At 47.1% G+C, this 72,089-nt stretch overlaps 1 protein-coding gene and 1 pseudogene across 3 annotated transcripts; one reads left to right on the forward strand and one right to left on the reverse strand.

Moving 5' to 3' along the window:
- The first annotated feature begins 14,492 nt into the window (after positions 1–14,492).
- On the forward strand, positions 14,493–21,592 carry LOC123049152 (probable protein arginine N-methyltransferase 3). Of its 3 annotated transcripts, none has more exons than XM_044472136.1 (6): positions 14,493–15,049; positions 18,971–19,465; positions 19,861–19,939; positions 20,022–20,281; positions 20,360–20,527; positions 20,818–21,592. In XM_044472136.1, exons 4-6 carry the CDS (start codon positions 20,177–20,179, stop codon positions 21,196–21,198), a joined length of 654 nt encoding a protein of 217 aa, XP_044328071.1. In that variant the 5' UTR covers positions 14,493–15,049; positions 18,971–19,465; positions 19,861–19,939; positions 20,022–20,176; the 3' UTR covers positions 21,199–21,592. The 3 variants fall into 3 exon arrangements, with proteins under 3 accessions (XP_044328071.1, XP_044328072.1, XP_044328073.1); XM_044472137.1 differs by having other exon boundaries at positions 18,974–19,465; XM_044472138.1 differs by lacking the exons at positions 14,493–15,049; positions 18,971–19,465 and having other exon boundaries at positions 19,509–20,281.
- A 24,266-nt stretch (positions 21,593–45,858) lies between these two features.
- Positions 45,859–46,874, reverse strand: LOC123055739 (uncharacterized; annotated as a pseudogene).
- Positions 46,875–72,089: the final 25,215 nt, after the last annotated feature.

The raw sequence follows: 72,089 nt of genomic DNA on the forward strand, positions 1-72,089 counted from the left end.
GGGTTTTTTTCTCGGTTTATACCGGGTCGGGTGAATGAACTGGTGGCGGTGGCGGCTTTCTCCGGCGAGGCGGGGCAGGAGCGATGACGGCGTCGGCAGCGGCTTCGCGGCGCGGGGAAGGCGGCGGGGCAGCGTGGGGTGGTGCGGCGGAGCGGCGCGGACGGCGCGGCAGCAGACCGGGCGACGTGGGGCAGCAGCGCGAGGCAGGCGGCGGCGGCGGATCGGCAGAGGACGGCGGCGGCGAGATGCAGGAGAGAGAGAGAGGGGCGGCGGACGCGGCTTTATAGGAGGGAGGAGGCGGCGGTGGCGTGGAGGAGGGGCAAAGCAAGGCGGCGGCGGAGTCCTGGTGTGGGACGGCGGCGGCGGCGTACTGGAGGCGAAGTCCAGCGGGAGGTCGGGGACGCGCGGTTGGGCTGGGCCGCGGCCTGTTGGGCCGGCCCAGTTCGGCGGCGGAGATTTTTTTTCCAAACAAACAAACAAAATAAAAACAAAATAAATAAAAAAATTATATAGCATATAATATATCAAAATTTTCAAAAAATATTGTCTACAACGTGAACATTATTCTAGCATCAAATAAAATCCTCAAAAATTTAAATAAATCAAAGAGTGCTACTGTTGCAATAAAATCTCATAAAAGTCATTTTAAAAATACCAAAATGATTTCAAATTTATTTCTCCCCAATTTTCTAATGTAGGGAATCATTTTACCCTAGTTTCCATATATTTTATTTTTGGAGAAAAAAAGAATTTGAATAAGACTCAAATAACTCCAAATTTGAAAATAATTTTAAAGGGACGTTAAATTTGATTCTTTGAAACTCCCAACTCATATTTCATATGGTTTGAAGAAGTCATTTTATCTTCTCTCATGAAAATCATTGAGTTGCTTAAAGTTTCTGAATTTGAAAATAGTTCCAAATGAGATTCAAATATTTTCAAATACCCTTTTCATTTAATTAAATGGAAGAAGTCATTTCATCTTCTCTCCAGGGTTTTGTGATGAAAAGAATTTGAATTCACGGAGATCATAGATGCAAAATGAAAGTTTGGGAAAGTCCTTTTATTCCCTCTCATTTAACTTTCAAAAAGTTTCGAATTTTACTAAATTTCACACAAGCAACCACACCACATTCAAACAATCAATCAAATCTATTTATTTAATATAACATTCCAAAATTTAGAATTTTGGGATGTTACAATATTGGGCATCAAAATCTATAGAGATAGATCAAGACGCTTGATAAGATTTTTCAATGAGTACATACCTTGACAAGATTTTTGAAGTAGTTCAAAATGGAACAGTCAAAGAAGAAGTTCTTGCCCGTATTGCAAGGTGTAAAGTTGAGTAAGACTCAAAACACGACCACGGCAGAAAATAGGAAGAGAATGAAAGTCATTCCCTATGCCTCAGCCATGGGTTCTATAAAGTATGCCATGCTGTATACCAGACCTATTGTATACCCTGCCCTGAGTTTAGCAAGGGAGTACAATAGTGATCTAGGAGTTGATCACTGGACAACGGTCAAAATTATCCTTTGAAGACTAAGGAGATATTTGTCGGTTATGGAGATGATAAAGAGTTCGTCGTAAAGAGTTGCGTCGATGCAAGCTTTGACACTGATCCGAATGACTCTAAGTCTCAATCTAGATACATATTGAAAGTGGAAGCGATTAGCTAGAGTAGCTCCGTGCAGAGCATTGTAGACATAGAAAATTTGCAAAATACATACGGCTCTGAATGTGGTAGACCCGTTGACTAAACTTCTCTCACAAGCAAAACATGATCACTCTTTGGGTGTTAATCACATAGCGATGTGAACTAGATTATTGAATCTAGTAAAACCTTTGGGTATTAGTCACATGAAGATGTGAACTAATCACATAAAGATGTGAACTATTGGTGTTAAATCACATGGCGATGTGAACTAGATTATTGACTCTAGTGCAAGTGGGAGACTGAAGGAAATATGCCCTAGAGGCAATAATAAAGTTATTATTTATTTCCTCATATCATGATAAATGTTTATTATTCATGCTAGAATTGTATTAACCAAAAACTTAGTACATGTGTGAATACATAGACAAAACGGAGTGTCCCTAGTATGCCTCTACTTGACTAGCTCGTTAATCAAAGATGGTTAAGTTTCCTAACCATAGACATGTGTTGTCATTTGATGAATGGGATCACATCATTAGGAGAATGATGTGATGGACAAGACCCATCCGTTAGCTTAGCATAATGATCGTTTCAATTTTATTGCTATTGCTTTCTTCATGACTTATACATGTTCCTCTGACTATGAGATTATGCAACTCCCGAATACCGGAGGAACACCTTGTGTGCTATCAAACGTCATAACGTAACTGGGTGATTATAAATATACTCTACAAGTGTCTCCAAAGGTGTTTGTTGAGTTGGCATAGATCGAGATTAGGATTTGTCACTCCGATCGTCGAAGAGGTATCTCTGGGCCCTCTCGATAATGCACATCACTATAAGCCTTGCAAGCAATGTGACTAATGAGTTAGTTACGGGATGATGCATTACGGAACGAGTAAAGAGACTTGCCGGCGATGAGATTGAACTAGGTATGGTGATACCGACGATCGAATCTCGGGCAAGTAACATACCGATGACAAAGGGAACAACGTATGTTGTTATGCGGTTTGACCGATAAAGATCTTCGTAGAATATGTAGGATCCAATATGAGCATTCCGCTATTGGTTATTGATCGGAGATGTGTCTCGGTCATGTCTACATAGTTCTCAAACCCGTAGGGTCCGCACGCTTAACATTCGATGACGATTTGTATTATGAGTTATGTGATTTGATGACCGAAGTTTGTTTGGAGTCCCGGATGAGATCACGGACATGACGAGAAGTCTTGAAATGGTCGAGATGTAAATATCAATATATTGGAAGGCTATATTCAGACATCGGAAAGGTTCTGAGTAGTTCGGGTATTTTTCGGAGTACCGGAGAGTTACGGGAATTCGCCGGGGGAAGTATTGGGCCTTAATGGGCCTTAGTGGAAAGGAGAGAAGGGCCGCAAGGGGAGACAGCGCCCCCCCATGGGCTGGTCCGAATTGGACTAGGAGGGGGCGGCGCCCCCCTCTTTCCTTCTCCCCTCTTCCTCCTTCCCTCCTTCTCCTAGTTGGAATAGGAAAGAGGAGGGGAATCCTACTTGGACTAGGGAGTCCTAGTAGGATTCCCCACACCTGGCGCGCCCCCTTGGGCCGGCCACCTCTTCCCTCCCCTCCTTTATATACGTGGCCAGGGGGGCACCCAATAGCACATCAATTGTTCCTAACCGTGTGCGGTGCCCCCCTCCACAGTTACACACCTCGGTCATATAGTCGTAGTGCTTAGGCGAAGCCCTGCGCCGGTAAGTTCATCATCACCGTCGCCATGCCGTCGTGCTGACGGAACTCTCCCTCGGCCTCAACTGGATCAAGAGTACGAGGGACGTCATCGAGCTGAACGTGTGCTGAACATGGAGGTGCCGTACGTTCGTTGCTAGGATTGGTCGGATCATGAAGACGTACGACTACATCAACCGCGTTGATAAACGCTTCCGCTTTTGGTCTACGAGGGTACGTGGACACACTCTCCCGTCTCGTTGCTATGCATCTCCTAGATAGATCTTGCGTGATCGTAGGAATTTTTTTGAAATACTGCGTTCCCCAACACTCTCCCACATAAAACTTGCTATCGGTCTAGTAAAGTAGTCAATTGCTTAGGGACATTTTTGCAACTCCTACCACCACTTTTTCACACTCGCTATACTAACTTTATTGCTTCTTTACCTAAAACAGCCCCTAGTTTTTATTTACGTGCTCTTTATATTCTTGCAAACCTATCCAACAACACCTACAAAGTACTTCTAGTTTCATACTTGTTGTAGGTAAAGCGAACGTTAAGCGTGCGTAGAGTTGTATCGGTGGTCGATAGAACTTAAGGGAATATTTGTTCTACCTTTAGCTCCTCGTTGGGTTCGACACTCTTACTTATCGAAAGAGGCTACAATTGATCCCCTATACTTGTGGGTTATCAAGACCTTTTTCTGGCGCCGTTGCCGGGGAGTTATAGCGTGGGGTGAATATTCTCGTGTGTGCTTGTTTGCTTTATCACTAAGTAGTTTTTATTTTGTGCTCTTGTTTTCTATCTTTAGTTATGGGTAGGAAACGCAAAATACCAAAAAAATTAGTGGTACCTACTGAACCAATGGTTGAAGAACCACTCAAAATCTATCACACTATTGAAGCTTTTTACTTGGATCATCTTCAATCCCTATGTACTCGGGCTGAAACCCCAACTAGCTTAGTTGAGAGCAAATCTTTAGATGAGCATGCTTGTTATGTGCGACACCGCATATCTGAAAAAGGAAAACTTTTACTGGATCAAATTCATTGTTTGCAGTGCTATGCTTGGAATTTATGTGAAATATATGATTGTACTTGTTGTTCTAAAGACCCTAAGAAACACCTTCCTTACCAATGTGAGTTTAGTGATAATGGAATCGTATCTTCGTATACTAAGGGTGTTTATAATTACTATGATGTTCAACAAATTGAAGAATTTGTTGCTTTTAGGCGTACTTGTGAAATTGCTTCTTTTATTGAAGAGTGTGATACTACTCTCTACAAATCTGAAAATTTGGCCATACTTAAATATTGCTATGATAATTATGCTTCTAATCCTTATATTAAACCATATATTGAGGACTCCTCCGCTGTCCAAGAAGAGACTAATATTTTGCAGGAGTCTATGGAAGAAGAAATTAATGACATTGTGAGCTCATTGGATGAGAAAGATGAGGAGGAGAGCGAAGAACAAAAGGAGGAAGAGCGGATTGATCACCGGTTCCCACCATCTAATGAGAGTAACTCTTTATCCCATACATTGTTTAATTTCCCTTCGAATTTACCGAAGGATGAATGCTATGATGATTGTTATGATCCTGTTGATTCTTTTGAAATATCCCTTTTTGATAATGCTTGCTATGTTTGTGGCCAAGATGCCAATATGAATTATGCTTATGGAGATGAACTTGCTATAGTTCCTTATGTTAAACATGAAATTGTTGCTATTGCACCCACGCATGATAGTCCTATTATCTTTTTGAATTCTCCCGACTACACTATATCGGAGAAGTTTGCCCTTATTAAGGATTATATTGACGGGTTGTGTTTTACTACTACACATGATGATTTTGATAGACATAATATGCATGTGCTCGCTGCTCCTACTTGCAATTATATGAGAGAGGAACTACATCTCCGCCTCTCTATGTGTCCAACACGATAAAATTGCAAGAAACTGTTTATACTGTGCATTGGCCTTTACTATGTGTGCATGAATTGTTCTTTTATGACATGCCGATGCATAGGAAGAGAGTTAGACTTCATTGTTGCATGATATATGTTACTTTGTGCTCACTACTAAATCACAAATCATTGTTAATTAAAATTGACTTTGATATACCTTGGGATCCGGGTGGATCCATTACTTGAGCACTATATGCCTAGCTTAATGGCTTCAAAGAAAGCGCTGCCAGGGAGACAACTCGGAAGTTTTAAAGAGTCATTTATTTCTGTTGAGTGCTTTTATAAAGTTTTTTAAAAAAGAGGGGAACCCAAAACTTTTCAAAAAGGAAAGTGAAAGTGAGAAAGACGAGCATTGTTAAAATGGGAGTTAGCCTTGAACTTTGTTCATGCTCATGGAAACTTTGTGACCCTTGATTACACAAACTTTTCAAAAAAAATAATTACCCCCTTGTACAATTCCGTTGTATTATAAAAATAATGTGCCAAGATTTGCCTTTAGGATATTTACATTGCTTGTTGGTTTGTGCGGCGCAAAACAGAAACTTTGGCTGTAGTGCGCGATTTTACATTTTTACTGGAACGTCAAACGGTTCTGAAACTTTTTGCACTGTATTTCTATACAAATGTTTTATTTTTACTATTTTTTCAGAATTTTTTGGAGTACCAGAATTATGGTGAATGTTCATATTACTACACACTATCCTGTTTAAGACAGATTCTGTTTGTGATGCATTGTTTGCTTGTTTTGATGAAACTATCGATTTCTATCAGTGGATTAAGCCATGGAAAAGTAATATTACAGTATATAAAATGCAAAAACAAAATATGAATTGGTTTGCAACAGTACTTAGAGTAGTGATTTGCTTTATTATACTAACGGATCTGACCAAGCTTTCTGTTGAGTTTTGTGTAGATGAAGTGATCAAAGATCGAGGAGGTCTCGATATGAGGAGAAGGAGGAGAGGAAAGAGCTCAAGCTTGGGGATGCCCAAGGCACCCCAAGTAAATATTCAAGGAGACTCAAGCGTCTAAGCTTGGGGATGCCCCGGAAGGCATCCCATCTTTCTTCAACAAGTATCGATATGTTTTCGGTTTTGTTTCATTCATGTGATATGTGAAAATCTTGGAGCGTCTTTTGCATTTAGTTTTCACTTTTATTTGATGCACCATGCTGGTATGAGATAGTCCATGGTTGATTTATAGAATTCTCATTGCACTTCACTTATATCTTTTGAGTATGGCTTTATAGAATGCCTCATGTGCTTCACTTATATCATTTGAAGTATGGATTGCGTGTTTCCCTACAAATAGAAAACCGCCATTTGTAGTATGCTCTTTTGCTTCAATTATATTTGTTAGAGCATGGACATATCTTTTGTAGAAAGAATTAAAACTCTCTTGCTTCACTTATGTCTATTTAGAGAGTTGACAGGAACTGGTCATTCACATGGTTAGTCATAAAATCCTACATAAAACTTGTAGATCACTGAATATGATATGTTTGATTCCTTGCAATAGTTTTGCGATATAAAGATGGTGATATTAGAGTCATGCTAGTGGGTATTTGTGGATTGTAGAAATACTTGTGTTGAAGTTTGTGATTCCCGTAGCATGCACGTATGGTGAACCGTTATGTAACGAAGTTGGAGCATGAGGTATTTATTGATTGTCTTCCTTATGAGTGGCGGTCGGGGATGAGCGATGGTCTTTTCCTACCAATCTATCCCCCTAGGAGCATGCGTGTAGTAATTTGTTTCGATGACTAATAGATTTTTGCAATAAGTATGTGAGTTCTTTATGACTAATGTTGAGTCCATGGATTATGCGCACTCTCACCCTTTCATCATTGCTAGCCTCTTCGGTACCGTGCATTGCCCTTTCTCACCTCAAGAGTTGATGCAAACTTTGCCGGTGCATCCAAACCCCGTGATACGATACGTTCTATCACACATAAGCCTCCTTATATCTTCCTCAAAACAACCACCATACCTACGTATCATGGCATTTCCATAGCCATTCCGATATATATTGCCATGCAACTTCCATCATCATCATATACATGACTTGAGCATTTATTGTCATATTGCTTTGCATGATCGTAAGATAGCTAGCATGATGTTTTCATGGCTTGTCCGTTTTTTGATTTCATTGCTACGCTAGATCATTGCACATCCCGGTACACCGTCGGAGGCATTCATATAGAGTCATATTTTTGTTCTAGTATCGAGTTGTAAGTAAATAAAAGTGTGATAATCATCATTATTAGAGCATTGTCCCGTGTGAGGAAAGGATGATGGGAGCTATGATTCCCTCACAAGTTGGGATGAGTCTCCGGACTTTACAAAATAATAATAATAAAAGAGGCCAAAGAAGCCCACAAAAAAATAAAAGAGGCCAAAGAAGCCCACCAAAAAAACAAAAAAATGAGAGAAAAAGAGAGAAGGGGAAATGCTACTATCCTTTTACCACACTTGTGCTTCAAAGTAGCACCATGTTCTTCATATAGAAAGTCTCTTGAGTTATCACTTTCATATACTAGTGGGAATTTTAATTATAGAACTTGGCTTTTATATTCTGATGATGGGCTTCCTCAAATGCCCGAGGTCTTCATGAGAAAGCAAGTTGGATGCACACCCACTTAGTTTCCAGTTTGAGCTTTCATACACTTATTGCTCTTAGTGCATCCGTTGCATGACAATCCCTACTCCTCGCATTGACATCAATTGATGGGCGTCTCCATAGCCCGTTGATTAGCCGCGTAGATGTGAGACTTTCTCCCTTTTTGTCTTCTCCACACAACCTCCATCATCATATTCTATTCCACCTATAGTGCTATATCCATGGCTCACGCTCATGTATTGCGTGAAAGTTGAAAAGGTTTGAGAACATCAAAAGTATGAAACAATTGCTTGACTTGTCATCGGGGTTGTGCATGAGTTGAATATTTTGTGTGATGAAGATGGAGCATAGCCAGACCATATGATTTTGTAGGGATAACTTTCTTTGGCCATGTTATTTGAAAAGACATGATTGCTTTATTAGTATGGTTGAAGTATTATTGTCTTAATGTCAAAGGATAGACTATTGCTTTGAATCACTCGTGTCTTAATATTCATCCCATGATTAGATTATGTGATCAAGATTATGCTAGGTAGCATTCCACATCAAAAATTATCTTTTTTTTATCATTTACCTACTCGAGGACGAGCAGGAATTAAGCTTGGGATGCTGATACGTCTCCGTCGTATCTATAATTTTTTATTGTTCCATGCCAATATTCTACAACTTTACATACTTTTGGCAACTTTTTATACTATTTTTGGGACTAACATATTGATTCAGTGCCTAGTGCCAGTTCCTGTTTGTTGCATGTTTTTTGTTTCGCAGAAAATCCATATCAAACGGAGTCCAAACGGGATAAAAACTTACGGAGATTATTTTTGGAATATATGTGATTTTTGGGAAAAAGAATCAACGCGATACGATGCCCGAGGGGGCCACGAGGCAGGGGCACGCCCCAGGGGGTGGGCGCGCCCCTGACCCTCGTGGCCACCCCGTAAGGCGGCTGGTGCCCTTCTTTTGCCGCAAGAAAGCCAATATCCGGATAAAAATCGTGTCCAAATTTCATCCCAATCGGAGTTATGGATCTCCAGGAATTTAAGAAACGGTGAAAGGGCAGAATCAGGGTGCGCAGAAACAGAAGGAAACAGAGAGAGAGAGAGAGAGATCCAATCTCGGAGGGGCTCTCACCCCTCCGCCGCCATGGAAGCCAAGGACCAGAGGGGAAACCCTTCTCCCATCTAGGGGGAGGTCAAGGAAGAAGAAGAAGGGGGGCTCTCTCCCCCTCTCTCTCCCGGTGGCGTCAGAACGCCACCGGGGCCATCATCGTCACCGTAATGTACACCAACACCTTCGTCATCTTCACCAACATCTTCATCACCTCCCCCCATCTATCTACAGCGGTCCACTCTCCCGCAACCCGTTGTACCCTCTTGATAACCCACAAGTATAGGGGATCACAACAGTTTTCGAGGGTAGAGTATTCAACCCAAATTTATTGATTCGACACAAGGGGAGCCAAAGAATATTCTCAAGTATTAGCAGTTGAGTTGTCAATTCAACCACACCTGGAAAACTTAATATCTGCAGCAAAGTATTTAGTAGCAAAGTAGTATGGAAGTAACGGTAACGGTGGCAAAAGTAACAGTAGCAGTTTTGTAGTAATTGTAACAGTGGCAACGGTAAAGTAACTAAGCAAAGATCAATATGTGAAAAGCTCGTAGGCATTGGATCAGTGATGGATAATTATGTCGGATGCGATTCCTCATGCAACAGTTATAACATAGGGTGACACAGAACTAGCTCCAGTTCATCAATGTAATGTAGGCATGTATACCGAATATAGTCATACGTGCTCATGGAAAAGAACTTGCATGACATCTTTTGTCCTACCCTCCCATGGCAGCGGGGTCCTATTGGAAACTAAGGGATATTAAGGCCTCCTTTTAATAGAGTACTGGACCAAAGCATTAACACTTAGTGAATACATGAACTCCTCAAACTAGGTCATCATCGGGAGTGGTCCCGATTATTATCACTTCGGGGTTACCGGATCATAACACATAGTAGGTGACTATTGACTTGCAAGATAGGATCAAGAACTCACATATATTCATGAAAACATAATGGGTTCAGATCTGAAATCATGGCACTCGGGCCCTAGTGACAAGCATTAAGCATAGCAAAGTCATAGCAACATCAATCTCAGAACATAATGGATACTAGGGATCAAACCCTAACAAAACTAACTCGATTACATGGTAAATCTCATCCAACCCATCACCGTCCAGCAAGCCTACGATGGAATTACTCACGCACGACGGTGAGCATCATGAAATTGGTGATGGTGGAAGGTTGATGATGACGATGGCGACGGATTCCCCTCTTCGGAGCCCCGAACGGACTCCAGATCAGCCCTCCCGAGAGAGATTAGGCGGCGGCTCCGTATCATAAAACGCGATGAATCCTTCTCTCTGTTTTTTTCTCCCCGAACGTGAATATATAGAGTTGGAGTTGAGGTCGGTGGAGCCTCAGGGGGCCCACGAGGCAGGGGGCGCGCCCTCCACCCTCGTGGACAGGGTGTGGGCCCCCTGGTGTTGATTCTTTCGCCAGTATTTTTTATTAATTCCAAAAATATTCTCCGAGAAGTTTCAGGTCATTCCGAGAACTTTTATTTCTGCACAAAAATAACACCATGGCAATTCTGCTGAAAACAACGTCAGTCCGGGTTAGTTCCATTCAAATCATGCAAGTTAGAGTCCAAAACAAGGGAAAAAGTGTTTGGAAAAGTAGATACGATGGAGATGTATCAACTCCCCCTAGCTTAAACCTTTGCTTGTCCTCAAGAAATTCAGTTGACAAACTGAAAGTGATAAAGAAAAACTTTTACAAACTCTGTTTGCTCTTGTTGTTGTAAATATGTAAAGCCAACATTCAAGTTTTCAGCAAGGATTATGAACCAACCATATTCACAATAATACTCAGGTCTCATGTTTACTCATATCAATAGCATAATCAACTAGCGAGCAATAATAATAAATCTCGGATGACAACACCTTTCTCCAAACAATCATAATATGATATAACAAGATGGTATCTCGCTAGCCCTTTCTGAGACCGCAAAACATAAATGTAGAGCACCTTTGAAGATCAAGGACTGACTAAACATTGTAATTCAATGTAAAAGAGATCCAGTCATAGTCATACTCAATGTAAGCTAATAGTAATGCATGCAAATGACAACAATGCTCTCCAACTGGTGCTTTTTAATAAGAGGATGATGACTCAACATAAAAGTAAATAGATAGGCCCTTCGTAGAGGGAAGTAGGGATTTGTAGAGGTGCCAGAGATCGATTTTTAAAATAGAGATAAATAATATTTTGAGTGGCATACTTTCATTGTCAACATAACAACCGAGAGATATCGATATCTTCCATGGTACACACATTATAGGCGGTTCCCAAACAGAATGGTAAAATTTATACTCCCCCACCACCAACAAGCATCAATCCATGGCTTGCCCGAAACAACGGGTGCCTGCAACTAACAACTGTCCTGGGGGAGTTTTGTTTACAATTATTTTGATTTGAGCATGGGACTGGGCATCCTGGTTACCGGCCATTTTCTCGTGAGTGAGGAGCGGAGTCCACTCCTCATGAGAATAACCCACCTAGCATGGAAGATACAGACATCCCTAGTTGATACATGAGCTATTCGAGCATACAAAACATAATTTCATTGAAGGTTTAGAGTTTGGCACATACAAATTTACTTGGAACGATAGGTAGATACCGCATATAGGAAGGTATGGTGGACTCATATGGAATAACTTTGGGGTTTATGGAAGTGGATGCACAAGCAGTATTCCCGCTATGTACAAGTGAAGGCTAGAAAGAGACTGGGAAGCGACCAACTAGAGAGCGACAACAGTCATGAACATGCATTAAAATTAATCAACACTAAGTGCAAGCATGAGTAGGATATAATTCACCATGAACATAAATATCATGGAGGCTATGTTGATTTTGTTTCAACTACATGCGTGAACATGTGCCAAGTCAAGCCACTCGAATCGTTCAAAGGAGGATACCACCCTATCATACCACATTACAACCATTTTAATAGCATGTTGGCATGCAAGGTAAACCATTATAAACTCCTAGCTAATTAATCATGGTATGAGCAACTATAATCTCTAATTGTCATTGCAAACATGTTTCATTCTTAATAGGCTGAATCAGGAACAATGAACTACTCATATTTACAAAAACAAGATAGGTCGAGTTCATACCAACTTCTCTCATCTCAATCAGTCCATCAAATATCGTCATTATTGCCTTTCACTTGCATGACCGAATAGTGTGGATAATAATAATAGTGCACGTGCATTGGACTAAGCTGGAATCTGCAAGCATTTAATACAAGGGAGAAGGCAAGGTAACATGGGCTCTTTGTTAAATCAATAATGATGCATATAGGAGCCACTCAACATTTTCATCATGGTCTTCTCTTCTCGTCCCCCAAAGAAAAGAAATAAAACTATTTACACGGGAAAGCTCCCAACAAGCAAAAGGAGAACAAGAAATCTTTTGGGTTTTCTTTTAATTATTACTACTACTACAGGCATGGAAAGTAAACTAGCTAAAAGCTACAACTAATTTTTTTTGGTTTTTCTTAAGGTTTTTCAAACACACAAGAAGCTTAGAAAAGAAAATAAACTAGCATGGATATTACAATGAAAAAGTATGAGCACCGACAACTACCATGCGTGTGTGAACATGAATGTAATGTCTGTGAGAAATACGTACTCCCCCAAGCTTAGGCTTTTGGCCTAAGTTGGTCTATGGCCACGGCTGGCCTGTCGGATATCGGAAGTTGTAACTAGGGTCGTACTGAGATGCAGCGGCTATTGCCTGACGAGCTGCAGCTTGGAGGCGAGCTGCCTCCGTCCTCCTCTCATACTCGTACGCCTCCTCCCTGGTTATAACATATCTCCCTTTTGCCTGAAAGTCAAAGAAAGTAGGAGCAGGGAGAGCAACATGGACAGTGCAACGTCTGTCAAAGATTAGTCGGTATTGGAGGAACTGTTCATTCCTCTCAACAAACTGATGACGAACCATAGCATTATAATCTAGATAAGCAGGAAGCAATTCCATATCATTTTCATGTATGGGTACATCAAGATAATTAGCTACACGGGCTGCATAAATTCCACCAAACAAGTCTCCACTTAAACTATTAAGATGCAACCTTCGTGCAACGATGGCCCCCAAGTTATATTGTTTATCACCTAATACTGCACTCTTGAGGACACAAAGATCTGGAACGCACATGTGACAAGCCTCATCTTTACCATTAATGCATCTACCCACGAAGAGAGCAAAATAATGTATGGCAGGAAAATGAATGCTCTCTATGGTAGCTTGTGTGATTTCTCTAGATTCCCCCACAGTGATACTAACAAGAAAATCTTTATATTCAGATTTACGCGGTTCACTAACATTGCCCCACTGCGGGAGTTTACAAGCAGCATTAAAATCTTCTAGGTCCATAGTATACGATTTATCATAAAGATCAAATAGAACAGTGTGAGAATTGCGCGAGGATGTAGGGTCCGCACGCTTAATGTTCGATGACGATCGGTATTATGAGTTTATGTGTTTTGATGTACCGAAGGTAGTTCGAAGTCCCGGATGTGATCACGGACATGACGAGGAGTCTCAAAATTATCGAGACATGACGATTGATATATTGAAAGGTTATGTTTGGACACCAGAAAGGTTTAGGATAGGTTCAGGCATTTTCCGGAGTACCGGGGGGTTACCGGAACCCCCCCGGGGGGTTAATGGGCCTTCATGGGCGATAGTGGAAGAGAGGAGGAGGCGGCGAAGTGGAGGGGCGCACCCCAAGCCCAATCTGAATTGGGGAGGGGGCCCGCCCCCTTTCCTTCTCTCCCTCTTCCCCTTCCTTTCCCCTCCTAGTTGGACTAGGAAAGGGGGGAACCTACTCCTAGTAGGAGTAGGATTCCCCCCTTGGGCGCGCCCCATGAGGCCGGCCGGCCCCCTCCTCCACTCCTTTATATACGGGGGAGGGGGGCACCCCATAGAAACACAAGTTGATTGTTTAGCCGTGTGCGGTGCCCCCCTCCACATATTTCCACCTCGGTCATATCGTCGTAGTGCTTAGGCGAAGCCCTACGCTGGTAACTTCATCATCACCGTCACCACGCCGTTGTGCTGACGGAACTCTCGCTCGGCCTCAGCTGGATCAAGAGTTCGAGGGACGTCATCTAGCTGAACGTGTGCACATTGCGGAGGTGCCGTGCGTTTGGTACTTGATCGGCTGGATCGCGAAGACGTTCGACTACATCAATCGCGTTACTTAACGCTTCCGCTTTCGGTCTACGAGGGTACGTGGACACACTCTCCCCACTCGTTGCTATGCATCACCTAGATAGATCTTGCGTGTTCGTAGGATTTTTTCGAAATCACTGCGTTCCCCAACATTCAGACTGCGGGTCCGCTTGGATGGTGGTGCCATCCCAAACTCCCCTCCTCCTCCCCCTCCTCCTCCGGCTGAGAAATGCGGGGGAGGTGGGTATGATGCTGGCAACCTGAGCGGGGGCTCTCATCCTCACTTCATGGTATAGGAATGGGATGGCATGGGCTCGGAATCCAAGGAGCTTTTCAAAGATAATGCCCCGATGAGCAAGGGCGTGGGGAATGATGACACTTTGGAGAAGACGTCTGACCTGGCTGCCCATGCTACCCCCATGGCCGGCACACCTGTCTCTAGGGTCTGTTCCAACCTGCGGGTCCGTCCGGGCTCGCCGTCCCTGTCTGGTATTGAAGACCTTCCTGCCTCCCCTCTGCGTGCGCTGGCTGGCTCCCTCCCCAAGCGCAAATCTTCTGTCCAGAAGTTCTTGGCCCGCAGCCGTGCCTCCTCGGGCACCAAGCTTTCCACGGCGGGGCTTTGTCGCCACCTGGATGCTAACATGGGCGACGCAGCGGGCCAGGCTTCTCCGGTGGCGCCGCGGTCTACTCCGATTCGCTCCCCGTCCTCTACGGCTCGCAAGAGTGGTCGGATTCATGACAGCGGGGTGCGGGTGGCGGATAAGGCTGCTCGTCGTGCGGCGGCCCATGACCTCCCAGCTTCAGGTATTCCCCCAACCCCTTCTCCGTCGCCCGCTTTAAATCCTCCCCCTCCCCTATTAGGCTTGTTCTCCCCTCCTACTCGGATGATCATTTGACTAAGGTTCTTACGGATGTTGGTATTTCGCTCGATCATAACTTTGGTTCCCCCTCCTCTCTGCTTGCTCTAATTAGGGCCAATGAGGTGGCCCAGGCTGCTATCGCCAAATCTAAAGAAATTGTGGCGGCCCCTCCCGCTCCTTCGGTAGTGGCTGAAGTGGGCTCGGGGTTGGGGGAGACAGCCGGCGGTGCTGATCCCAGGATCTCTGTGAAGAAGGGTGCCCCGAAACGCGTGAAAACCTGCCTGGCACCCTGCAGGTCTAGCTTACGTATTAGAAACATTTCCTTCAAATGAGAGCCCTATTTTGGAATGTGAGGGGTTTCGGGGCTCGGGGGCGCCGGGACCAACTCAAAGACGTTGTTAGGGGTGATAACATTGACCTGGTTGGCTTGGTTGAAACTTTTAAGACATCCTTCTCCCCCATGAGCTTTCCATAGTTGCGGGAGCTGATCATTTTGATTGGAATTTCTCCCCTCCTCGGGACACTCGGGTGGCATTCTGATTGAGTCTAAGCGTGATATGTTTGACTTTGTAGCCTTCGATCATGGGATTTTTTGGGCGAGCTCCGTTGTGTTCCACCGCCAACTTAATACTCTTTGGGAATTCATGGTCGTTTACGGCTCGGCGGATCATTCCCTCTCTCCCTTATTATTAGACGAAATTTCTAATAAGGTGGAATCCTGCACCCTTCCCTCCTTGTTGGTGGCGATTTTAATCTGTTACGCTATCCGACTGACAAGAACACCAACAATTTTTCCTGGCCGCTGGCAGATGCTTTTAATGATTTCATTAGCACTTGTGCCCTTCGTGAAATTCCTAGGGTGGGCTCGAGGTTCACATGGACTAATCATCAGGTCGCCCCCATTCGCTCTGTTCTCGATCGGGTCTTTATCTGTCAGAGTTAGGACTCCCTCTTTCCGTTAGCTTTTCTCAAAGCAAAGGCCATTGTTGGCTCGGACCACGCCCCGCTAATTCTTGACGCTGGGCTACATTGCCCTCACTCGCCAACTCGGTTCCAGTTTGATGCTTCTTGGCTTCTGATTGATGGCTTTGGCGCTCTTCTTGCTTCTAAAATCTCGGACACGCTTGCGTCTGCTCGTCGCTCCTTTGGTCCTATGGAGGACTGGCACCAATGTTCTTACTCCCTGCGCAAGTTCCTGCGAGGTTGGTCTCGCAACCACGCTGCGCAGGAGCACAGAGAGAAGGCCCTCCTCTCGGCTCAGATTGATGCTCTTGACCTTTGGGCTGACTCCTCCGGTCTCTCCGATTCTGAATGGGCTCTTCGTTTTTCTCTTGAGAAGTCGTTGGTGCATCTACATCGCCTGGCTGAAATATACTGGCGCCAAAGGGGCACGATCAATTGGATGCTTAAGGGCGACTCCCACACTGCTTACTTCTTTGCCATTGCTAATGGGAGGCGACGTAGATGCATGATTGACAGCTTTATGATTCATGGGGCTAAAATTTCAGACCAAGGCATTATCATGGAACATGTTGTTGACTTCTCCTCCCTTCTTTCGACAAAACCTGATCAGGGGTTCAGAATTTCCTCTGCTTTCTGGAATCACGATCAGAGGGTGTCTCCGGATGAAAACTCTGCTCTTTTGGTCCCTTTTTCTGAAGAAGAGATTTTCTCGACTATTAATAAGGCCAATTCTAATTCTGCATCTGGCCCTGACGGCTTCTCTATTCCTTTCTTTAAAACATTCTGGCCTCAACTTAAGGCGCTTATTTGTGTGATCATTCAAGGGTTTTGTTTGGGGACGGTGGACATTTCTAGACTCAACTATGCGATTATCTCTCTCATTCCTAAAATCAAGGGCGCAGAGCTCATCTCCCAGTTTAGGCCTATTGCCCTGATTAATAACTTTGCCAAGTTTCCGGCCAAATGTCTGGCCACCCGCCTTACCCCTGTGGCTCACCGCACTCTCTCTCCTACTCAATCTGCCTTTGTCAAAGATCGCTTTATCCTTGATGGAGTCCTCTGCCTTCATGAGATCATTCATGATATCCACAAATTAGGCAGCAAGGCTGTTATTCTTAAATTGGACTTTGAAAAAGCCTATGACTCTGTGAGCTGGGGCTTCTTAAGGCAAGTGCTTCTGTCCAAAGGCTTTGATGGTGGCGTGGTTCATAGAATTATGCAGTTGGTCATGGGGGGCCATACAGCTATTTCTTTTAATGGGAAAGTTAGCAACTTCTTCAAAAACTCTAGAGGTCTCATGCAAGGTGACCCGGCCTCCCCTATCCTTTTCAACTTTGTGGCAGACACCCTTTCTAATATTTTGTCTAGAGCCACGGTGGCTGGACACATCACTCCTGTTAGCTCCCATCTTATTCCTCAAGGGATTACTCATTTACAGTACGCTGACAATTCGATTATTATGGTGGAACTTAATGATCGGTGCCTTTCTCACCTCAAATTTCTGCTTCTTTGCTTCGAGGTACTTTCTGGTCTTAAAATCAACTTTTCTAAAAGTGAAGTCATTGTTACTGGAGTCTCGGATACCGACGCCTTGCGTGTTGCCTACCTCCTGAATTATTCTCTTGGCTCCTTCCCTCTTAAATATCTTGGTCTGCCTATTACGTCTGACAAACTTCTAGCCAAGGACTTCGCGCCTATGGTGGCCAAAGTTGGCAATCGTGTCATGCCTTGGAGGGGCAGATACAATACCCAAGCTGGGAAAGTTGCCCTAATCAATGCTTGCCTCTCCTCCCTCCCTATGTTTGTGATGGGATTTTATTTGCTTTCTAATGGTACCCACGCTGGGTTTGACAAACATAGAGGTGCCTTCTACTGGAACGCGGCCGATAACACGCGCAAGTATCGTTTGGTTAAATGGGACCTTATTTGCAGACCAAAGAGCCTAGGGGCTGGGCATTATTAACACTCTAGTCATGAACAAATGCTTGATCATCAAATGGTGGTGGAAGATTATGACCACCACCTCGGATAAACCTCTGTGGTACAACATTCTCAAAGCTAAGTATTTCCCTCTCTCTAGCCCCATGTTCGCTCGCCCCACGGGTGCTTCTCAATTCTGGAAAGACCTTGTTAAGCTTAGGCCTATCTTTCAAGGCCTTGTTAAATTTGTTGTTCGTAATGGCAGATCCACTAGGTTTTGGCTCGACTGGTGGTGCGGTTCGACTACGCCGGCGGTTTCTTTTCCTGTTCTCTTCTCTTATTGCCCCGATCCTGAGATCTCTATCTCTGAGCTCTCTGACAATAATTGGGACCTTCAGCTGCGTCGTGCTCTTTCTCCTAAAGAGTTGGTTGACTGGCAGCGCCTTGTTACCCTCTTCCCTTTGCTCTCGGAGGAGGAGCAGTGGTGTGGCCCCATTCCTCTTCGGGTCGTTTTTCCGTGAAATCTCTTTATAGCAAGTTAATTTCTGGCTCCAACACTTCCAAATTCAAGTGGATCTGGAGGGCCCACATCCCTCCGAAGATCAAGATTTTTCTTTGGCAAGCCTCTCGCGGGCGGCTGCCAGCTGGTGACCAAATCCGCAACCGCAATGGCCCTGGCTCTGATTGTTGTGCGCTCTGTGGGCAAAGAGAAGATACGAAGCATATTTTCTTTAACTGTGTCCTGGCTAAGCTTTTCTGGTGCTGTATCAGATCGTGGTTGCATGTTTCTTGGCGAACTTCCTCCTTCTCAGACCTTCGACTCTTGGCTTCCAACCTGGTCAGGGCCCAGAGAAGAATGCTTTGGGTGGGAGTGGCAGCGATGTGTTGGACTCTTTGGACGAGAAGAAACAAGTTTACGATTGAACTTATTTTTTCTGCTAAACTTGCTGATTGCTTATTTAAAACTTGCATATTCTTGCAGCAGTAGAGATTATTGACTAAGGAGGAGGACCGTGATGCATTCGATGTGATGATATCCAAGATTCGGGCCTCTGCCAATTCCCTCTCTTCAGTTCAAGCCGGCAGTTAGGTGTTGTGGGCCCTGATTTTGCTGTCTTTCGTTTCGCCGGCCTGCGCACCGTGTACTGGCCTGGGAGCCATGTACGTTATACTTTAGCCATCTGGTTTTGGTTGATACTCTACTCTTGCTGTGCGGTTGTTCCTTGTGGTTGGTTGTGACTCTGCCTGGTGGCTTTATTGATAAAGTTGGGCTTTGGCCTTTTCTCTAAAAAAACATATGTGTGTTGCTTTGATTTCACATATGGGCTATCATGATCGACAGGATCAGCTAACTCTCCCACTGTCCCCAACCTTTTGAGGTAAGAACAGATGCTTACAGAGATGCCCTTTTGGACAATCCTAGCCTAATGAATGGAGCAACTGTACTGGATGTTGGTTGTGGTACAGGAATTCTAAGGTATGTAATGTAGGATGCGAAATGCTTTTGCAATTGTGGGTTACTTTGTCTTACCGTGAGGTCTGATGCCTTGCTGGCAGTCTCGGGTTCAGCACCGACACATAAACTATCACCGCTGTGAAGGAAAAAACACTGTTAATAATTATGATTTGAACGAGTAAAAATAAAATAATCGCTTGACCAGGTCCAATATGCGCAATAGCTTGTCACTGAGAGTTTTGACTTGGTTTAAATATCTAAATGTGATATTTGATTGGAACTGATTGCATGTGGTCTAGTGGTCATATCCTATCATCAAAGTGCAAGGCTGGTCTTTAATAAAAACAATATTCTTAATAGTGAATTGTCATTCTGTCGGTGCCTTTTGGGATTTTTCTGACAGATGCTTCTCATAGTCTTTTTGCAGCGAAGGCTGGTGCATCTAGAGTTGTTGCGGTTGATGGGAGTGCAAAGATGTCTTCTGTGGCTACACAAGTATTGTATTTCCCATCATAATACCAAACTACCGGTCTCTTTGTACCATGATTTCTATCTCACAGTTACAGAACAAATGCAGGTGGCAAAAAAAATGGTTTATTATATGATGAGAATGGGAAAACGGAACAAAAAGGTAGCCCTCAAGTGATAAGTGTTGTGCATACCAAGGCTGAAGAGCTAAACCATAAAGTTGTAGCTCCGCCGAATGGCTTTGACGTGTTAGTGAGTGAGTGGATGGGATATTGCCTATTGTATGAATCCATGCTCAGTTCAGTTATATATGCACGTGCCCATTTCCTAAAACCTGGTGGTGCTATTCTACCGGATACTGCAACAATTGTAAGTTTGTAGCAATGCTTGCCTATATTGTTTGTCTCTGGTTTCTATAGTTAATAACTTGTTTCTTCTGTTCCATAGCTTGGTGCTGGTTTTGGGAGGGGTGGAACTAGCTTGCCATTTTGGGGAAATGTGTATGGCTTTGATATGTCATGTATTGGCAAAGAAGTAACAGGGAGTTCGGCTCGATTTCCTGTAATTGATGTACTTGATTCTAAGGATATTGTGACAGATACTGCTGTACTCCATGTAAGTCCTAGGAACTCTGAATACTTATTTCACTTCTCAATCTTCCTCATTTTTGCTGAAGATGATTGCTATATGGAGCTAAAGAAGTTAGTTTTTGATAGACTTATGGATATAAATTCTATATTTCACTACTCAGTGTAATTCACAGAGTCAATGTACTCAAAGGCTCCTGATAAAAAATAAATGTACCAAAGAATCAATAATTACAATATTTGATCCACTGTGCTCAGATGTCCTAACAATGCAGGTATTTGTGATCTAACATCTTGGTTTCCTTATTCTATATGCAGTATTTTGATCTGGCAACTATGAAGGAAAGTGAAATGGATTTCACCGCGAGCTTGGAGCTAAGGCTTCCTGAAAGTGGTGCAGCTGCTATACCAGGAGTAACCTGGTGCCATGGCATTGTCTTGTGGTTTGACACTGGCTTCACCGACAGATTCTGCAAGGACAAGCCTGTGGACCTGTCCACCTCTCCTTTCTCCACACCAACTCACTGGTCGCAAACAATCTTCACCTTTGAAGAGCCCATAGCGATTACAAATGGGAAATCAGTCGTTGGCTCATCTGCATCAGTTGGCTCAGCGGAGTGCCCAGCTGCCTCGATCAGATCGCGCATCAGCACCGTGAGGGCCTCTGAGCACCGCAGCATAGACATATGTCAATCGTAACCACGGGAATCAGCTCCGATGGCCGGAAGCGCAGCTGGCCAGCTCAGATCTTCAACCTTTGAGCCAAGTGCTGCCCTTGTGATGAAATTTTTCCCTTGCCCTTTTCCACTGTTGGAGCTGTTCGGTCACCCACAACGATTCTTCGTATCTTTAGGTTGAGTTGAAAACTTCTGTATGATGAAAGGGAGCACTTGGTCCAACTGAAGTTCAGGTGAAGATGAAAGCGGGCTGAAGGTAGACTTTTTAGTGGCCAGTGTGAGTTTGTGTCCTGTGAGATGTGTGTACCTGTGAAATGAACCCGAGCAAATTTGAATAATGATCCACCAATGTAAGATGTTCACATGATACAAGTGGAAATGTTCCACTTTCGTAGTGGGAGTACATCACCATTGCTGTTCCTTAGCTGCATAATAAACTGCAAAATGTAGGGTTTAATAGCGTTATGTGCAACTTCTTTTGTGACGAGCTTTTAAAATGAATATTCTTCTGGAACAAAAGTTTTTTAGATAATTTTTTACACAAATGAAAGACTATTGCGAGACTGAAATAAGGGTTGATGGGTATGTTCCGTCGACGCAGTCCTCTAGTAGTGTACTAGTGTGCTAAGGTCTTGTACAATGCAAGGTGCTCGGAGAAATAAATCAGGCTTTCCTTAAACACCGGTGATTACTTGTACCGGACAGACGCTTAATTAGGCGTCTCTCTTGTAGAAATAGGCACGGTGCTTTTAAAAAAATTCGGTTTATTTTTCTAAACACCTCCCTAAGCATCTAGTATTATACAAGGCCGAAGTAAGAAGCCCCCGTAAAAAAAGGCCTAAGGAAGAAGTGGTTTGAAGCAGTTGTAGCCCTCAATGAGGAGGACCCAAGTCTGAAGGGGGCACTACCGTATGAAGATACGATCGATGTTTTGGTCACAACGTGGGCGAGGCGGAAAGCCATGCACAATAGTAGCATGAAAAGAAGGGGTACCACCAGAGATGGATTTCTACCGGAAGGAATGTATGGCCAAGCCAAGCGGACATGGTGGCCTAGAACGAAAGTAAAAAGGGAAACAAAAATATTTTACTTTCGTTCTAGGAAAAAAAATAGCATGAAGGATTAGCGTGACAAGTGAATAAAAATAATTGTTTTACGAAGATTGATTTATTCGCTTAAGTCAACAGACTAGGTCTAGGAGTCATATTCGCTCCTAGGTTTGGATGAAGTGCAGGTGAGAAAAAATATAGAACACAAATGTGCAACCTCCTACATGCTTATTTAAAAAGAGAGACTCTCACTTAAGATGAGAAACTTGATACTAAGCAACTTTTATTTGAACGAAGTTCATATTGGAAAAAATTACAGTGTACTTGTCAGTGGAGTGTGTCAAGTTGAAGCAACCAAGCGGTTCATGGGGATCTTTTATACGGTTGGCACCATCTCATACATATAACCACATAAAGTCCAAGCTCGTGTGAAAACAACAACAAACATAAAAACATCGGTTCTGATTTTCATATACCCAACCATTAAAAAGAAATAAAAGAGAACATAATTGCTATAGAGAATTACAGGTTACAGAGTTTCAGAGGTAATTAATGTTAATTAGAAAGCAAACGAACGGTTAGAAAATATCTCAACGACCTCAGACAGAAAAAATGAATCAAATGGAGGTATTTTTGCTCTGGTACGAGCGGCGGTACGGACTGGGAGCGGTCGTACCAGGACCGCTTGAAGTAAAATAGTATAACCATAAATAGTTCATTTGTATCCTCGAGAACAAGTATAACTACTCAAACATGTAAACAGGAAACATATAGGAGAGGGTCAAGTTACAAGCCGGCATCGAGCCGGAGAAGGCAGAAGGCGTGGTGGTGATGGAGGCGTGGCGGCGCTGAGGGTAATGGCGATGATGATGGAACCGACCATGGTGGTGATGGAGGCGGCGCCGGTGGAGATGGCACCGGCCGAAAGGTCGGTGCGCACGGTGATGGAGCCTACTCTTTTTCCCTTGGACTTGTCTCTTCTTCTATGGTGGCGGAGATGGAGCAGTGGAGATTGATCTTGGATGGTGACGGCTTGTGGAAGATGATAGAGATGAGCTGGCGGCGGCTAGGGTTGAAGGTGCATATATAGGACGCTTCCTCGGTCTCCTCCGTTGATGTGATGCATCTAAGGGCTCAAGGTGAGCCAAATCCTCCCCCAAACCCTCCTCATTGGCAAAGGATCGCGTGGGAACAAACAGAGACGAAATCGATGAAGAATTCTGTCTGAAAGAGCAACTTTCAGGCTGGATTTCACCTGGTTTGACTGCCGACACGCCCGCGCGGGGGCTTACTGTACGCCGATTTGTGCTCTGGACTCATCGGTAAAATAGGCGTAATTTCCTCATCCGAACTTCGTTTTTGAAATTCTTGGGCTTGTTGGAATCGTGAGAGTGACGCCGACGCGCGTGTGGTATTATATCTTGATTTGGAGCGTTCTGAAAAAATGGCTATTCCCACTCTTTGAAACGCCTAGTATAGTGCTGGAAATCCTCCATATTGAACCCATCTTTTGTCCTTTTGTCGTGCTTAGTCCTAGGTTGCTCCAAAACACCCTTAGACATAAGAAAACAAAGAAAATTAATAAAAAACAAATAAAAACACTAATATGCAATTCTCATGATGAAAAGTGTAAAAAAGTGTAATCATGCATAATGGACACATATTTAGTTCAATGAGGCATAATATATGCAAAGGAAATGCAACAAATAAGCTCTAAAAATGCGCAGAATATAGATTTATCAGTGCTTGACCTTCACAGTCTTCGGCTCCTCCGAGAAGCAGGAGATCATCATCTTCACCGACGATGAGGAGGAGTGGCCATCGCAGCAGTTGCGCCTCCTCGTGGAGACATCGACGACAGACAAGGGGTACCATCGGCAGATTAATCGCATGATTGAGTGGTTGTTGTGCTACCGTGGTTCGCCACTGCCCTAGCCGCCACCAGCCTGCATCAAGGAGGAGATGGCGTCGCCGCTGCCCTAGCCGCCACCAGCCTGCATCAAGGAGGAGATGGTGTCGCCCCCGCGCTATTGCATCAAGGAGGAGTCTGCGTCGCTGCCTCTCCACTGTGTGAGGGCGGAGCTGCTGTCCCCCCCGTGAAACCACGGCGTCCAAATCTGATGACGCGTGACGAATGAGCCGACGTCATCGGTGCATAGACGGTATGGGTGCTTCTACCAACTGACAACGCCGTTGCGGCGCGACTGGCGTGGCAAGGCCGTGAAAGATCAGGTGTCACCGGCGATCACAAAGGCGTGTGGGTGCCTCCTCCACTAGCTGGTTGTCATGGTGATGGCGGCCCCACCTCATCGTGCAGCATCATCATGCTTGAGGAGAGGGCGACTAGGCAGGCGGCGCAGCGGGAGTGGCGCAACGCGGCACACCGCTCCGTGTTCATGAAATCCGACGCAGCATCGACATGGGTCCTCGCAGACCCTGACCTCACGGATGCCTGGGCCCGTGGTCGGTCGGTGACCACCACGGAGACGTCTACATGTCGGCTACGCCACCTCGATGGGGAGCTCGCCATGATCGGTGAGGAGTAGTTGCTCAACGACACCTTCGCCCACGCTGGCAGGGGCAATGCCAGGGCTCCCCGCTCAGGGTCGGCGTTGGCTGAGGGCCCTCCGCACGACGCAGGAGGAAGCGGAGCGACTCCTTCATGAGCGCTAGGCGATGGTCGGGCAAGGCTGCCGTGCCCCGCAACCTTCACTGTTGGAGGGACCACTCTAACAACGACACAAATGATGACGGAGGTGCCGCTGGCCGGCTACTTGTATGAGGTTAACTTCCGCTAGAAGCTAGTTTTAGTTTTTTTCAAGGTTTTTGTTAAACGGACAAAATATCGTCCATTTTATGTAAATTGTGTCCGGACTTAAATTCATGAATTTCCTCCAAATGTGTTTGTTGCAGATGGTCGTTTATGGCGTTGGATGACCGACTCATATATCATTGTCCGCAAACACATCTAGGAATAAACACGTGTCCGTTTTAGAGCATCTCCAGCCCTTGTGCCCCCAGGGACGTTTTTTCGTCCGGCTGGGGCTGGGCCATGATACGTCCATTTTGCATCATGTTTTCTTACTATTATTTACAATTTTTTATCCATAATAATGCTTTTTTGGAGTAATTCTAATGCCGTTTCTCTCATAATTTGCAAGGTACACACCAAGAGGGAGAATTCCGGCAGCTGAAAATCTGGACCTGAAAAAGCTACGTCAGGCCACCTATTCTGCACAACTCCAAATGAGCTGAAATTTTACGGAGATTTTTTATGGATTATTTAAGAAATATTGGAGCCAATAATCACCAGAGGGGGGCCACTGTCGGCGTCAAAACTGGCGGATCTCGGGTAGGGGGTCCCGAACTGTGCGTCTAAGGTTGATGGTAACAGGAGACGGGGGACACGATGTTTACCCAGGTTCAGGCCCTCTTGATGGAGGTAATACCCTACTTCCTGCTTGATTGCTCTTGATGAAATATGAAGATTACAAGAGTTGATCTACCACGAGATTGTAATGGCTAAACCCTAGATGTCTAGCCTGTATGATTATGATTGCCTCTACGGACTAAGCCCTCTAGTTTATATAGACACTAGAGGGGCCTAGGGTTGTACAGAGTCGGTTTATAAAGGAAGGAATCTACTTATCCGAACGCCAAGCTTGCCATCCACGCGAAGGAGAGTTCCATCCGGACACGGGAAGAAGTCTTATGTTTTGTATCTTCGTAGCCTATTAGTCCGGCCCATGTTACATAGTCAGACGCCCGAGGACCCCTTAATATAGGACTCCCTCAGTAGCCCCTGAACCAGGCTTCAATGACGATGTGTCCGACGCGCAGATTGTCTTCGGCATTGCAAGGCGGGTTCCTCCTCTGAATACTCCAAAACAACTTTCAAACACAGAAAAAGTGTCCGGCTCTGCAAAACAAGTACCACACACACACGCAGAGAGTATAATATTTCACGAGTCCAATCTACTGACAACTTTTGTAGCATAACATCACGACCCTGCCCGGTCATTATTTCAAACCGTTTTTAGCCTCCCGCTCCACGTTTCAAGATGCGGTTTTATTGGCACGTTTTGTCGAAGCAGAGATCATGTCCCCTTATTGCGGGATTCTCATCAATACGGGCGTGGGTAATCCAACTGCTCCGTTGGCACGATTCCTTGGGAATAGGCAAGTTTAAAGGCCCATGAGGAGGCGTTTGATATTCATCACCTTTATAAAGGGGTACAAACCCGTCTTTCTCCTCTACGGCCACCTCTTCCTCAACCTTTCCAACCTCGAGCTCCAGCACCCTGGTTTTAACTTAATCGTTCCAAGCCTCCCAGTCATGTCTGGACCCAGCCCTCAAGGCCGTTGGGTGGCCTCCTCTGTCACAGAGGAGGATATCGCAAAGCTCCGGGCGGCAAGATACCTGACCGCGGAAATCCTCCACAGGCTCACTGCTAAGGGGCAGGTTATTCCTATACCCAGATCCGGCGAGAGGGTCGTATTCATCTCCCACTTCCTCCGGGGGCTAGGGTTCGCTCTCCACCCCTTCGTTCGTGGCCTCATGTTCTATTACGGGCTAGTTTCACAATCTAGCTCCGGACTCCTTTCTTCACATCTCGGCGTTCATTGTCATGTGCGAGGCCTTTCTCCGCATTCCCCCACACTTCGGCTTATGGCTCAAGACCTTTAATGTGAAGCCGAAGGTAGTCGACAGGGAGCAAGCGGAGTGTGGCGGTGCTATGGTGAGCAAGCTCACCAATACTCTTTGGCCAAAAGGCTCCTTCACGGAAACTTCCAACCTATGGCAGCGGGAGTGGTTTTACATCACTGAACCCCGTGGCACCAAGTGGGCAGCTACGCCTGCGTTCCGATCTGGCCCTCCATTACGACTCGCATCATGGATTAATAAGGGGCTGGACTGGAGATCAATTGATGAAGTGCAGACGCTACAAAGTCGTATTCGGAGCCTCCTTGAAAAGGACAATGGTCTCATCAACGTGATCCAGGTAATGCTAGTCCGCCGGATCCTGCCGTGCCAGCGACGGCCTCTGCGCATGTGGGAGTTCAATCCGGAAGGACCACGTACCCTTCAGCACTTCTTCGGCACAACGCATAGAGGGATGTGGAAGCTATTCTTTGGGACCCGAAAGCAGTGGCCGGATACAACCGAGGACATTGGCCTCGACTGCAACCATCCGGATACCTCAGTAAGCACTCGACTCCTGAACACAGCTTAGTTGATTATCCCCTAACAATATACTGAGAAACCTGTCTTTGACCAGGGCTGGATAAAGAAGGCAGAATGAATTAGGTGTTCGGCTCCACTTCCCGAAGACTCTGCTGATCCTATGTTGACAAGGATGCTGGCTCCGGCGCCGTATCAAGTACCGGTGAAGGAGATCAAGGAGGAGAGAAAAAAGGCCAAAGGTGGCCTCCACTCTAAAGGTAAACCGGACGCTATGTCCGGGGAGACTGGAACTCCCATTTCTGAAGATGAAAGGGAAGAAGAAGCTGTTATCGCTTCTCCCCATGGGAAGAAAAGGACCGCCTCCGAAGATTTGGAGGTGGAGGCTCCCAAGAGAGGGAAGGTGTTCCTGTCAGACGGTTCGGGTTCAGAAGACGATGTTGCCGCACAGTTCCTCCGTAAGGACAAGCCTTTCGCTGAATTGTAAGTGAACAAGGGTATTCTAGACATATCCCGTTCTTTCAGGTTACAAAGGTAACATCAGAAATATATGTTTGCAGTCCGGCCCGCAGTCTTCCTCAACAGTCCTCCTCCTCGAGTGATCTGCTTCCGGAGATGATGGAAAGTGAGACGCCTCCACAGGCTTCCTCGCCCCTTAGGGCGGGCGACTTCGAGGTGTCGTCATGGAGGGTCTCCCCCGATCATCAAGAGGTGCCGGGGGCAATGAAGACAACGCCCGAAGGTGATACTTCGGTCGTCAAGGGTTCGGGTTGTGCAGCCCCTACGGGGACCCACAATAAAGGCCCCGTACTATCCGGTTTACAGCCGAAGATGACTCCAGGGTCGAGTAAACATATCCCTTCAAAGGGATTTCATACTCCCGCAACCGCTTCCAGTAATCCGGAGGCGCCGGATACATTAATGGGCATGTTGCAAAATGCGTCCATCTCAGAGGAACATCATACCTTAATGGGTATGGTAGTTGAGAGGATTCTTTTCGCAAGAAGCGGATTGAATGAAGCCTTCACGGGCCTACTAAGAGACTTTGAGGTATGCAATGTAATATCTTAACCACTCTTTACATGTAGAATGCGCCTGTGTATAGATAGTAGCCCCTGAGACTCTGGTCGGCTTCCACAGGGAGGCGTTCAGAGGATCAAAAAGATATGCTCAGGAAATGACATGATTAATCTGGAAACAGGTTGTTATGTCAATGATGACTGCCCATGCTGCGGAAGTTGCAGATTTAAAGCAGAAACTTGAGTCGGCGGACGAGGACATTACTCTTGTTAACAGGCGGCTCGACGAGGCACAAGGTATGTTTTGGGGCAGTCAAGTTATGCATGTATAATAATATGAGCATGAAGCTAAGAATTATATACTGGGATATGCATAACTGCATATGGTGCTGCCGCGGTTGTGACCCTTCGGGCTGAACTTGCCCGGGCCAAGGAGCAAGCCAGAGTGAGCAATGTGGCTGTCAAGAAGGCAGCTGCTGAGTTAGAGGCCGAACAAGCCGCTCGGCGCCAGTGCGAGGAGAGAATATCTACCATGGCGCGAGAGCTAAAGTATGCCACTGGCCAATGCCGATCACTCGAGAAGGAGAAGAAAGCCAAGGCAGCCGAACTCGACAAGGCCTTACAAGAGGCGCGAGAGGCACGGTTCGAGTCAAGAGCGGCTCGGGAGGAGATCAGGCAAGTTGGGAGATAGCGGCTGGTAAGCCCTTTCTATTACAGACTAAATTTAGTGACCCGAAGTATGCCCTGCTTAATCAATTGTGGAGTTCTCTAGATGCATTCTCGGACCTGCCGAAGAGTGTCGCCAATGCGACACAGTTTTACCAAGCGCAAGAAGGACGTGCAGTGGAGAAGCTTTTCTGGTCACGGTTCAACGTGCCAAGGCATCCGTCGTTGCTGAACAAACAAATGGCCCAGTGGGCCGAGCTCCACAAGGTGTCCGGAGCTGCCATGAAGGAAGTCGTGCTCCGGCTGTGGCCGACTGAGCCAATTTCGAACAGTTATTTCGGTTTGGTGCAACGACTTGTTGATGTGGTACCGCGTATCAACGCCGTTAAGCGGTCGGCATGCATTGAGGGTGCATGGATGGCCTTTGCCCGCGTCAAGACGTACTTGGCAAAAATGAAGGAACCGATGTTGCAGCAAAGAGTCCACCCGGGGGCAAGGACCATCGTACGCTGGAGCATTATTTTGAGGATGTCCTAGAGGGTGCCCGCTTGATAGAGGGTCAGTGCTCGAAGGATATTATGTTCGAGTGAATGTATCAGAATTGTGATAACAATATTATGATATATGAAGGCTGTGTTATATTTATGCTTTTTGCCTGAAAGGCATTTCCTCCTGTGCGGTCATTTTATTTATAATCTGAAGGTTTGCCAGTCGTCGGCTTCAGCCCCCTCATATAATGCTGGGGTGTTCGGAATAGCAACTGACTACACTTGACCCAACGTCTTGGTCCATGAAGGAGGTGTCAGTGCGGCGAACTAGGCAATCGGACTATAGGGCTTTAACACCTTCACTTAGCCATAGGAGCTTGACAGTGGGTCTACGATATAGCCCCTTGTGTGTACGCAGTTATCCGAATACGGCTGCGCTACATAGGTGACCGGAAAATGGTCCTTCGTGTTATACGGAAGAAATTGCAAAAGATTTTAATAAGTCGCCGAGTGGTTGACCAGCTCTCGCCGCATCATGACAGTCAGTTTTCGGCTTTCTCTACTGAGGTGTTTAACCAGGTGAACCGGAAACACAATCGCAGTAGTTCTCCCTTTACTACCCTAGCCGATAGAACGGAATGTAAGGTAATAAGCACAGGAGCCGCGCAACCCAACTATTGACCAAAGACATGATTCGAAGTTGATGCATATAATGCCAAACTCGTGACGCCGAAGTATGTTGTAGAATTGTTCGGACTTGTTGGCAGCTAATATGTTGCCGTATCGAGCCCCTGGCGATTAGTGCCGAGGTGTGTATGTGAAACCACCGAAGAGGTAAAATACAATTCTGTGAGGAAAAGTAAGTACTGAAGACGGATTATGTTCACTAGAATCTGATTGATACGTCGAACGCAATCTTACAGATTATAACACCCCTTCCCAGGTCATTTTACATGCCAGGGGTCGAGGGCTGAGGAAAAAGGCTATATCCAGGTGTTAAATAGAGTGTTTGGTCTACAAAAAATCTTTTGGACCTCCAATCGCACGTCTGCGCTGCCTTTGCCTTAGCGAAGAGGATTCCTTAAAAGGAGCAATCTTTGGTTGCCTGGACGAAACTGGGCTCCGAAAGAGTCCTTGCAGGTTCATAGGATGAACGGGTTTTGATTCATCTGTAACAAAAGATAAGAAATAGTTAAAAGGAAGGAAGAAAAGCTGTAAGAGGACGAACCATGTTGTAGGCCTGTCCGCATTGTGCCTCCGCCGACGACCAAGGTACTTTCATAATTATGCATGCGCGATGTGAACTTCACGGGCATATGCGGCGAACGACGGAGGCAGAACTGCTAATGCAGCTCCAAAATTGACCGGTCTTGTGTAGTAGAGGCCGGTGGCTTAATGGCCGATGAGGTATGCGGTTTAACGAGGCCGCTTTGTACTTCGGCTGTGATGGCCGTGGTGTATTCTTCGGAACGGAGGGTGTGTTCCGTGTTTGAGTGAATAGCATAAAACTACCACTTTTCGTGTTAGGGTTCCAAAAAATTACTAGAAATTTGTTTGTGACTAATAACTACCAAAACCGGCGTCAGCTGTCTCAAAAAACCCAAACTGCCTGTTGCTAAGGAAATAAACCGGCTTATGACAGGTTGGGCCCGCATCTAATTGAACCGTCTATTTGACCGTTTGTTTGACTGTTAACTGACATGGGGGCCCACATGTCAGTTACCCTCTTCCCCTCTTCCTCTTCTCTTTCTTCTCCTCCTCTCCTCCCGTTTCTCTCTCTCTCTCTCACACTCTCTCTCTCCCCGCACGAGCCATGGCAGCTCGAGCACACCGGATATGCACCGGCCTCCTCCTCCCCCGTCCCATCTTCCCTTCCCCCGGTCGTGCCTCCTACTGCCCCCTACCAGAGCCGCCATCCACCATGGCTCTCGGCCTAATTCCGCATGGACCTCGGCCTCCAGGCGCGGACCCCTGCATGGCGCGCGGCGGTGCCCTCTTCCCGGAGCACGGCCTCCCGATCGGCGATGGTGCCACTCTGGTCGGAGCGGGTGAGGAGGAAGCAGTGCGCGGCGGCGCCGCTCTGTGCGGAGCATGGCCTCCTGAATGGCGGCGGTGCCCCTCTGGTCGGAGCACGACCTCCCGCAAGGTGGTGGAGGGCCGGAGTGGGTGAGGAGGGAGCAGCGCGCGGCGGCGCTGCCTGTGCCGGATCTCGCCGGCCATGTGGGAGAGGAAGAGGTTGGAGGCAACCCATGGCTCGCGGCAGCGTTTCCAGGCGGCGCCATGGTGCGCGGCGGTGACCTGTTACGGGGATGGCCGACGGAATCGAGGCGGGGATGGCCGACGGGATTTACTGGTCGAATTGAGGGACTGGATTGCTTTTTCTCAAAAGATTACAGAGACCCGATTGCTTTTATATGAGGAAGAGACACTGACGTGTGGGCCCACATGTCAGCTAACGGTCAAGGAAATGGTCAAACTAACGGTTCGTTTAGGTGCGGGCCCGACCTGTCATAAACCGGTTTAATTTCTTAGCAATGGGCGTTTTGGGTTTTTTGAAACAGCCGGCGCCAAAAGTGGTAGTTATCAGTCACAAACAAATTTTCGGTAGTTTTTTGGAACCATAACGCGAAAAGTGGTAGTTTTATGCTATTCACTCACCGTGTTTCCATTGATCGTTATGACGCCGCGTGGATCGGGCATCTTAAGCTTTAGATAGGCGTAGTGTGGGACCGCATTGAAACAAGCAAAAGCGGTCCGCCCAAGCAGTGCATGGTATCCACTGCAGAACGAAACAATATCGAAGAGCAAGGCTTTGCTTCGGAAGTTGTCCGGCGAAGCGAAGACGACTTCCAGTGTGATTGAGCCCGTACAGTGAGCTTCTTCATCGGGTATTACCCCTTTGAAGGTTGTTTTGGTGGGCTTGATCCTTGAGGGATCAATGCCCATTTTGCGAACAGTGTCTTGATAGAGCAAATTAAGGCTACTACCGCCGTCCAGAAGGACTCGTGTGAGATGGAATCCATCAATGATTGGGTCGAGGACCAGAGCTGCCAAACCTTTGTGATGGATACCTATTGGGTGGTCATTGCGATCAAAAGTGATCAAACAAGCTGCCCCTGGGTGAAATTTTGGCACGACCGGCTTTATGGCTACGCGCTTGCACTCCCTTGTAGGGATATGCGTCACAGATATCATGTTTACTGTTTTTACTTTGGGGGAAATTGCTTTTGTCCCCCTATGTTTGGTTGGCGAGTCTCCTCGTCTTCGATGTCACTAGGCGGCTCCTTCCCTTTGTGTTCGGTGTTGAGCTTCCCTGCTTGTTTGAAAACCCAACAATTTATGTTGGTATGGTTGGCGGGTTTGTCAGGGCTGCCATGAAGTTGATAGGGCTGATCCAGTATCCTATCTAAACTGGATGGGCCATCTTTGTTTGCCTTGAATGGCTTCTTCCGTTGCCTGGATTTGGAACCACTGAATCCGGCGTTGACCGCCGTGTCTTGGGTTCCTACATTATTGTTTCGACGCTTGTTTTTATCGCGTCGAGGCTTGCCATTGCCGTCCCTGACCTCAGAGGTTCCAGGATCGCCGGTGCTATTGTTTCGTTGAGCCAACCAGCTATCTTCTCCCGCGCAGAAGCAGGTCATCAATGCGGTAAGAGCTGTCATAGACTTTGGTTTTTCTTGGCCGAGGTGATGGGCCAGCCACTCATCTCGGACGCTATGTTTAAAGGCCGCTAGGGCTTCGGCGTCCGGACAGTCGATGATTTGGTTCTTTTTAATTAAGAACCTAGTCCAAAGCTTCCTGGCTGAATCTCCGGGCTACTGGACGATGTGACTGAGGTCATCGGCGTTCGAAGGCCGAACATATGTACCTTGGAAGTTGTCGCGAAAAGCGTCTTCCAAGTCCTCCCAGCTGCCAATGGACTTTTCAGGCAGGCTGTTCAACCAGTCCCGAGCTGGTCCCTTGAGTTTTAGCGGGAGGTATTTGATGGCATGAAGATCATCACCACAGGCCATATCAATATGGAGAAGAAAATCCTCAATCCATACTGCGAGATATGTTGTTCCATCATATGATTCGATATTCACGGGTTTAAACCCTTCTGGGAATTCGTGCTCCATTACTTCATCAGTGAAGCATAGGGGGTGTGCGGCGCCTCTATATCGGGCCAAGTCGCGTCGTAGCTCAGATGGAGTCCGTCTGCAGTTTTTGGCCTGGCCGTGGTTATGCTTGTCACGCTCGGCTAGATAGCCGTCGTCAAGCGTCAGTGCACGCCCCCGCGATCCCTAGATCGATCTGGTCTGACCTTTTCTATTTTCCAGGTCCTGCCGTCATATGTATATCCCCGAGCTGTTGTGTCTCTATTTTTAGGGCGAGGTGGTATGGGCTGGTGTTCGGCCTAAACTACCGTTTTGTCCCAGCCACGCGGTGGTCGGTCAGCTGCGTTACGTGCTGACGGTACGGGGTCCAGTGCCTCGTCGTCGTATTGAGGTAGAAGTTTATGCTTCGGGTAACTTTTGGTTGGGCGCTCGAGGCCGTATTCCTCGGCTGCCAGGACGTTAGTCCACCTGTCGTTGAGTAAATCTTGATCAGCTTGAAGCTGCTGTTGCTTCTTTTTCAGGCTCCTTGCAGTGGCTATTAGCCGGCGCTTAAAGCGCTCCTGCTCGAGAGGTTCCTCCGGCACGATAAAGTCTTCGTTGCCGAGGCTCACCTCATCCTCGGAGAGTGGAAGATAATTGCTGTCCTCCGAGTCTTCATTTACGACCTGTTCATCAGGGCTAACTTGCCCATCTTCCCGATCATCCTGTTCGGAGGTTGGCTCGACGGGTTCTTCTTCGTCTTCGGCATCGTCTGGAGTGTTGTTGTCTCTCGTGCCGGTATTGCTGTCTTTTCCACGGCATGATTTAGAGCGGCGCCGCTGACGTCGACGCTTTGGTTGTATCTCAGGAGGTTTATCCTCGACTGGATTCTTCTCGTTCTCGTTGTTGCCCTCTTTGGGTGTATCCACCATGTACACGTCATGCGAAGCGGTGGCCGTCTAGCGTCCGGTAAACGGCGGGTTTTCGGCCTGCTCCTCTCCGGCATCGTCGTCCATACCGTCGATGTCTTCGGAGCCATAGTCGAGCATGTCTGTTAAGTCCTCGACAGTGGCTATGAAGTGGGCGGTGGGTGGGACGTAAAATTCCTCGCTCTCAGCCCCTAGTCTGGGTTGGGCGTAGTTCGGACATTGCTCCTCTATAATGACGAGGGATCGCATCAAGTTCAGAGCCTCGCTTAAAGGCGAGGTTTGTCCAGGGAGGAGAGAATCCGTGGAGTACGGCGGGAAGGGAACTCATTGGCCGAACCAACACAATGCTGACTCCGAGGGTTCGGAGCCAGTGTCCAGAGAAGAGTCCGGCTTCATGATGGTTGCCAGCGACACTACTTCCTCCGGCTCTCCTGTACTGGGCTTAGTGGCCGTAGATAGTCTGGCGGGCTCAGGAATCCCGTCTTTGGACATGGCGACGCGCCCCGGATCTAAAGCTAGAGCGGAGGTTGGAGTCGTGAACCCTTGGAATATCAAGTCTCCTCGGATATCAGCGACATAGTCCAGATTTCCAAAACTAATCTGGTGACCTGGGGCGTAGCGGTCGATCTGCTCTAGATGGTCAAGCGAGTTGGCCTGCAGTGCGAAGCCGCCGAACACAAAGATCTGGCTGGGGAGGAAAACCTTCCCCAGGGCAGCATTGTTGTAGATGACTGATGGAGCCATTGAACCTTCTGATGATGACATAGCGGAACTCTCAATGAAAGCACCAATGTCGGTGTCAAAACCGGCGGATCTCGGGTAGGGGGTCCCGAACTGTGCGTCTAAGGTTCGGGCCCTCTTGATGGAGGTAATACCCTACTTCCTGCTTGATTGATCTTGATGAAACTTGAAGATTACAAGAGTTGATCTACCATGAGATCGTAATGGCTAAACCCTAGATGTCTAGCCTGTATGATTATGATTGCCTCTACGGACTAAACCCTCTGGTTTATATAGACACCAGAGTGGCCTAGGGTTGTACAGAGTCGGATTACAAAGGAAGGAATCTACATATCCGAACGCCAAGCTTGCCATCCACGCAAAGGAGAGTCCCATCCGGACACGGGAAGAAGTCTTCTGTCTTGTATCTTCATAGCCCATTAGTCCGGCCCATGTTACATAGTCCGGACGCCCGAGGACCCCTTAATCCAGGACTCACTCAGCCACCGCGCCCTGGTGGGTTGTGGCCTCCTCGGCCCACCTCCGGTGCCCATCTTCTGGTATATAAGTTATTTTGACCTAGAAAAACTAAAGGGAAGACTTTCGGGACAGAGCGCCGCCATCTCGAGGCGGAACTCGGGCAGGAGCACTTTTGCCCTCCGGAGGAGCGATTCTGCCGGGGGAACTTCCCTCCCAGAGGGGGAAATCATCGTCATCATCATCACCAACAACTCTCCCATCTTGGGGAGGGCAATCTCCATCAACATCTTCACCAGAACCATCTCATCTTAAACCCTATTTCAACTCTTGTATTCAATCTTGTTACCGGAACTATAGATTGGTGCTAGGGGGTGACTAGTAGTGTTGATTGCATCTTGTAGTTGATACTTTATGGTTTATTTGGTGGAAGATTATATGTTCAGATCCATTATGCATATTAATACCCCTCTGATCATGAGCATGTTGATTATTTGTGAGTAGTTACTTTTGTTCTTGAGGTCACGGGATAAATCATGTTGCAAGTAATCATGTGAATTTGATATGAGTTCGATATTTTGATGGTATGTATGTTGTGATTCCCTTAGTGGTGTCATGTGAATGTAGACTACATGACACTTCACCATATTTGTGCCTAAGGGAATGCATTGTGGAGTAGTAAATAGATGGTGGGTTGCGAGAGTGACAGAAACTTAAACCCCAGTTTATGCACTATTCCGTACGGGACCGATTGGATCCTAGAGTTTTTAATGCTATGGTTAGAATTTATTCTTAATACTTTTCTCATAGTTGCGGATGCTTGCGGGAGGGTTAATCATAACTAGGAGGTTTGTTCAAGTAAGAACAACACCTAAGCACCGGTCCACCCACATATCAAATTATCAAAGTAGCGAACACAAATCAAACCAACATGATGAAAGTGACTAGATGAAATTCCCGTGTACCCTCAAGAACACTTTGCCTATCATAAGAGACCGTTTTGGCCTGTCCTATGCCTCAAAAGGATTGGGCTACCTTGCTGCATACTTATTGTTATCATGTTTACTTGCTCGTTACAAATTATCTTGCTATCAAATTATCCGCTACTTACAATTTCAGCACTTGCAGACATTACCTTACTGAAAACTACTTGTCATTTCCTTCTGCCCCTCGTTGGGTTCGACACTCTTACTTATCGAAAAGAGCTACAATTGATCCCCTATACTTGTGGGTCATCAAGGCTATTTTCTGGCGTCGTTGCCGGGGAGTAGGGGTGGACTAACGAGCTGCTCGGCTCGTTAAGCTCGTGCTCGTTAGGCTCGTGCTCGTTAATGCTCAACTCGTTAAGCTCGTTAATATTAACAAGCAGAAAATCCTGCTCGGCTCGGTTAGTTTGAAGCTCGTTAAGCTCGTGAGCGCTCGCGAGCACTCATTAACAGATTTTGATGTCTTACGGTCTATAGAATGAGTCTTTATATTTGTTTTTTAAGAAGGAAGATGGTGACTACAAAATAAAATGCACTAGTTTGTTGCCTCCTATATAGATTAGATTTTATAAATGGCCTGAGGTGCTATGAAACGGTTGTCATCTAAGATGAAAATATGTGTTGTGTTGTTGCTAACGAGCTTAACGAGCTTCTCGTGAAACTCGTTAGTTAAGCTCGTTATGCTTAACGAGCTGAAATCAATGCTTGGCTCTGTTCATTAAGAAGCAAACCACGAGCTTAACGAGCTGAACTATCGAGCGCTCGTTATGCTCGCGAGCTACGAGCTTTTGGTCCAGCCCTATCGGGGAGTGAAGCGCCTTTGGTAAGTGGAATTCGGTAAGGAAACATTTATATAGTGTGCTGAAATTTATTGTCACTTGTTACTATGGAAAACAATCCTTTGAGGGGTTTGTTCGGGGTATCTTCACCTCGTCCGGAACCACAATTAATTGCCCCTCAACCTACTACACCTACTGTAAATATTGAATATGAAATTCCTTTGGGTATGATAGAACAACTGCTAGCTAATCCTGATGCAGGAGATGGAACAAAACATCCTGATATGCAATTGATATATGTAGAACAAATTTGTGGATTGTTCAAGCTTGCAAGTTTTCCCGGAGATGAGGTGATGAAAAAGGTTTTCCCTTTATCTTTCAAGGGAAAAGCATTGGCATGGTATGGGCTATGCGATGATATTGGATCATGGAATTGGAATCGTTTAAAATTGGAGTTTCACCAAAAAAAATTATCCTATGCATCTAGTTCATCGTGATCGGAATTATATATAATTTTTGGCCTCATGAAGGAGAAAGTATCGCTCTAGCTTGGGGGAGGCTTAAGTCAATGTTGTATTCATGCCCCAATCATGAGCTCTCAAGAGAAATTATTATTCAGAACTTTTATGCTCGGCTTCTCGTAATGATCAAACCATGTTGGATACTTCTTGTGCTGGTTCTTTTATGAAGAAAACTATTGAATTACGGTGGGATCTTTTGGAAAGAATTAAACACAACTCTGAAGATTGGGAACTCGACGAAGGTAAAGAGTCAGGTATAAAGCTTAAGTATGATTGTGTCAAATCTTTTATGGATACCGATGCTTTTCAAAAGTTTAGCACTAAATATGGACTTGACTCTGAGATAGTAGCCTCCTTTTGTGAATCATTTGCTACTCATGTTGAACTCCCTACAGAGAAGTGGTTTAAATATCACCCACCAATTATAGATGAAATTAAAGAACTAGTACCAGTTAAAGAAGAAACTTTACTTTATAATGTTGATCTAGTTGTTCCTGCTTATATTGAGAAACCCCCTTTTCCTGTAAGGATAAAGGAACATGCTAGAGTTTCAACTGTGGTTAACAAAAGCTATGTTAGAACACCTAAACCTGATGAACAAATTAGAGTTGAACCTAATATTGCTATGATTAAAGATCTCTTAGAAGAAGATACGGATGGGCATGTTATCTACTTCTGTGCAGAAGCTGCTAGGATTGCCAAACCCGAAAAAAGGGATAAAAACAGACTAGTTGTTGGCCTGCCTGTCATTTCAGTTAAAATAGGAGATCACTCTTATCATGGTTTATGTGACATGGGTGCTAGTGTGAGTGCTATTCCTTACAAGTTATATCAAGAAATTAGAGAAGACATAGCACCTACAAAGTTAGAAGACATAGATGTTACTATTAAACTTGCAAATAGAGACACCATGTCACCTTGTGGGATTATTAGAGATGTTGAAGTCTTTTGTGGGAAAGTAAAATACCCTGCCGGTTTTCTTGTTCTTGGTTCCCCACAAGATGACTTCTATCCCATTATCTTTGGTCGACCTTTCTTGCACACAGTTAATGCTAAGATAGATTGCCAGAAACAAATTGTGGGTGTTAGCTTTGGTGATGAGTCTCATGAATTTAATTTTTCCAAATTCAGTAGAAATTATCATGAAAAAGAATTGCCTAGTAAGTATGAATTAATTGGTCTTGCTTCTATTGTTGTGCCACCCACTGATCCTTTAGAACAATACTTCCTAGACCATGAAAATGATTTACATATGCATGAAAGAAATGAAATAGATAATATTTTCTTTGAACAACGTCCTCTACTTAAACACAATTTTCCTATTGAGACTCTAGGAGGTCCTCCTCCACCTAAAGATGATCCCGTGTTTGAATTAAAACAATTGTCGGACACTCTGAAATATGCTTATCTTGATGAAAAGAAGATATATCCTGTTATTATCAGTGCTAACCTTTCAGAACATGAAGAATAAAGATTGTTAAAAGTTCTAAGGAAGCACCAACCTGCAATTGGATATACTCTTGATGATTTAAAGAGCATTAGTCCCACTCTATGTCAGCAAAAAATTAATATGGAACCTGATGCTAAACCAGTTGTTGATCACCAACGTCGGTTAAATCCGAAGATGAAAGAGGTGGTAAGAACGGAAATATTAAAACTTCTCGAAGCAGGTATAATCTATCCTATAGCTGATAGTAGATGGGTAAGTCCTGTTCATTGTGTCCCTAAGAAAGGAGGTATAACTATTGTTCCTAATGATAAGAATGAACTTATTCCACAAAGAATTGTTACAGGCTATAGAATGGTAATTGATTTCAGAAAATTAAACAAAGCTACTAGAAAAGATCATTACCGTTTGCCTTTTATTAATCAAACGTTTGAAAGATTATCTAAGCACACACACTTTTTCTTCCTTGATGGATACTCTGGCTTTTCACAAATACTTGTTTCTCAGCCAGATCAAGAAAAGACCACTTTATTTGTCTTTTTGGAACATATGCTTATAGACGTATGCCTTTTGGTTTATGTAATGCACCTGCTATCTTTCAAAGATGCATGATGGCTATATTCTCTGATTTTTGTGAAAAGATTGTTGAGGTTTTCATGGATGACTTTTCTGTTTATGGGAAGTCTTTTGATGATTGTTTAAGCAATCTTGATCGAATTCTGCAGAGATGTGAACAAACAAATCTCGTCTTGAACTGGGAGAAGTGCCACTTTATGGTTAATGAAGGCATTGTCTTGGGTCATAAAATTTCTGAAAGAGGTATTGAAGTGGACCAAGCTAAGGTTGATGCAATTGAGAAAATGCCATGTCCCAAGGACATTAAGGGTATTCGTAGTTTCCTAGGTCATGTTGGTTTCTATAGGAGATTTATCAAAGACTTCTCAAAAATTTCTAGGCCTCTTACTAATCTTTTGCAAAAGGGTATTCCTTTTGTTTTTGATGATGATTGCCTGGAAGCCTTTGAAACACTCAAGAAATCTTTAATTACTGCACCTATTGCTCAACCACCTCATTGGAACTTGCCTTTTGAAATTATGTGTGATGCTAGTGATTATGCTGTTGGTGTTGAGGACAAAGGGTTGATAAGAAATTAAATGTTACTCATTATGCTAGTAAAACTCTAGACAGTGCTCAAAGAAATTATGCTACTACTGAAAAATAATTCTTAGCAGTGGTGTTTGCTTGTGATAAGTTTAGACCTTATATTGTTGATTCCAAAGTAACTGTTCACAAAGACCATGCTGCTATTAAATATCTTATGGAGAAGAAAGACGCTAAACCTAGACTTATTCGTTGGGTTCTCTTGTTACAAGAACTTGATTTGCATATTATTGATAGAAAAGGAGCTGAGAACCCCGTAGCTGATAACTTGTCTAGGCTTGAAAATGTGCTTGATGACCCACTCCCTATTGATGATAGTTTTCCTGATGAGCAGTTAGCTGCAATAAATGTTGCTAATAGTACTCCTTGGTATGCTGACTATGCTAATTACATTGTTGCTAAATATTTGCCACCTAGGTTTACTTACCAACAAAAGAAAAAATTCTTCTATGATTTAAGACATTACTTTTGGGATGACCCACATCTTTATAAAGAAGGAGTAGATGGTATTATTAGACATTGTGTACCTGAGCATGAATAGGGACAAACCCTACGGAAATGTCACTCCGAACCATATGGAGGGCATCATGCTGGAGATAGAACTGCTCATAAGGTATTGCAATCTGGATTTTATTGGCCTACTCTCTTCAAGGATGCTCGTAAGTATGTCGCATCTTGTGATGAATGCCAAAGAATAGGTAATATCGGTAAGCGTCAAGAAATGCCTATGAATTATTCACTTGTTGTTGAACCATTTGATGTTTGGGGATTTGATACATGGGACCTTTTCCTTCCTCTAATGGGTATACACATATTTTGGTTGCTGTTGATTATGTTACTAAATGGGTAGAAGCTATTCCAACTAGTAGTGCTGATCACAACACCTCTATTAAAATGCTTGAGGAAGTTATTTTCCCAAGATTTGGAGTCCCTAGATATTTAATGACTGATGGTGGTTCACACTTTATTCATGGTGCTTTTCGTAAGATGCTTGCTAAGTATGATGTTAACCATAGAATTGCATCACCTTATCATGCTTAGTCTAGTGGTCAAGTTGAGCTTAGCAATAGAGAAATAAAATTAATTTTGCAAAAGACTGTAATAGGTCCAGGAAGAATTGGTCTAAGAAATTAGATGATGCACTTTTGGGTTATAGAACAACATATAAAAATCCTATGGATATGTCTCCTTATAAAATGGTTTATGGAAAAGCTTGTCATTTACCTCTTGAGTTAGAACATAAAGCTTATTGGGCAGTTAAAGAACTCAACTACGATTTCAAACTTGCTGGTGAAAAGAGGTTATTTGATATAAGCTCATCAGATGAATGGAGAACCCAAGCTTATGAAAATGCTAAGTTATTCAAAGAAAAAGTTAAAAGATGGCATGACAAAAGAATTCAAAAATGTGAGTTTAAAGTTGGAGAATATGTTCTTTTGTACAACTCTCATTTTAGATTCTTTGCAGGCAAACTCCTCTCCAAATGAGAATGCCCCTATGTCATCGCGGATGTTTACCGGTCCGGAGCCATCAAAATAAATAATTTCGAAGGCACTAACCCGAAGGTTGTCAACGGGCAACGAATAAAGCATTATATCTCAGGTACGCCTATTAATGTTGAAAGCAATATTATCCAAACTTTGACACCTGAAGAACACATAAAAGAGTCCTTCCGGAACACTCCAGAATCGTCACAATAAGGAGGTACGTGATACGGTAAGTAAACGGACTCCAAAAAATCTGCAAAAATATTTTTTATCAGTTTTGGAATTTTTTAAAATTTTGGAAATAAGGAAACTTCCAGGAAGCGTCCCCTGGTGGGCACAAGACACCAGGGCGCGCCAGGCCTGCCTGACGCGCCTAGGTGGGTTGTGCCCACCTGGGACACCTCCCGTACTCTGTTTTTCTTCTGTATGCTTGTCCTCCAAGATAAAAAATCTATATATACTCCCTGAACCTGTTAACCACCGTATCGCGGAGAAAATCCTTTGTTCTCTTTTCTTGCTGTTTCTGGTCAGATTTATCAAGCCAGGCATCATGTCTTCCTGCTCCTCCAACAACATGGAAGAAGATGCTTGGCTGATGAAGATCGAGACAGAGAAGGAGGAGCAAGTTCGCTTGATCACCACCATCACCTTCTTCACCACCAAAGGAGAATCGAGTATCGGGTATGGGCACTCCCCTTGGCTTCCGCCAAGCTTGGGGGAGGTGCCCCGGTATCGTATCATCCCTCTATATTTTTGCTTTTACTTATCTTAGTTCAATCTTTTACTTAGCTGAATAAAGTTTAGTTCGATCTTTTCTTCTTTGGGAGTTTGCTTAGTAATCTATCATTGTTATCGTGTGCAAGTCATGTAATAAAGTTAGTTCGAGTTTTTACTTTCATTACTTTCATGTTGCAAATAAAGAAAAGAAAAAGAGAAAGAAAGCAAATAAAAGAAAGGAAAATCAATAGGATCATATACTAATCCTATGGTAGGTGATAGCACCACATAAGGAAAAGTATAAGTAAGAAAATTTTATTAGAGATTGACAAACATAGCATTAGTCAGTGATGCAACTCATGAAAGAATCAATAAGGGAAGGGAAGATTCACATATAAATATACTATCCTAGAAATCTTTTGTGATTGTGAGCCCTCATCAAAATATTATATGCCAAAATTGTTGACGTTGGACAAGGAAGACAATGTAATGGTTTATTTATGTTCATATTCACATAGAAGTCATATTGTCATAGATCCTTTAACATGTGATGCTTGCCCCCTATCTTTGCTAGCCAAAAATTCTGCACTAAGTAGAGATATTACTTGTGCATCCAAAAACCCTTAAACCCAATTTTTTTTAAGTGTCCACCATACCTACCTAGGGACTGAACAAGATCCCTCAAGTAAGTTGTCATCGGTGCAAAAAGGCAATAAAATTTGCTTCTAAATATGTGAGTTCTTTTAGCGTAAGAGAAAATTGAGCCTTGCACGAACTTGGATGACAAAGAATAAAAGCGACAGACTGCATAATAAAGGTTGTCATCTTAAGGGGCAATGTAATGTGACGTTCTTTTGCACTAAGGGGTTGAGGATGCAAACAAATAAGCGCATGGCAACCTCTGCTTCCCTCTGCAAAGGGCCTATGTTTTACTTTTATGTATTTACTTTTATGCAAAGAGTCAAAGTTTTCCTTCTATTCCTTTTATTTTTCTCTTTTGGCAAGCATCATGTGGTGAGGAAAGATCACCCTTCAGGTGAGTATGTTGGGAGGCGAAACTATAAGCCCCTATCTTTCTATGTGTCCGGTTGAAACGTTTTGCTCATATGTACTCGGTGAGTGTTAGGAATCATAGAAGACTATATGATGGTTGAGTATGTGGACTTGCCTAAAGGCTCCGACACGTGACCCTTCCTGAAAAGATGATGAATTGTAGTTGCAAAGTTGACTGAGAACATAGTTTGTTGGTTTCTAATAGAGTTTTTACTTTATACTTCGATTGTGTGATGAACTGTTACTTATTCATGGGAAGTGTATGATAAAAGTTCTATGATAAAAGTTTTATGTTTAAATTTGTTGCTGTCATAATAATCAACATGATGCTTCTATGTCCGTATTTTGTTTTTATCGACACCTCTCTCTCAAAGCATGTGGACATGTTTTTCGATTTTGGTTTTCGCTTGAGGACAGGTGAGGTCTAAGCTTGGGGGAGTTGATACGTCCACTTTGCATCATGTTTTCTTACTGTTATTTGCAATGTTTTTATCCATAATAATGCTTTTTGGAGTAATTCTAATGCCTTTTGTCTCATAATTTGCAAGGTACACACCAAGAGGGAGAATTCCGGCAGCTGGAAATATGAACCTGAAAAAGCTACGTCAGGCCACCTATTCTGCACAACTCCAAATGAGCTGAAACTTTACGGAGATTTTCTAGGATTATTTAAGAAAGATTGGAGCCAATAATCACCAGACGGGGGCCACTAGGTGGGCACAACCCACCTGGGCGCGCTAGGGTGGGTTGTGGCCTCCTCGGCCCACCTCCGGTGCCCATATTCTGGTATATAAGTGATTTTGACCTAGAAAAATAAAATAAAGGGAAGACTTTCGGGACAGAGCACCGCCTCTCGAGGCAGAACTTGGGCAGGAGCACTTTTGCCCTCCGACGGAGCGATTCTGCCAGGGGAACTTCCATCCCAGAGGGGGAAATCATCGTCATAATCATCACCAACAACTCTCCAATCTTGGGGAGGGCAATCTCCATCAACATCTTCACCAATACCATCTCATCTCAAACCCTAGTTAATCTCTTGTATTCAATCCTGTTACCGGAACTATAGATTGGTGCTAGGGGGTGACTAGTATTGTTGATTGCATCTTGTAGTTGATACTTTATGGTTTATTTGGTGGAAGATTATATGTTCAGATCCATTATGCATATTAATACCCCTCTGATCATGAGCATGTTGATTATTTGTGAGTAGTTACTTTTGTTCTTGAGGTCACGGGATAAATCATGTTGCAAGTAATCATGTGAATTTAATATGAGTTCGATATTTTGATGGTATGTATGTTGTGATTCCCTTAGCGGTGTCATGTGAACGTATACTACATGACACTTCACCATATTTGGGCCTAAGGGAATGCATTGTGGAGTAGTAAATAGATGGTGGGTTGCGAGATTAACAGAAACTTAAACCCCAGTTTATGCACTATTCCGTAAGGCACCGATTGGATCCTAGAGTTTAATGCTATGGTTAGAATTTATTCTTAATACTTTTCTTGTAGTTGCGGATGCTTGCGGGAGGGTTAATCATAAGTAGGAGGTCTTTTCAAGTAAGAACATCACCTAAGCACCGGTCCACCCACATATCAAATTATCAAAGTAGCGAACACAAATCAAACCAACATGATGAAAGTGACTAGATGAAATTCCCGTGTACCCTCAAGAACGCTTTTCCTATCATAAGAGATCATTTTGGCCTGTCCTTTGCCTCAAAAGGATTGGGCTACCTTGCTGCGTACTTATTGTTATTATCGTTACTTGCTCGTTACAAATTATTTTGCTATCAAATTATCCGCTACTTACAATTTCAGCACTTGCAGACATTACCTTACTGAAAACTACTTGTCATTTCCTTCTGCTCCTTGTTGGGTTCGACACTCTTACTTATCGAAAAAGCTACAATTGATCCCCTATACTTGTGGGTTATCAGGCCGGCGCAAGTTTTTGGCTTGGGGGCAAATATTTCCAGCCATGTCCACCCCAAGCACCTCTACTCCTCGACGAGGAGGGCGCGTGGCGCGCAGCAAGGAAGCGGCCGGGCGCCACCGCTCCTCGAGCTTGCCCTGCGGCGGCTCTGGCACGCCCGGACCGGCCCGCGATGAGCAGGGTGGCGACGGCGTTGCGCTGTGAGCAAGGTGGCGATGGCGGTGCGCGGTGAGCAAAGGGCGGGCGGTGAGGAGGCAGAGGCCGGCGCGCGGAGAGGAGGCGGCCGCGACCAACAGCGTTGAGGAGGCAGAGGCCGATTGCCGGAGACGTCGAGCGTCCGGAGCGTGGCCTGCGGCAGCGCGGGCACCAGCCCCGTCGAGCAGCAGTGAGGTGAGCCGTGGTACATGGGCGAGCTCCCGCGGGATCCGGGAGCTCCGCATCGGCGGCAATGGCTCCGGCGACGCCGACAGCCTCGAGAGCTTGCCGCGCCGGCCCATCTTCTCCGACTGGTCCGCCTCGGCGCGCGGGCCTTGCTCACGGCGGCCGCGGGGCGCGTCATCACCGACACCACCGGCTTCACCTCCTCCTCCTCCTCCGGCACTGTCGCCATCGACATTGCCATGGATGGCAGCACGACCATAGGTGCTTCACTTGCCTGCATCAGCATCGGCATCTCGGGACGGTGAACGAAGCGAAGCTGGCGGCAGCCGAGGTCTGGCTCTGCTCCACAACAACGCCATCAGAGGAGGCCGGGGATGGCTCCATGCGCTCGCGCCTGGAAAGCGCGAGGAGGAGGAGCACGATGGCATTGCCGAGGACGAACACGAAGCAGGGGCTAAAGAGGAGCGAGCCCGTGACGCGCAGAGCGGCGGAGGCCACGGACGGCGCGGGAGGAGGACCAGGAGAGGAGCGCCGCGAGGGCGATGAGCTCGCCGACCCGCAGCATCCGGAATAGGAGGCGAAGCCGCAGCGCTGCTCCGGTGGCGCCCATGGCGGACATGCGAGATGCTACTTCGGGTCTGAGGCGCGGCGAGAGCACGTGGCTGCCAGCGAGGTGAGCCGCGGTACGCGGGGCGGCGGACATGCACTGCACGTGGTGGGCCTAGTGAGAAAAAGAAAGGAGATAGAGAGATTAGAGGCTGGCAGTGGGCCTTTTGCAGCCAAAAAAGAGTGCCGGCGCCCCTAGCTACCCCCCGATTCCCTGGGTTTGCCTTGCGTGCGCTGACCGTAGTTTTCATCAAATCCGGCCCAAAACGAGCCTGTGGGGGTGCGACTGGGACACTTTTTTAATGCCGGTGCCAAAAAAAGGCTCCTGGGGCCATCTTGGGGCGCGGCTGGAGATGCTCTTAGGAGCCATAAAAATCGCCGCCTGGGGGCGAGTCGGCGGTAGAATCGGCACCGGGGGCGGTTGGGCATCCAGTCGTCGCCCCCAGGCGCTGATATTGGCCCAGTTTTCGGCCCACTTTCGGCGAATAAAGGCCCCATATGGGTGAGAATCGACCCATATTCGGCGTGGTTCGTCGTGGTTCGACGTTGAATTCTCGACATAAATATTTTTTTATCACATAGTTCAGCACAGAAAATCAAGTTGTTCAACAAAATAGTGCAACAACAAATAGTTCAATACAAATTATATAGTTCAACAAATAAAAACTCGTCACACGCTGAGCTAGGCGTCGCCCTTGATCCTCCATAGGTGCTCCACTAGATCCTACTGAAGTTGATGATGCACCTATGGGTCTCGGATCTCCTAACGCATATTGAGGTAGGCAGTCCAGGTTGCTGGTAGCTGGTGATCAACTTTGGCTAGAGGACCCTGCCAGTAGTATGGTTCAGTGTCAAACACTAGCTCTTCCTGCTCGCTCTCGATGATCATGTTGTGCAAGATGACACAACAAGTCATGATCTCCCACATTTGATCTTTCGACCAGGTCTGAGCAGGGTACTGGACAACAGCAAATCGAGATTGGAGCACACCAAATGCCCGCTCGACATCCTTCCTGCAAGCCTCCTGCACCTTGGCAAAGTGGGACTTCTTGCCTCCTGGCACAGCGTTTGAGATAGTCTTCACAAATGTAGACCATCTCGGATAGATGCCATCAGCTAGGTAGTCCCCCTTGTTGTAGTGCCGCCCATTGACCTCGAAGTTGACCGGATGATAATGACCTTCAACAAGCTTGGCAAAGACAGGGGAGCACTGCAGCACGTTGATGTCATTGTGAGTTCCTGGCATACCAAAGAAGGAGTGCCAAATCCAAAGGTCCTGTGTGGCCACCGCCTCAAGTACCACACTCCAACCGCCATTGTACATCCCCTGTCAAGCAAATGGGCAGTTCTTCCATTTCCAATGCATGCAGTCGATGCTTCCAAGCATCCAAGGAAATCCTCTTGCTGCATTCTGTGCTAGGATCTGAGCAGTGTCTTCCGCATTGGGTGTTCACAAGTATTGCGGTCCAAACACTGCCACCACTGTCAGACAGAACTTGTAGAAACACTCAATGGTGGTGGACTTGGCCATGCGCCCATAGTCGTCGAGTGAATCACCAGGAGCTCCGAATGCAAGCATTCTCATCGCTGTCATGCACTTCTGGATCAAGGTGAATCCAAGTTTGCCGGCGCAATCCTTCTTGCACTTGAAGTAGCTGTCGAACTCCCGGATGGAATTCACAATCTTGAGGAAAAGCTTTCGGCTCATCCGATAACGGCACCGAAATGTTTTGTCACCGTGCAGTGGAGCGTCGGCTGTCGGTGTCAAAACCGGCGGATCTCGGGTAGGGGGTCCCGAACTGTGCATCTAAGGTCGATGGTAACAGGAGACAGGGGACACAATGTTTACCCAGGTTCGGGCCCTCTCTATGGAGGTAATACCCTACTTCCTGCTTGATTGATCTTGATGAATATGAGTATTACAAGAGTTGATCTACCACGAGATCGTAATGGCTAAACCCTAGAAGTCTAGCCTGTATGACTATGGTAACGATCTGTCCCTATCCGGACTAAGCTCTCCGGTTTATGTAGACACCGGAGAGATCTAGGGTTACACAAGGTCGGTTACAGAAAAGGAATCTTCATAACTGATCGACAGGCTTGCCTTCCACGCCAAGGAGAGTCCCATCCGGACACGGGTGAGAGTCTTCGGTCTTGGTATCTTCACAGCCCATCAGTCCGGCCCATGGCTAACAGGCCAGACGCCCGAGGACCCCTTAGTCCAGGACTCCCTCGGTAGCCCCTGAACCTGGCTTCCATGACGAGGAGTCCGGCACGCAGATTTTTCTTCGGCATTGCAAGGCGGGTTCCCCCTTTCCGAACTCCAAGATAGTCTTCGGACGTAATGATTGTATCCGGACCTGTACACACAACCGCAGAGAGTATAATATTCTACGAGTCCAATCCGCTGACAACTTTTTGCAACATGACATCACGTCTGCCCGACCATTATTTTGAACCGTTTTTCATCTGCCGCTCCATGTATCGAGATGCGGTTGCCATTGGCACATCTTTTCAAAGCAGAGATCGTGTCCCCTTATTGTGGGATTCTCATCAATATGGGTATGGGTAACCCAACCGTGCCACTTACACGGCCCTTGGGAATAGGCGAGTTTTAAGGCGAGTGGGGAGGCGCTTGATATTCATGGCCTTTATAAGGGGATAAGGGTTCCCTTTCTTCACCCATGCTCTCTCTCTCTCTGCCCTTCCATCGTTGAGCTCCAGCGCCCAAGTTCTAGCTTTCCCCGTCCGAGAAAGCACTCCAATCATGTCCGGATCCGGAGCTGGAGGCAAGTGGATGGCCTCCTCCATTAAGAAGAAGGACATCAAGGAGCTCCGGGAGGCCGGATACCTGGCCAAGGAGATCGTTCACCGACTCCCGACCAAGGGACAGATCATCCCTACCCCAGAGCCCCATGAGAGGGTTGTGTTTCTCACACATTTCTTCCGCGGGCAAGGATTCCCTCTCCACCCGTTCGTCCGCGGACTGATGTTTTACTACAGGCTGGACTTCCATGATCTAGCCCCCAATTTTATCCTCAACATCTCGGCATTTATTGTTGTTTGCGCTTTCTCCGCATCCCACCTCACTTCAGCCTATGGCTGAAGACCTTCAATGTGAAGCCGAAGGTGGTGAGCGGCCAACAAGCAGAGTGCGGAGGCGCCATGGTGGGCAAGATGCCCAATGTCACCTGGCCTGAAGGCACCTTTGCGGAGAGGGTGAAGGGGTGGCAGTCGGGGTAGTTCTACATCACTGAGCCGCGTGACACCAACTGGGCGGCGGCCCCCGAATTCTGATCCGGAGTTCTGATGCGGCTCACCTCCTGGCAAAAGAGGGGTCTAACATGGGGTTCCTCGAACGAGCTAACTGGGCTCCAGACGTGCGTCCAGAACATGATAACCAAGAAAATCAAGCTTGTCAACGTGATACAGGTTATGCTCATTCACCGGATCCTTCCGTGCCAACGCCGGACTTGCTATTTGTGGGAGTTCGACCCGGTCAAGCACCAGACGCTACTAGAGCTCTTTGGCACAACGCACGAAGACATCTGGAAAGTGCTCTTCAAGGCCGGCAAAACACCACCACCCACGACCAAGGATCGCGGGCTTAGCTTAAAATGCCAGGCAAATTCGGTAAGTTCTTTCGTGTTTTCAAGGTATACCCTTTACTGGCATATTTTGAGGAAGGAGTCTAAGCCTTCCTATCAATTTTTTCAGGCCTAGATCGAGGTAGCGGGACGGATTAACTGTCCGGCTCCGCTGGCCGAAGACCAAGAATTCCCATTTCTGACGAAGATGCTGTTTCCGGCACCTTATGAGGTGCCGGAGAAGAAGGCCAAGAAAACGGTCAAGGGGGCCAGGAGGGGCCCTCGCCGAAAAGGTGCTTCAAACATGACGTCCGAAGGCGAGGCTCACTCTTCGGCCACCGAAGACGACGACGAGGAGGAAGAAGAAAGCGACTCTCCCCCTGAGGGGGGAAGGAAGAAAAGGGCGGCCTCCACAAATCTGGAGGCGAAGGCGCCCAAGCGGGGGAAGGGCTCTCTCGCGGATAACTCCGTGTGGGATGTCGATAGCAGTCCGGAGCGACCCCCAGACCAAGCCTCGGGCCGCATCGTAAGTACCAAAAACCTTATGCACGTCCAAATGTCTGGCCTTTCCGCTTTGTAATATTAATATGTTTAAATTATGCCATTGCAGTCCGGCCCGTGATAGCTCCCTGCGATCCTCAACAGGAGGTTCGCTAGATTCAAAGGAGATGGCCAACGTGTCACCGCCGCCCGCTTACTCTCCCCCGGCCAAGGGTGATGAAGAGGTGGTGTCCCAAAGGAACTTCCCAGGTTAGGGAGAGGCTCCGGAGGCCGTCGAGGCGGTGCCAAAGGATGATTCCTCGGTCGCCGGACACATGGGGGAAAAAGCCCCCATGGGGACTGGTGATGGGGGACAAGTTCAATTCGGCCCCCAGCCGGATACCATTTCAGAGACCTACACGGCTCCAAAGTCAAGCGAGCAGCCTTCCCCGAAAGGAGGAGTTGTGCCTGTTCCGCCGGTGACCTCTGTCCAATCAGAGGCACCGGATAATCTGCTGGAAGCGCTACGAGGCGCTTCCATTGTAGATGAACACCGTACCCTTATGGGTACAGTGATCGAGAAGGTTCAGTTCGCCAAAAGCGGACTGACTAAAGCCTGCGCTAGCCTTCTAACAGGATTTGAGGTAAGTAATGTAATTGTGGGAAGAATATCATAGTGTAGACAGCTGCCCCTGAGCGGGAAGAAAAAGCCGAACAGAGGATCAAAATAATTTTCGCAGGAGTCTAACATAAGATGTCTATGTGAATAAGTAGGCGTCACTGCTGGCTGCTACCTCTCATACTGCAGAGGTCTTCGGACTGAAGCGGGACCTGGAGCGGGCCGAGGAAGAGCTCGGCCTCATGAAGAAGCAGCTGGAGGACAGCGAAGGTATGCAGTAACCTGTGTGTATATTTAGGAAGGATGAATGGTTCGTGCTGACTAAAGTGTCATGAATTTTATTAGGGGCCACGACCGAGGTGGCAGCCCTCAAGAAGGTGTTAGCCGAGGCCGAGGACAAAGCGGCCAAGGAACGCGCTGCGCGCGAGAAGCATGAGGCCCGGGTCAGCGAGGTCCAGCAAGAGCTCCAGGACACCGTCAAGAAGTATGAGTCCTTGGAGCGTGATTCGAAGACGCAAGAGTCCGAACTTGCGAAGGCCCGCTAGAGCGCACAAGATGCCCGAGCCGAAGCCCAGAGCGCCCTCCAGGAAATCCAGGCGGCCAAGAAGATTGCAGCGGGTAAGGCTTTCATTATGCAAAGCAAGTCCGCGAAGGAAACGTTCCTTTTACTTACCTGAATTTGGAGCTCTCCAGGGGCGTTTACGTATCTGCCGTGCAACATATCAGATGCTGCCGAGTTCTATCGAGCCGAAGAAGGGAGTTCTACGGAGAAGTTGTTCTGGTCGCAATACCTTGGACCAGAACATCTGGTGCCCTTTAGCGACCAACTGAAACAGCTGGTCAAGCTGCACAAGGCGACCGAGCTAGCCATGAAGGACCTGATAGTCCGGCTATGGCCTTCTGAGCCCATGCCCAGCAGCTACTTCGGTCTTGTGAGTGCTTGCCCGCGGCTAGAAGTCGTGAAGCGGTCGGTCTACATTGAAGGTGCACGAATGGCCTTTGCCCGCGCCAAGATGCACTGGGCGAAGATGGATGCCAAGAAGCTGATGACCGAGGGGCCGCCTGAGGGCAAGGAGCACCGCCGACCCGAGCTATATTTTGATAGTGTCCTGGAGGGATCCCGCCTTGTGGCGGAGCAATGTGCGAAGGATGTTATATTCCCATGAAAACTTTCATGTTATCCTGTCCTGTAATATGAAACAAGGTCGTTATGTAATATAATGCTTGTGACTTTCTAAAATTTTACCTCCTGTGCGGCCGTTTATGAAATTTGAGGGTTGGCCAGTCGTCAGCTTCTGCCCCCACGTAGATACTACGGGGGTGTTCGGGATAAATGTAAACACTCTTTACTCCACCTTCTGGTCCTTAAAGGAGGTGTTTAGCGCAACGAACAAGGCAATCAGACTATACGGCTTTTATTGCCCTCACTTAGCCATAGGAGTTTGACAATGAGAATTTTGGCGAAGCCCCTAGTATTCGGAAGGCGAACTAGGGGCGCTATACACACCTGATCAGATAAAAACCGATTCCTCGCATAAAGCGGAAAAAATCTCGAAGGATTTCAAACCTCTCGAACAGCTGACCAGCTCTCGCCGCATGATGACAGTCAGTTTTCGGCTTTCTCTACCGAGGTGCTCGTCTGGAAGAACCGGGACACAATCGCAGTAGTTCTCCCTTTACTACCCTAGCTGATATAGCGGAACATATGGTAGTAAGCACAGGAGCCGGACAACCCAACTATTGACCAAAGACATGATTCGGAGCCGATGCATATAATGCTATAAGTTCCGGGTGCTGAACTATACTGTAAAAGTGTTCGGACTTTATTGCCGTACTATGGGGTGTGATGAAGCCCCTGGCGAAGTAATACGTACCAGAGTGTATGGGTGCGATGAGTAATAAATACAAAGGCAAGGATAAAACCAAGTAATAAGCTGACGCTGCCAATTCTTTTCCATTGTAATTTGATTAATACGTCGAGGCGTACTTGTGCAAGTAATGTGATAAGCAAGTAAGGCTATTTAACATGCCATGACCAAGAGCAAGCTACGTGCGGGTATGTAAAACAGGTATAGCAATCGTTAGCAGAGACCACCTGGGATTCCCTTGTACGTCAAAGCTCCTTGCCTCCTTGGTGTATCCGTCCTGTGATCGGTTCGATGATCAGGTTATCAGAAAAAGCCTCGAGAAGAGAAAAACCCGAAATGAAAAAGAAAAAGTGAAGGTGTGCAGATCCAGGGTCGGTCGAGCCGCACTATGGATCACTAGCTAGCTATGCCTCCATCGATGCCCATGGAATTTTGAGTGTGTAGTTATGTACGCGCGGTGCGAATGCTGCCATTTGATCGGGACTGGGACAGAGGCAAAATTGCTAGTTAAGCTCTTGACGAGCCGGGTTGTCTTGCTGCAGAAAAGTTGGGACTCTCTTAATGGTGTCTGGAGGCTCGACCGCCGAATTAAGGTTCTGCTGGAAAAGGTCGTGCTGTACTTCTGCTGCTAAGGCCGCGGTATGCTCCTCGGTACGTAGGGAGCGTTCCGTATTTCCATTGACTGTTATGACGCCACGTGGTCCGGGCATCTTGAGCTTGAGATAAGCGTAGTGAGGTACCGCATTGAATCGAGCAAATGCGGTTCGCCCGAGCAGTGCGTGATAGCCGCTGCGAAAGGGGACGATATCGAAGATTAACTCCTCGCTTCGGAAGTTGTTCGAAGATCCGAAGACGACCTCTAGTGTGATTGAGCCCGTACAGCGGGCCTCTACACCTGGTATGACTCCTTTAAAGGTTGTCCTTGTGGGCTTGATCCGTGATGGGTTAATGCCCATTTTGCGCACTGTATCCTGATAGAGCAGATTGAGGCTGCCGCCACCGTCCATGAGGGCTCGCGTCAGGTGGAATCCATCAATGGTTGGGTCTAGGACTAGTGCGGCTGATCCGCCATGCCGGATACTGGTTGAATGATCCCGACGATCAAAAGTGATCGGGCACGATGACCATGGATTGAATTTTGGGGCGACCGGCTCTATCGCATAGACGTCCCTGAGTGCGCGCTTGCGCTCCCTCTTCGGGATGTGTGTAGCATATATCATGTTCACCGTTTTGATCTGAGGGGGAAACTTCTTCTGTCCCCCTATGTTTGGCTGCAGGGGCTCCTCATCATCGTCCTCGCTCTGCGATCCCTTTTCCTTGTTCTCAGCATTTAACTTGCCGGCTTACTTGAAAACCCAGCAATCTCTGTTGGTATGGTTGGCTGGTTTGTCTAGGGTGCCATGGATTTGGCACAGACGGTCGAGTATGCGGTCCAAGCTGAATGGTCCCTAACTGTTCCTTTTATACGGCTTCTTCCGCTGACCAGACTTGGAACCATTGAATCCGGCGTTAACTGTAGTGTCATCGGTATTATCACCATTGCTTCGGCGCTTGTTTCTGTTACGTCGGAGCTTGCCGTTGCTGTTTTTGACCTCGGTGGGGCCCGCCTCACTGGCTGTGTTCTTTCTACGAGCCAGCCAACTATCCTCACCTGCGCAAAAGCGGGTCATGAGTGCCGTGAGGGCTGCCATAGATTTTGGCTTTTCTCGCCCGAGGTGGCGGGCGAGCTATTCGTCACGGATGCTATGTTTAAAGGCCGCTAGGGCTTCGGCATCCGGACAATCAACGATCTAGTTCTTTTTAGTTTGGAATCTAGTCCAGAATTTCCTGGCTGACTCTCCAGGCTGTTGGACTATGTGACTTAAGTCATCGGCGTCTGGTGGCCGGACATATGTACCTTGGAAGTTGTCAAGGAAGGCTTCCTCCAAGTCCTCCCAGCTGCCGATGGAATTTTCAGGCAGGCTATTTAACCAGTGCCGAGCTGGCCCTTTGAGCTTTAGTGGGAGGTATTTGATAGCGTGGAGGTCATCTCCGCGGGCCATGTGGATGTGGAGGATAAAATCCCCGATCCATACCACGGGATCGGTTGTTCCGTCGTATGATTCGATATTGACGGGCTTGAACCCTTCAGGGAATTCATGATCCATTACTTCATCAGTGAAGCAAAGAGGGTGTGCGGCGCCTCTATATCGGGCCGCGTCGCGACATAGCTCCGATGGAGTCCGTCTATGGTTATCGACCTAGGCGTGACCAGGTTTGTCACGTCCGAATAGGTAGCCGTCGTCGCGCGTTGAGGAACGTCGTCACGATCCGTCGATCGATCTGGTGTATCCTGCTCCGCTGTCCAGGTCCTGACGAAGGTCGTATGTATGGCCCCGAGCTGTTTTTTCTCTATTTTTCGTGGAGGTAGGGCGGGCTGATGTTCGGCATGAGTTGCCACTTTATCCCGACCGCGTGGTGGTCGGTCCGCCGCACTGTCCCGACCGCGTGGTGGTCGGTCGGCCGCATTGCGCGAGGGAGGTATGGGCTCTGGCGCCTCCTCGTCGAACTAAGGTAGCAGTCTGCGTCTGGGGTAACTCTTGGCTGGGTGCTTGAGGCCGTATTCTTCAGCTGCCAGGACATTAGTCCATCTGTCAATGAGCAGATCTTGGTTAGCTTGAAGCTGTTGCTGCTTCTTCTTCAGGCTCCTTGCAGTGGCTATTAGCTGGCGCTTGAAGCGCTCCTGCTCGAGGGATTCCTCAGGAACGATGAAATCCTCGTTGCCGAGGCTCTCCTCATCCTCGGAGAGTGGTTGATAACTACCGTCCTCCGAGTCGTTGGGCATGGCCTGTTCGTCGGGGCTGACCTGCCCGTTTTCTTGTTCCTCCTGTTTGGATGTTGCCTCAACAGGGTCTTCATTGTTTTAACATCGTCCGGAGTATTGTTTTCTTCGGTGCCAGTGTTGCTTTTCTTTGAACGACGTGACTTAGAGCGGCGTCGAGGACGCCGACGCTTGGGTCGACGCTTGGGGTGTATCTCAATAGGTTTATCCTCAACTGGATTTTCTTTGTCATCGTCGTTAGTTGCTTTGGGTGTATCCAGCATGTACACATCGTACGAAGAAGTGGCCATCCAACGTCCAGTAAATGGCGGGTTTTGGCCTAGCTCCTCGTCGGCATCATCGTCCATACCGTCGATGTCTTCGGTGCGGTAATCAAGCATGTCGGTTAGATCCTCGACAGTGGCTATGAAGTGGGTGCGGGTGGGAAGCAAAGTTCCCCATCATCAGCCCCTAGTTCGAACCGGACATAGTTCGGCTGTGAGTCCACCGCCAACGACAGGTTCTTTAATGAGTTTAGCACATCGCCCAAGGGCGAGTGCCGGAAGATGTCTGTGGCGCTGAACTCGAAGATCGATAGTCGATCAAGCTCGGCGTCCGCGGGCGCACATGGTTCGGAATTTACAGCCGGAGACGAGTCCAGAGTTCCGGTAACACAGATGTCCCATGAGTTTAAGTCCATGTGCGGCTCCAACGTTGCGGGATCCGTGGCCTCCGTGGTGGGTTGAGCTTCCCATCCTCAGATGGCATGATCTGCTCCGGATCTAAGGCCAGAGCAGTTACGGGAGCAATCTCCTGAGTGTGGTCCGATGACAGATTTAGGTCATGTTCATCGGAGTGACAGGGAGCGGCCGCCGCGGTCTCAAATCCGGCGAAGATCAAGTCTCCACGGATGTCCGCGACGTAGTTCAAGCTTCCGAATCTGACCTCGTGGCCATGGGCGTAGCTATCGATCTGCTCCAGATGGCCAAGCGAATTGGCCCGCAGGGCGAAGCCGCCGAATACGAAGATCTATCCGGGGTGGAAGGTCTCTCCTTGGACGGCCTCGTTGTTGACGATTGAAGGGGCCATCAAACCTTTTGAGGACGGCACGGTGGAACTCTCAATGAAAGCACAAATGTCGGTGTCAAAACCGGCGGATCTCGGGTAGGGGGTCCCGAACTGTGTGTCTAAGGTCGATGGTAACAGGAGACAGGGGACACAATGTTTACCCAGGTTCGGGCCCTCTCTATGGAGGTAATACCCTACTTCCTGCTTGATTGATCTTGATGAATATGAGTATTACAAGAGTTGATCTACCACGAGATCGTAATGGCTAAACCCTAGAAGTCTAGCCTGTATGACTATGGTAATGAATCTGTCCCTATCCGTACTAAGCTCTCCGGTTTATATAGACACCAAAGAGATCTAGGGTTACACAAGGTCGATTACAGAAAAGGAATCTTCATAACTGATCGCCAGGCTTGCCTTCCACGCCAAGGAGAGTCCCATCCGGACACGGGTGAGAGTCTTCGGTCTTGGTATCTTCACAGCCCATCAGTCCAGCCCATGGGTAACAGGCCGGACGCCCGAGGACCCCTTAGTCCAGGACTCCCTCATCGGCGAAGTAGTCGGAGTAGAGCATGAAGTAGCCTTCGAGACGATGCCGGTTCTTTGCTTTCATCCGCCCCGGCACTGAGCCACCTCGCCGTGGCTTTTCATTGCTCGCCAGAAGGCCGGCGAGGGCGGCGAGGACCATGAGATGTTCCTCTTCCTGGACATCGGCCTCGACTTCCTCCTCCAGCAGCGCGGCGAGCGATTCGTCGTCGTCCGAGTCCATTACCGAGGCAGGCAAATCGCCGAACACCTTGCGGGCGCGGTGGGCGCGTACCCGCCGCTACACTGCCCCTCCGCGGCCGGAAATGCCGAAAAAATTGCCCAGCTCCTGGTGGAGGGTCTGCGTCGGCGAAACCTCCGCTCTTTTTTGAAGGGGATGGGCTATCTTGCGATGGCGAGCGGTGGGCGGCGCCGGGATACAACCGATTGGCGGTCGAATGCGCGGGGGGTGGGAGGCGAATCTGGAAGAAAGACTTGACTTTCTGCCTGACGGTGTGGGCCAGACGTGCTTTTCCCTTGCGCCGGAGCCCCCGAGCACCCCCTAGTGCGCCGTGTTCGGCCTGCGATCGCCGGGCCCAAAAACGGGCCGAACCGGCGGATTTCAGCGTCCTGGGGGCGCGACTGGGGCGTTTTTTCAGCGCCGGCGCAGAAAAAGTCGCCTGGGGGGGCCTGTTGGGGGTGCGGCTGGAGATGCTCTTAGAGAATAGTGTTGGAGATGTCCTTAAGAACGTCGAGGTAGATGAAAATAAGAGAAACATCATACAGTAGAGTGAGGTGGTTCAGATTTTTCTCATGCCAACAGACATTTCTCTACCAACAATCAGGTTGGGTTAAACATAATCTGCCCAACGCCAACAGTTGATTCATTGCTTCTTCCCTGCCCCATCAATGCTAACTAGTTCATTGTTTAACTCTACTTATGATCTGTATTATTCATCTCAGTAACCACCGATGTGTTAGCAACTTTGTATTGTGTTCATGAATGACATGGACGTCATGGGACGCGAAGTTCCTCTGCTCGTGAAATGAAGCATGAACCTTTTGTCAAAAGGACGAGCCCCCTTGCATCATGCCTACAAAGTCCACATATATGGTAATGCATCGCAAAACAACTCATTCTCGATCAACAATCTGGTTGGGTATTAAAAAAACAATCAGGTTGATTTAAACATAATCTGCCCAACGCCAACAGCTGATTCATTGCTTCTTCCCTGCACCATCAATGCTTACTGGTTCATAACTTAATTCTACTTGTGATATGTATTATTCATCTCAGTAACCACCGATGCGTTAGCGACTTCGTATTGTGTTCATGAATGACATGGATGTCATGGACGCAAAGTTCCTCTTCTCGTGAAATGAAGCACGAACCATTTGTCAAAAGGACGAGCATACAAAGCCCACAGATACGGTCAAGCATGCATCGCAAAACAACTCATTCTCGATCATCAAGTATCCCGAAATCATGTTTACTCTAGAAAGAAAAGGTTCAACAAAAAAAGCTCAATGACATTTGGCTGAACACCTGCTAATCGTGGTGTCCTCCATGGACGACGTCGGCCCGGGAGCGGACGGTACCTGGCTACGGAATGATCCTAGGTGGATGGCAGCAACCGAAGGCAGGAAAGCATGTGAGTGGGACGGTTGTAGGCACACATTGAAGGTGCCCTAACGGCATATCCAACAGCAACTGACAAATTTCCTCGCGCATCCATCCGCGGACAGCGGGGCAAGTCCGCGGACACGGATGCGGGAGGCCACCTGATACGTCCATTTTGCATCATGCTTTTATATCGATATTTATTGCATTATGGGCTGTTATTACACATTATGTCACAATACTTATGCCTTTTCTCTCTTATTTTACAAGGTTTACATGAAGAGGGAGAATGCCGGCAACTGGAATTCGGGGCTCGAAAAGGAGAAAATATTAGAGACCTATTCTGCACAACTCCAAAAGTCCTGAAACTCCACGAGAGTCAGTTTTAGAATATATTAAAAATATGGGGCAAAGAAAGCACTAGAGGGGGGCCACCCACTGTCCACGAGGGTGGAGGGCGCACCCTACCCCCCTGGGCGCGCCCCCTGCCTCGTGGGCCACCCGGAAGCCCCCCGATGCCCATCTTCTGGTATAAGGTTTCTTTTGCCCTGGAAAAAAGGAGAAGTAAGCTTTCAGGACGAAGCCCGCCATCTCGAGGCGGAACCATCTCCGTCAACATCTTCACCAGCACCATCTCCTCTCAAACCCTAGTTCATCTCTTGTATCCGACCTTTGTCTCAAAACCTCAGATTGGTACATGTGGGTTGCTAGTAGTGTTGATTAGTCCTTGTAGTTGATGCTAGTTGGTTTATTCAGTGGAAGATCATATGTTTAGATCCTTTATGCATATTAATACCCCTCTAATTATGAACATGAATATGATTTGTGAGTAGTTACGTTTGTTCCTGAGGACATGGGAGAAGTCTTGTTATAAGTAGTCATGTGAATTTGGTAGTCGTTCGATATTTTGATGAAATGTATGTTGTCTTTCCTCTAGTGGTGTTATGTGAACGTCGACTACATGACATTTCACCATTATTTGGGCCTAGGGGAAGGCATTGGGAAGTAATAAGTAGATGATGTGTTGCTAGAGTGACAAAAGCTTAAACCCTAGTTTATGTGTTGCTTCGTAAGGGGCTGATTTGGATCCACATGTTTCATGCTATGGTTAGGTTTACCTTAATTCTTATTTCGTAGTTGTGGATGCTTGCGAGAGGGGTTAATCATAAGTGGTAGCTTGTCCAAGGAAGGGCAGTACCCAAGCACATGTCCACCCACATATCAAATGATCAAAGTAACGAACGCGAACCATATGAGCATGATGAAAACTAGCTTGACGATAATTCCCATGTGTCCTCGGGAGCGCTTTCCTTTATATAAGAGTTTGTCCAGGATTTTCTTTTGCTACAAAAAGGATTGGGCCACCTTGCTGCACCTTGTTTACTTTTGTTACTTGTTACCCGTTACGAATTACCTTATCACAAAACTATCTGTTATCGATAATTTCAGTGCTTGCAGAGAATACCTTACTGAAAACCGCTTGTCATTTCTTTCTGCTCCTCGTTGGGTTCAACACTCTTACTTATCGAAAGGACTATGATAGATCCCCTATACTTGTGGGTCATCAAGACTCTTTTCTGGCATCGTTGCCGGGGAGTGAAGCGCCTTTGGTAGGTGGAATTTGGTAAGGAAAATTTATATAGTGTGCTGAAATTTACTGTCACTTGTTACTATGGAAAATAATCCTTTGCGGCACTTGTTCGGGGTATCTTTGTTGGGGAACGCAGTAATTTCAAAAAAAATGCTACGCACACGCAAGATCCATCTAGGTGATGCATAGCAACGAGAGGGGAGAGTGTGGTCTACGTACCCTCGTAGACCAAAAGCGGAAGCGATATGACAACGCGGTTGATGTTGTCGTACGTCTTCAAGACCCGACCGATCCTAGTACCGAAAGTACGGCACCTCCGCGATCTGCACACGTTCAGCTCGGTGACGTCCCATGAACTCTCGATCCAGCTAAGTGTCGAGGGAGAGCTTCGTCAGCATGACAGCGTGATGACGGTGATGCTGAAGTTACCGGCGCAGGGCTTCGCCTAAGCACTGCAATGATATGACCGAGGTGGATTACGGTGGAGGGGGCACCGCATACGGCTAAGACAATGTCAACTTGTGTGTTCTAGGGTGCCCCCCTGCCCTCGTATATAAAGGAGCAAGGGGGGAAGCTGGCCGGCCCTAGGGCGCGCCAAGGAGGGGAGGAATCCTCCTCCTAGTAGGAGTAGGATTCCTCCTTTCCTAGTCCTACTAGGAGGGGGAAGGAAGGAGTGGGAGAGGGGAAGGAAAGGGGGGCGCCACCCCCTCCTAGTCCAATTCGTACTCAAGGGGGAGGGGGCGCGCGGCCTGCCCTGGCAGCCCCCTCTCTCTCCACTAAGGCCCATCTAGTTCTGGTAACCCTCCGGCACTCCGGTTTTCTCCGAAATCACCCGGAACACTTCCGGTGTCCGAACATAGCCGTCCAATATATCAATCTTTATGTCTTGGTCATTTTGAGACTCCTCTTCATGTCCGTGATCATATCCGGGACTCCGAACTACCTTCGGTACATCAAAACACATAAACTCATAATACCGATCGTCACTGAACGTTAAGCGTGGGGACCCTACGGGTTCGAGAACTATGTAGACATGACCGAGACACGTCTCCGGTCAATAACCAATAGCGGAACCTGGATGTTCATATTGGCTCCCACATATTCTACGAAGATCTTTATAACATACGTTGTTCCCTTTGTCATCGGTATGTTACTTGCCCGAGATTCGATCGTCGGTATCTCAATACCTAGTTCAATCTCGTTACCAGCAAGTCTCTTTACTCGTTCTGTAATGCGTCATCCCGCAACTAACTCATTAGTCACATTGCTTGCAAGGCTTATAGTGATGTGCATTACCGAGAGGGCCAAGAGATACCTCTCCGACAATCAGAGTGACAAATCCTAATCTCGATGTATGCCAACTCAAAAAACACCATCGGAGACACCTGTAGAGCACCTTTATAATCACCCAGTTACGTTGTGACGTTTGGTAGCACACAAAGTGTTCCTCCGGTATTCGGGAGTTGCATAATCTCATAGTCATAGGAACATGTATAAGTCATGAAGAAAGCAATAGCAACATACTAAACGATCAAGTGCTAAGCTAACGGAATGGGTCAAGTCAATCACATCATTCTCTAATGATGTGATCCCGTTAATCAAATGACAAGTCATGTCTATGGCTAGGAAACTTAACCATATTTGATTCAACGAGCTAGTCAAGTAGAGGCATACTAGTGACACTTTGTTTGTCTATGTATTCACACATGTACTAAGTTTCCGGTTAATACAATTCTAGCATGAATAATAAACATTTATCATGATATAAGGAAATATAAATAACAAATTTATTATTGCCTCTAGGGCATATTTCCTTCAGTCTCCCACTTGCACTAGAGTCAATATCCTAGATTACACAGTAATCATTCTAACACCCAGGGAGTCTTGGTGCTGATCATGTTTTGCTCGTGAGAGAGGCTTAGTCAACGGGTCTGCAACATTCAGATCCGTATGTATCTTGCAAATCCCTATGTCTCCCTCCTTGACTTGATCGCGGATGGAATTGAAGCGTCTCTTGGTGTGCTTGGTTCTCTTGTGAAATCTGGATTCCTTTGCCAAGGCAATTGCACCAGTATTGTCACAAAAGATTTTCATTGGACTCGATGCACTAGGTATGACACCTAGATCGGATATGAACTCCTTCATCCAGACTGCTTCATTTGCTGCTTCTGAAGCAGCTATGTACTCTGCTTGACACGTATATCCTGCCACGACGCTTTGCTTATAACTGCACCAACTGACAGCTCCACCGTTCAATATAAATACGTGTCCGGTTTGTGAGTTAGAGTCATCCGGATCAGTGTCAAAGCTTGCATCGACGTAACCATTTACGACAAGCTCTTTGTCACCTCCATAAACGAGAAACATATCCTTAGTCCTTTTCAGGTATTTCAGGATGTTCTTGACCGCTGTCGAGTGATCCACTCCTGGATTACTTTGGTACCTCCCTGCTAAACTAATAGCAAGGCACACATCAGGTCTGGTACACATCATTGCACACATGATAGAACCTATGGCTGAAGCATAGGGAATGACCTTCATTTTCTCTCTATCTTCTGCAGTGGTCGGGCATTGAGTCTGACTCAACTTCACACCTTGTAACACAGGCAAGAACCCTTTCTTTGCTTGATCCATTTTGAACTTCTTCAAAACTTTATCAAGGTATGTGCTTTGTGAAAGTCCAATTAAGCGTCTTGGTCTATCTCTATAGATCTTGATGCCCAATATATAAGCAGCTTCACCGAGGTCTTTCATTAAAAAACTCTTATTCAAGTATCCTTTTATGCTATCTAGAAATTCTATATCATTTCCAATCAACAATATGTCATCCACATATAATATTAGAAATGCTACAGAGCTCCCACTCACTTTCTTCTAAATACAGGCTTCTCCATAAGTCTGTATAAAACCATATGCTTTGATTACACTATCAAAACATTTATTCCAACTCCGAGATGCTTGCACCAGTATATAAATGGATTGCTGGAGCTTGCACACTTTTTTAGCATCCTTTGGATTGATAAAACCTTATGGTTGCATCATATACAACTCTTCTTCAAGAAATCCATTCAGGAATGCAGTCTTTACATCCATTTGCCAAATTTCATAATCATAAAATGCAGCAATTGCTAACATGATTCAGACAGACTTAAGCATCGCTACGAGTGAGAAAGTCTCATCGCAGTCAAATCCTTGAACTTGTCGAAAACCTTTCGCAACAAGTCGAGCTTTGTAGACAGTAACATTACCGTCAGCGTCAGTCTTCTTCTTCAAGATCCATTTATTCTCGATGGCTTGCCGATCATCGGGCAAGTCAACCAAAGTCCACACTTTGTTCTCATATATGGATCCCATCTCAGTTTCATGGCCTGAAGCCATTTCGCGGAATCTGGGCTCATCATCGCTTCCTCATAGTTCGTAGGTTCGTCATGGTCAAGTAACATGACCTCCAAAATAGGATTACCATACCACTCTGGTGCGGATCTTACTCTGGTTGACCTACGAGGTTCGGTAGTAACTTGATCTGAAGTTATATGATCATCATCATTAGCTTCCTCACTAATTGGTGTAGGAGTCAAAGGAACAGATTTCTGTGATGAACTACTTTCCAATCAGGGAGCAGGTACAATTACCTCATCAAGTTCTACTTTCCTCCCACTCACTTCTTTCAAGAGAAACTCCTTCTCTAGAAAGTATCCATTCTTAGCAATGAATGTCTTGCCTTCGGATCTGTGATAGAAGGTGTACCCAACAGTCTCCTTTGGGTATCCTATGAAGACACATTTCTCTGATTTGGGTTCGAGCTTCTCAGGTTGAGGCTTTTTAACATAAGCATCACAGCCCCAAACTTTAAGAAGCGACAGCGTAGGTTTCTTGCCAAACCACAGTTCATATGGTGTCGTCTTGTAACACCCCACATGTAACTTGCCATAATTGTAACTCCGACTCTTGCCATTTTCGGCTATGTGTTATGATATTCCCTCCGTGGTCGGGTTTTGTCTTTCGTTTTGTATTTTGTCATGTCACGCATTTCATATCATGTCATCATGTGCATTGCATTCGCATACGTGTTCGTCTCATGCATCCGAGCATTTTCCCCGTTGTCCGTTTTGCAATCCGGCGCTCCTATCTCCTCCGGTGCACCCCTCTTGTTTTCTTTCGTGAGCGGGTGTCAAACATTCTCGGAATGGACCGAGGCTTGTCAAGTGGCCTTATTATACCACCCGAAGACCACCGGTCAAGTTTCGTTCCATTTGGAGGTCGTTGGGTACTCCAACGGTTAACCGGGAATCCGCAAAGTCCATTTGTGTGTGCAGCAAAACCCCCCTAAAAACCAGCCCAAAACCCACCAAACTCTCTTCCATGTTCTAGGTCGTTCGATCATGATCGTGTGGGCGAAAACCGCACCTTAGTTGGAGTCTCCTAGCTCCCTCTACCTATTTATATGCATCTCCCCCGAGAAACGCTCGCAGTCCAACCCTAGACCCGCTCCTCGCGCCGCGCCGGACGCGTCCACCGCCGGCCGGACAAAACCGCCTCCGCCCGCAGCCAATAGGGGCGCGCCACGTCATCTCTCGGGCGCCCCACATCGCCGCCCGCGCCGCAGGCCCGCCGGGCCCGAGGCCGGCCCGCCCGCGCCCCGACCGGGCCCCGTGCCGCCCTGCCGTCTCCGCCACCCGCCGCCGGGTCCCGTCTCCGCCGCCGACCGCCGCCGTTTCGCGTCACCTCGCCGGCGCCGCCTCCAACCGCCGGGGCCCGAGCTCCACCGCCTCCTTCCTCCGGCCTTCCTCCGCCGGCGCCGCACCGCGCCCCCTCCCTCCGGTCTCCTCCTTCCCCTCGCCGCACGTCCCCGCCGGTGGCAGCCTCCAGCGCCGGCCGGAGCCCCGTCGAGCTCGAGCCCATCGCCAGATCTCGATCCGCACTGTAGCAAGGTTGACTTTCCCGATCCCGTTTTTTTTCCCCAAGTCTTTTTCTGTCACGATATTTGCCCATGTTCATCAGTGCATAACTCCTTGCATGTAGCTCCGTTTCGCGCGTGTAATATGTCAAATTGTTCATCTCATGATGCTCTACATTTTGTTCTATTGCACCATATTCATTAGAGGACATCTTGATGCCCAAATCTCTATTGCAAGAGGGCTAGTTGCTGTTATCTGCTGGTTCTTGACAGAACTTGGAGATTTGTCATTTTTGTATCATTAAATCTGTGCATCTTATGGGCATGAGCTCTACATGTGTTTTGTTGTATGCCATGCCATCTTTCCAGTGGTGTATGCCTTGTATTTTTGTGATCTCTGTGGTGACTAGCACAAAGTAGGCTCCGTAATGTTCCTGATTTCAGGGACTTAGTGATTTCTCTAAGTTTTTGTCTGCTGTTATTTTGTTGCCATGTAAACTTGATGCTACAGAGAGATCCATGCATATTTTGGAGATGTTCAGTAAGGATGTTTGGTAGCTATAGTTGTAATTGATCCATTCCTGCCCTTATTTGCAATTATTGAGTGCCGTAGCATGACTCAATCTTGCTCTACTTTTGCTATAAAATATTTCTGGCAGATTCTTAACATGATATGCAATTTTGCCAAGCTTGTTGTAGTTGATCCATACATGTTATGCTTTTGTTCTTGCCATGGATAGCTTCATAAACATGCCATATTGCTGTAGGTATGCTTTTTTTGTCATGCATTACTCTGTAGTAAGTGCATCAAGCTCACAAAGATGCCTTCATATTATTGTTTCTGCCATGCTCTGTTTTCTGCCAAGTCTGAAACCTGATAATGAAACTTGCTATGTTTACATGCTTGCCATCATATCTTCTGGTCCTTTTGGGCTTATGGTCAGTAAGGGACTTTTTTCATATGCGTGTAGTAGAATACTTCCATGCCTTGTTTTGCTATGTTAACTTCCCGTAGCATGTTGTTTTCATGCTCTGAACATTGCTACCTGATGCTGTTTTCAGCCATGTCCAGTAATTTCACCAAGTCTGTGAACCTGTTATCTTTTGCACTTTTGCCATGCTTGTTTGAGCTTGATATGTTGTGAACTAGCTGTAGCTCATTGTTCATCTTTTGTCAAGCATCTCCTGTAGATTACTGTCATATGTTTTGTTGCTATGTTGGAGTGCTGTGGCATTGTTGTTTGTTGCATTTTAAGTGCTATCATGCTATTAATCGCAGATTCGTGTCATTCTAGTTTTGCTTGCCATTTGCAAACCGTTCATCCGTTTCCGGTGATCTTTATATCGATTTCGACCGAAATCATCTCATCTTTCCAGTGGCATGCTTGGTTTGCCAAGTTACTACCTTGTTCATCATTTTCCCTTCCGGAGCACGCATATGCATCGCATATCATATCTTGCATATCATACATGTCTTGCATCATGTTGCTTGCGCATTTCTCGTGATTGATTGTGGTTCCGTTTGTTTGTGTTCTTGTCTTGGGTAGAGCCGAGAGACGAGTTCGTGAACGAGGAACCTGTTGAGTACGCTTACGAGGATCAAGCTTTCGACAACTCTGAGAACCTTGCAGGCAAGATGACCACCCCTCGAAATCACTTCTATCTTTGCTTTGCTAGTTGTTCGCTCTATTGCCATGCTGTGCTACCTATCACTTGCTATATCTTGTCTCCCATTTTGCCATGTCAGCCCCTAACCATCCTTTCCTAGCAAACCGTTGTTTGGCTAAGTTACAGCTTTTGCTCAGCCCCTCTTATAGCGTTGCTAGTTGCAGGTGAAGTTAAAGTTTGTTCCATGTTGGAACATGGATATGTTGGGATATCACAATATCTCTTACTTAATTAATGCATATATATATTTGGTAAAGGGTGGAAGGCTCGGCCTTATGCCTGGTGTTTTGTTCCACTCTTGCCGCCCTAGTTACTGATATAGCGGGATTATGTTCCTTGAGTTTGCGTTCCTTACACGGTCGGGTGATTTATGGGACCCCCTTGACAGTTCGCCTTGAATAAAACTCCTCCAGCAAGGCCCAACCTTGGTTTTACCATTTGCCACCTAAGCCTTTTCCCCCGGGTTTTCGCGAGCCCGAGGGTCATCTTTATTTTAAACCCCCGGACTAGTGTTCCTTCGAGTGCTGGCCCAAACTGGGCGATGTCCGGCGCCCCCTGGGCAACCAGGGTCTATGCCAACCTGACGTCTTGCCCATCCAGTGTGCCCTGAGAACGAGATATGTGCAGCTCCTATCGGGATTTGTCGGCACATTCGGGTGGCTTTGCTGGTCTTGTTTTACCATTGTCGAAATGTCTTGTAAACCGGGATTCCGAGACTGATCGGGTCTTTCTGGGAGAAGGTTTATCCTTCGTTGACCATGAGAGCTTATGATGGGCTAAGTTGGGACACCCAGCAGGGTATTATCTTTCGAAAGCCGTGCCCGCGGTTATGAGGCAGATGGGAATTTGTTAATGTCCGGTTGTAGAGAACTTGTCACTTGACCCAATTAAAATGCATCAACTGCGTGTGTAGCCGTGAAGGTCTCTTCTCGGCGGAGTCCGGGAAGTGAACATGGTCTGAGTTATGTTTGACGTAAGTAGGAGTTCAGGATCACTTCTGGGTCATTGCTAGATGATTTCCGTTCCTTTGCTTCTCTCCTCGCTCTCATTTGCGTATGTTAGCCACCATATATGCTTATTGTCGCTGCAGCTCCACCTCATTACACCATCCTTTCCTACAAGCTTAAATAGTCTTGATCTCGTGGGTGTGAGATTGCTGAGTCCCCGTGACTCACGGATTCTACCAAAACAGTTGCAGGTGCCGACAATGCCAGTGCGGATGATGGGGTCGATCTCAAGTGGGAGTTCGACGAGGAACGTGGTCGTTACTATGTGTCTTTTCCTGATGATCAGTAGTGGAGCCCGGTTGGGACGATAGGGGATCTAGCATTTGGGGTTGTCTTCTTTTTCATCTGGATTTTGACCGTAGTCGGTCTATATGTTTGTATTCTGGATGATGTATGAATTATATTTATGTATTGTGTGAAGTGGCGATTGTAAGCCAACTCTTTATCCCATTCTTGTTCATTACATGGGATTGTGTGAAGATGACCCTTCTTGCGACAAAACCACTATGCGGTTATGCCTCTAAGTTGTGCCTCGACACGTGGGAGATATAGCCGCATCGTGGGCGTTACACGTCTCAACGGATTTAGATGGAGCCCTATTTAACGTGAATGCAGCTGTCTCTAAAGCATAACCCCAAAACGATAGCGGTAAATCAGTAAGAGACATCATAGATCGCACCATATCTAGTAAAGTACGATTACGACGTTCGGACACACCATTACGCTGTGGTGTTCCGGGTGGCGTGAGTTGCGAAACTATTCTGCATTGTTAGAAATGAAGACCAAACTCGTAACTCAAATATTCTCCTCCACGATCAGATCGGAGAAACTTTATTTTCTTGTTATGATGATTTTCTACTTCACTCTGAAATTCTTTGAACTTTTCAAATGTTTCAGACTTATGTTTCATCAAGTAGATATACCCATAACTGCTCAAATCATCTTTGAAGGTGAAAAAATAACGATACCCGCCGCGAGCCTCAATATTCATCGAACCACATATATCAGTATGTATGATTTCCAACAAATCTGTTGCTCGCTCCATTGTTCCGGAGAACGGCGTTTTAGTCATCTTGCCCATTAGGCATGATTTGCATGTACCGAGTGATTCGTAATCAAGTGATTCCAAAAGTCCATCAGAATGGAGTTTCTTCATGCGCTTTACACCAATATGACCTAAACGGCAGTGCCACAAATAGGTTTGTTGATGTACAAATGTAGGGGCTCTCCTTTTGACCCCTTTACTTGTGCACGGGTAGTCAGAGCCGCGCACCGCGGCCACATTTAGCAGGGCAGAGGAGGAAAGCCGGAGGAAAGCCGAAGCCCAAGACAACCAAGGGAACGCTAAGACCAGAAACACTAAGAGCAAGAGGGCGAGGTGGAGCCCCCCCGGCAAGACTGTTGCCGGGGCGGCCTCCGCAGCCCAGGCAAGAGCCTTGCCGGGGCAACTTGCCTAACGTCAGCGGAGCGCGCCACCCTTGAGCCCAAGAGTTCCAACACCGTCGATCACACTGGGACCAGGGCTCGGGAGGCGCCTCCGTGGTGGCATGCAGATCTTTGTGAAGATCCTAAATACACAGAATCAGATGAGGACCAGAAGACGACGACCCTCGGCGGGATCCTAGCCAAGGAAATCCACAAGACCCCTGGCAAGCGCCTTGCCAGGGACGACCGCAGCGCCACGGCAAGACCCTTGCCGGGCCCCCCGGCAAGACCCTTGCGAAGCACATCAGCAGGGCCACAGCCAGGCCCGCACCAGCCAAGACTCCACTGCCGTCCCCTAGTAGCTGCTAGCTCAACGAGCTGGGCAGGCACCTGCGTGGTGACGGGCGGCCTCTACACTGACCCAGCAAGCACCTGCGTGGTGGCATGCAGATCTTCGTGAAGGCTCCACCACCGTGCCAGCCAAGCAGCCAGCCAACGTGGGACCACGATGCCTCGTCAAATCAAACGCGTGTCGAAGCCAGGCGAGGCGGCGACAGCTGGGACGTGCTTCCTTGTCGTCCCTGATAAAGCGAGAGGGACACGTCGGCAGCGCATTAAATGCGTTTGTCCGACGGAGCCAGAGGATAGACTCATCCACTGTACACCTTTCCACCTCCTGTTTGCCACTGTGGCGACCCCTTTGCTTATAAAAGGAGGCCCGAGGCATCCAGGAGAGGGATTCGGATCTTTTGGGCAAGTTACACCCCGTAGCTAGCTCAAGAACACAAGAACACTCTAATACAACCACCAAAGTAGGACTAGGGTATTACGCATCTTCGCGGCCCTAACCTGGGTAAACGATCCGTGTGCGTCCTGTCAGACCCGCTCTTTGCAAAACCTCGCGCCCGCCAACCGTAGAAGGGATCCCAGTGATTCCATAGGTGTCGATTTCCCCCGACATCTTTGGCGCGCCAGGTAGGGGGCGCAGTTGTGAAAATCCGGTCTGCAGTTAGCCTAGCAATTCTTCATCGTCATGGCTCCCAAAAAGAAGGCGGTCACGGCGATCGGTTCGTCGGGGGCCGGACGGCCCGTACTGGTCCGGGCGAACAGCGGGCTAGTCGCGGACAAGACCCGAGGCGCAGCCCGCGAGCACCAACATTGCTCTGGCAGTCAGAGCCTGGCGAGCGGCGTCGTGCGTGCACAGGACGACGGGCCGCACGCCGCCAAATCCAGAGACGGAGCTGGGCCCCCGGAAGGCGGCGCAGCGACTTCCAAGACGCCTACGCCGGCGCCCACAACACGCTCTTCCCAGGGTGTGCGCGACGAGCAGCGCCACCACGCTGGAGACCCCGGCCGTCGCCGTGGGAAGAGTCATGTGCATCATCTGCGGGATGAAGGAGGCCAGCATGCCCGTCGAAGTGCTGGCGAAAATGGCACGCAGCCGCTGGGCCGTGATAGAGCTCCTTCTAACGTGGTTAGAAGTCGAAGCACGCCACAGTCCATGCAGCTTTCGCCGCCACCCACGCCAGCAGAAGCTTTAGCGCGCGCAGCTGCTCCTCGACTTCCCTCCTGCTGCAGAAAAGCTCGATGAGTGGAGGGCCACCATCCGGAGCCTCATCGGTGTCGCCAACCAAGACGAGCCACGGCCAGCAGGGCCCTCGGGCCGGCGCTCCGTCGAACCACCGCATGCCAGCGATGGAGGGGCCGGAGGTGCTACGGCCACGGTGCACTCTCCTCCTCCATGCCAGCCACCGCGGGTGTCGATCCGCCGTGATGACGCTTGTGATAACATTTCCATAGCGTCGTCCGACCCACGGACCCACCGCGACCAGCGCCAAGTTCTTTGGGAGCGAGCCCATGAAGACGCTCGAACCACCATTGAGCGCCGACACGATACACGCCACCAGTCAGATAGGCGGGCGGGGCCCGCTATGGACCACCCAGCACCGGGAGGCTCCGGCGACCTACCTTACGAGGTGGGTTGCCCGGCCTTTACCCGTGAGCTGCGGCAGTTCCAGTGGCCGTCCCACCGTACGTTCAAGCCTGACGTCGGCGAGAAGTACAACGGCAAG

Source organism: Triticum aestivum, chromosome 2D (genome assembly GCF_018294505.1).
Source record: "Triticum aestivum cultivar Chinese Spring chromosome 2D, IWGSC CS RefSeq v2.1, whole genome shotgun sequence".
Taxonomy (NCBI): Eukaryota; Viridiplantae; Streptophyta; class Magnoliopsida; order Poales; family Poaceae; genus Triticum; species Triticum aestivum.

Excerpts from the sequence above, each read along its gene's own strand:
- LOC123049152 (XM_044472136.1), top strand. The coding sequence starts at position 20,177 with ATGGGATATTGCCTATTGTATGAATCCATGCTCAGTTCAGTTATATAT. Across the intron at positions 20,282-20,359 it reads TACCGGATACTGCAACAATT|CTTGGTGCTGGTTTTGGGAG; the intron begins GTAAGTTTGTAG and ends TCTGTTCCATAG. Across the intron at positions 20,528-20,817 it reads CAGATACTGCTGTACTCCAT|TATTTTGATCTGGCAACTAT; the intron begins GTAAGTCCTAGG and ends TTCTATATGCAG.